Raw genomic sequence first — 70,445 nt, 5'->3', positions numbered from 1 at the left:
GCAACAGCTCGATCATCTTGCCAATGAGATTTTCATCCTTTTTTGTTAAAAAATGCTCTAGTTCTGAGCTACTGTGTGTTTTTTTCAGCTCATTAAGAACATTCCTGGCCATACGTTTCTGCTTTTTGGGAGTTGCAGAAAATTTCTTCGGTATGTTGATCCCTTCTATCACACTGTCTGTGATTTTGTTGATTAAAGCGATTTCCTCTTTGCTGAGCTGATCAAAATCTTTTAAAGTCCCGCTTTCGATCATCATCCTAAGCGTTACATTTAGTGCCAAAGGCTTCCGCTGTTGTCTTTCACGTACCTTCTCCGTAGGATCAGGAACTTCGGGAATATTAAAAAATATCCAAGGCAGTTCAAAAGATCCGAAAACAGTGACACTAATGGCAGGTGTCAGCGGAAGTACCAGTATGAGGTGCCGAGGTCAGCCGAAGTCAGTGACAACACTGACCGCTAGCCCCGAAAACAGTGACACTAATGGCAGGTGTCAGCGGAAGTACCAGTATGAGGTGCCGAGGTCAGCCGAAGTCAGTGACAACACTGACCGCTAGCCCCGAAAACAGTGACACTAATGGCAGGTGTCAGAGGAAGTGCCAGTATGAGGTGCCGAGGCTCTCAGCCGTTGGCCCAGTAAATTCGCTAAAAATTGGTTAAAATACTTAATTGTTCCAATTTAATAAAAAATAAAATTGAATTGTAAACTTTATATCATTATTATTGTATATGTTCTATTTGTCCTATGTAAATTTACTTATTTTTCTATTAGTACATGTTTTAATAGTTCAACGTTGTTAATGTCATGGTGCTGTAATGTGCTCTTATTACTTGGGAACTTTCTGCTCTCTGTTGGTCAGATCTAATGCGGGTTTCTAATCCACATTTTGAATGTAGATTTAGTGTTATAGAGGTGAGGATAATAATGCTGTTATTATCAGTCCTACAATAACTACGAGAGTTAATGAAAATACAAAGCCTGCCACGTTTGCATTACACAGCTTTCTGACAGGGCTGTTCTCATATTCTTTAAAGGCCTTTTTCATTTCCTCTCGCAACAGCTCGATCATCTTGCCAATGAGATTTTCATCCTTTGTTGTTAAAAAATGCTCTAGTTCTGAGCTACTGTCTGTATTTTTCAGCTCATTAAGAACATTCCTGGCCATACGTTTCTGCTTTTTGGGAGTTGCAGAAAATTTCTTCGGTATGTTGATCCCTTCTATCACACTGTCTGTGATTTTGTTGATTAAAGCGATTTCCTCTTTGCTGAGCTGATCAAAATCTTTTAAAGTCCCGCTTTTGGTCATCATCCTAAGCGTTACATTTAGTGCCAACAGCTTCCGCTGTTGTCTTTCACGTACCTTCTCCGTAGGATCAGGAACTTCGGGAATATTAAAAAATATCCAAGGCAGTTCAAAAGATCCGAAAACAGTGGCACTAATGGCAGGTGTCAGCGGAAGTGTCAGTATGAGGTGCCGAGTTCAGCCGAAGTCAGTGACAACACTGACCGCTAGCCCCGAAAACAGTGACACTAATGGCAGGTGTCAGCGGAAGTGTCAGTATGAGGTGCCGAGGTCAGCCGAAGTCAGTGACAACACTGACCGCTAGCCCCGAAAACAGTGGCACTAATGGCAGGTGTCAGCGGAAGTGTCAGTATGAGGTGCCGAGGTCAGCCGAAGTCAGTGACAACACTGACCGCTAGCCCCGAAAACAGTGGCACTAATGGCAGGTGTCAGAGGAAGTGCCAGTATGAGGTGCCGAGGCTCTCAGCCGTTGGTCCAGTAAATTCGCTAAAAATTGGTTAAAATACTTAATTGTTCCAATTTAATAAAAAATAAAATTGAATTGTAAACTTTATATCATTATTATTGTATATGTTCTATTTGTCCTATGTAAATTTACTTATTTTTCTATTAGTACATGTTTTAATAGTTCAACGTTGTTAATGTCATGGTGCTGTAATGTGCTCTTATTACTTGGGAACTTTCTGCTCTCTGTTGGTCAGATCTAATGCGGGTTTCTAATCCACATTTTGAATGTAGATTTAGTGTTATAGAGATGAGGATAATAATGCTGTTATTATCAGTCCTACAATAACTACGAGAGTTAATGAAAATACAAAGCCTGCCACGTTTGCATTACACAGCTTTCTGACAGGGCTGTTCTCATATTCTTCAAAGGCCTTTTTCATTTCCTCTCGCAACAGCTCGATCATCTTGCCAATGAGATTTTCATCCTTTGTTGTTAAAAAATGCTCTAGTTCTGAGCTACTGTCTGTATTTTTCAGCTCATTAAGAACATTCCTGGCCATACGTTTCTGCTTTTTGGGAGTTGCAGAAAATTTCTTCGGTATGTTGATCCCTTCTATCACACTGTCTGTGATTTTGTTGATTAAAGCGATTTCCTCTTTGCTGAGCTGATCAAAATCTTTTAAAGTCCCGCTTTCGATCATCATCCTAAGCGTTACATTTAGTGCCAAAGGCTTCCGCTGTTGTCTTTCACGTACCTTCTCCGTAGGATCAGGAACTTCGGGAATATTAAAAAATATCCAAGGCAGTTCAAAAGATCCGAAAACAGTGGCACTAATGGCAGGTGTCAGCGGAAGTGTCAGTATGAGGTGCCGAGGTCAGCCGAAGTCAGTGACAACACTGACCGCTAGCCCCGAAAACAGTGACACTAATGGCAGGTGTCAGCGGAAGTGTCAGTATGAGGTGCCGAGGTCAGCCGAAGTCAGTGACAACACTGACCGCTAGCCCCGAAAACAGTGGCACTAATGGCAGGTGTCAGAGGAAGTGCCAGTATGAGGTGCCGAGGTCAGCCGAAGTCAGAGACAACACTGACCGCTAGCCCCGAAAACAGTGGCACTAATGGCAGGTGTCAGAGGAAGTGCCAGTATGAGGTGCCGAGGCTCTCAGCCGTTGGTCCAGTAAATTCGCTAAAAATTGGTTAAAATACTTAATTGTTCCAATTTAATAAAAAATAAAATTGAATTGTAAACTTTATATCATTATTATTGTATATGTTCTATTTGTCCTATGTAAATTTACTTATTTTTCTATTAGTACATGTTTTAATAGTTCAACGTTGTTAATGTCATGGTGCTGTAATGTGCTCTTATTACTTGGGAACTTTCTGCTCTCTGTTGGTCAGATCTAATGCGGGTTTCTAATCCACATTTTGAATGTAGATTTAGTGTTATAGAGATGAGGATAATAATGCTGTTATTATCAGTCCTACAATAACTACGAGAGTTAATGAAAATACAAAGCCTGCCACGTTTGCATTACACAGCTTTCTGACAGGGCTGTTCTCATATTCTTTAAAGGCCTTTTTCATTTCCTCTCGCAACAGCTCGATCATCTTGCCAATGAGATTTTCATCCTTTGTTGTTAAAAAATGCTCTAGTTCTGAGCTACTGTCTGTATTTTTCAGCTCATTAAGAACATTCCTGGCCATACGTTTCTGCTTTTTGGGAGTTGCAGAAAATTTCTTCGGTATGTTGATCCCTTCTATCACACTGTCTGTGATTTTGTTGATTAAAGCGATTTCCTCTTTGCTGAGCTGATCAAAATCTTTTAAAGTCCCGCTTTCGATCATCATCCTAAGCGTTACATTTAGTGCCAAAGGCTTCCGCTGTTGTCTTTCACGTACCTTCTCCGTAGGATCAGGAACTTCGGGAATATTAAAAAATATCCAAGGCAGTTCAAAAGATCCGAAAACAGTGGCACTAATGGCAGGTGTCAGCGGAAGTGTCAGTATGAGGTGCCGAGGTCAGCCGAAGTCAGTGACAACACTGACCGCTAGCCCCGAAAACAGTGACACTAATGGCAGGTGTCAGCGGAAGTGTCAGTATGAGGTGCCGAGGTCAGCCGAAGTCAGTGACAACACTGACCGCTAGCCCCGAAAACAGTGGCACTAATGGCAGGTGTCAGCGGAAGTGTCAGTATGAGGTGCCGAGGTCAGCCGAAGTCAGTGACAACACTGACCGCTAGCCCCGAAAACAGTGACACTAATGGCAGGTGTCAGAGGAAGTGCCAGTATGAGGTGCCGAGGCTCTCAGCCGTTGGTCCAGTAAATTCGCTAAAAATTGGTTAAAATACTTAATTGTTCCAATTTAATAAAAAATAAAATTGAATTGTAAACTTTATATCATTATTATTGTATATGTTCTATTTGTCCTATGTAAATTTACTTATTTTTCTATTAGTACATGTTCTAATAGTTCAACGTTGTTAATGTCATGGTGCTGTAATGTGCTCTTATTACTTGGGAACTTTCTGCTCTCTGTTGGTCAGATCTAATGCGGGTTTCTAATCCACATTTTGAATGTAGATTTAGTGTTATAGAGGTGAGGATAATAATGCTGTTATTATCAGTCCTACAATAACTACGAGAGTTAATGAAAATACAAAGCCTGCCACGTTTGCATTACACAGCTTTCTGACAGGGCTGTTCTCATATTCTTTAAAGGTCTTTTTCATTTCCTCTCGCAACAGCTCGATCATCTTGCCAATGAGATTTTCATCCTTTTTTGTTAAAAAATGCTCTAGTTCTGAGCTACTGTGTGTTTTTTTCAGCTCATTAAGAACATTCCTGGCCATACGTTTCTGCTTTTTGGGAGTTGCAGAAAATTTCTTCGGTATGTTGATCCCTTCTATCACACTGTCTGTGATTTTGTTGATTAAAGCGATTTCCTCTTTGCTGAGCTGATCAAAATCTTTTAAAGTCCCGCTTTCGATCATCATCCTAAGCGTTACATTTAGTGCCAAAGGCTTCCGCTGTTGTCTTTCACGTACCTTCTCCGTAGGATCAGGAACTTCGGGAATATTAAAAAATATCCAAGGCAGTTCAAAAGATCCGAAAACAGTGGCACTAATGGCAGGTGTCAGCGGAAGTGTCAGTATGAGGTGCCGAGGTCAGCCGAAGTCAGTGACAACACTGACCGCTAGCCCCGAAAACAGTGACACTAATGGCAGGTGTCAGCGGAAGTGTCAGTATGAGGTGCCGAGGTCAGCCGAAGTCAGTGACAACACTGACCGCTAGCCCCGAAAACAGTGGCACTAATGGCAGGTGTCAGAGGAAGTGCCAGTATGAGGTGCCGAGGTCAGCCGAAGTCAGAGACAACACTGACCGCTAGCCCCGAAAACAGTGGCACTAATGGCAGGTGTCAGAGGAAGTGCCAGTATGAGGTGCCGAGGCTCTCAGCCGTTGGTCCAGTAAATTCGCTAAAAATTGGTTAAAATACTTAATTGTTCCAATTTAATAAAAAATAAAATTGAATTGTAAACTTTATATCATTATTATTGTATATGTTCTATTTGTCCTATGTAAATTTACTTATTTTTCTATTAGTACATGTTTTAATAGTTCAACGTTGTTAATGTCATGGTGCTGTAATGTGCTCTTATTACTTGGGAACTTTCTGCTCTCTGTTGGTCAGATCTAATGCGGGTTTCTAATCCACATTTTGAATGTAGATTTAGTGTTATAGAGATGAGGATAATAATGCTGTTATTATCAGTCCTACAATAACTACGAGAGTTAATGAAAATACAAAGCCTGCCACGTTTGCATTACACAGCTTTCTGACAGGGCTGTTCTCATATTCTTTAAAGGCCTTTTTCATTTCCTCTCGCAACAGCTCGATCATCTTGCCAATGAGATTTTCATCCTTTGTTGTTAAAAAATGCTCTAGTTCTGAGCTACTGTCTGTATTTTTCAGCTCATTAAGAACATTCCTGGCCATACGTTTCTGCTTTTTGGGAGTTGCAGAAAATTTCTTCGGTATGTTGATCCCTTCTATCACACTGTCTGTGATTTTGTTGATTAAAGCGATTTCCTCTTTGCTGAGCTGATCAAAATCTTTTAAAGTCCCGCTTTCGATCATCATCCTAAGCGTTACATTTAGTGCCAAAGGCTTCCGCTGTTGTCTTTCACGTACCTTCTCCGTAGGATCAGGAACTTCGGGAATATTAAAAAATATCCAAGGCAGTTCAAAAGATCCGAAAACAGTGGCACTAATGGCAGGTGTCAGCGGAAGTGTCAGTATGAGGTGCCGAGGTCAGCCGAAGTCAGTGACAACACTGACCGCTAGCCCCGAAAACAGTGACACTAATGGCAGGTGTCAGCGGAAGTGTCAGTATGAGGTGCCGAGGTCAGCCGAAGTCAGTGACAACACTGACCGCTAGCCCCGAAAACAGTGGCACTAATGGCAGGTGTCAGCGGAAGTGTCAGTATGAGGTGCCGAGGTCAGCCGAAGTCAGTGACAACACTGACCGCTAGCCCCGAAAACAGTGACACTAATGGCAGGTGTCAGAGGAAGTGCCAGTATGAGGTGCCGAGGCTCTCAGCCGTTGGTCCAGTAAATTCGCTAAAAATTGGTTAAAATACTTAATTGTTCCAATTTAATAAAAAATAAAATTGAATTGTAAACTTTATATCATTATTATTGTATATGTTCTATTTGTCCTATGTAAATTTACTTATTTTTCTATTAGTACATGTTCTAATAGTTCAACGTTGTTAATGTCATGGTGCTGTAATGTGCTCTTATTACTTGGGAACTTTCTGCTCTCTGTTGGTCAGATCTAATGCGGGTTTCTAATCCACATTTTGAATGTAGATTTAGTGTTATAGAGGTGAGGATAATAATGCTGTTATTATCAGTCCTACAATAACTACGAGAGTTAATGAAAATACAAAGCCTGCCACGTTTGCATTACACAGCTTTCTGACAGGGCTGTTCTCATATTCTTTAAAGGTCTTTTTCATTTCCTCTCGCAACAGCTCGATCATCTTGCCAATGAGATTTTCATCCTTTTTTGTTAAAAAATGCTCTAGTTCTGAGCTACTGTGTGTTTTTTTCAGCTCATTAAGAACATTCCTGGCCATACGTTTCTGCTTTTTGGGAGTTGCAGAAAATTTCTTCGGTATGTTGATCCCTTCTATCACACTGTCTGTGATTTTGTTGATTAAAGCGATTTCCTCTTTGCTGAGCTGATCAAAATCTTTTAAAGTCCCGCTTTCGATCATCATCCTAAGCGTTACATTTAGTGCCAAAGGCTTCCGCTGTTGTCTTTCACGTACCTTCTCCGTAGGATCAGGAACTTCGGGAATATTAAAAAATATCCAAGGCAGTTCAAAAGATCCGAAAACAGTGGCACTAATGGCAGGTGTCAGCGGAAGTGTCAGTATGAGGTGCCGAGGTCAGCCGAAGTCAGTGACAACACTGACCGCTAGCCCCGAAAACAGTGACACTAATGGCAGGTGTCAGCGGAAGTGTCAGTATGAGGTGCCGAGGCTCTCAGCCGTTGGCCCAGTAAATTCGCTAAAAATTGGTTAAAATACTTAATTGTTCCAATTTAATAAAAAATAAAATTGAATTGTAAACTTTATATCATTATTATTGTATATGTTCTATTTGTCCTATGTAAATTTACTTATTTTTCTATTAGTACATGTTGTAGCGTCCCGGTTGAAAAGATGGTCTCTTTAACTGATGGTTCACGTTTCTTTATTTTAACAGCCTTTACACATGAACACACCGTAAGAGCTATAAACATACAAATAAAACACCATTAGTAATTCTTAGTGGTTCTAACCTTTTTCCTTAACCTAGAAGACTTACTTTATGTAATAACATTCCATTTACAATACATGTATTTAATTAACTAACATTTATATTACAAATTAACTAAAATGTATTCTAACTGTTTCAACTGTTCGACAGTTAATCAAATAGTAACACCATTTCATATTGAAACAAACATCACGTTCAACAAATACAATACTCTCGTCAAAACACCCACCTTGTTCCCTCATCAACCAAGCGCTAGTTAATTGATTGCCTGGACCCTAGTTGAACTATTTCTTAGTTATCTCCACTCAACTGTGACTCGTATGCTCGCTCTCTGCACTATCTCCAAAACAGCCAACAGACAGTTACCGCTAGAAGCCCGGGTATATCGCCTAGCAACCTTAACCTCTCCAAAACCCTCTTTAAATCAAAACATCAAACGACAAAACAAACAAAAAATCAATTACATACATGCATCAACAAAGTTATTTACACATGTTTTAATAGTTCAACATTGTTAATGTCATGGTGCTGTAATGTGCTCTTATTACTTAGGAACTTTCTGTTCTCTGTTGGTCAGATCTAATGCGGGTTTCTAATCCACATTTTGAATGTAGATTTAGTGTTATAGATGTACTGTGGCACTTTTAGATTGAAATTTAAAATGTTGTTTAAGCTTTATTTATATTAGCATCCTGAATTTTAAGATGCTTTACTTTGACTTTCTTCCAGGTCAGGTTTTTTTTTCCTTATGGTGCACTTTTGGAGCATTGTGCCCAGAGACATCAAGATCACCCTTACAAGAACTTGGATGGCGAGCCCCAGCCCAGAGGACCGAGTGAACCGGTAGATGGTGACCCGACTGGTCACCAGTCGTGAAACGTTGAAAAAATATTTAACAAACACATTGGAAAGACTAAGCAAACTAGAGCAAACTAGGAAAGAACATTTGACAGACATCAAAAAGACTGGTTTATTTCTTTTATTCAATTGTTTGTTTTTAAATGTGCAATTTTTGTTTATTTGTACAATGTGGATCCACAAATGTTTATATTAAATTCTACTTTTTTTTACATACATTGTGTGCTCTCCTCTGTTGCTCACACCTAGGCTCCCCCGAATTTAGAATCTCCTGATTAGGCCCAACTTCCTTATACTTTTGTAGTGTTGGTATTAGTAAGGTAAATTAACTTAACTTGCCACCTACTATTAAAAGTATCTAACGTAATATTTCTTGTTTGCTACATATGGGCAGCAAAAATTCCTCCAATTCCGAGTTGGAGGAATTTTCAGTTTCCTGGCGCAAACAAAAGTTCGAAGAGTTCTTACAGTTAAAAGTGTAGAATTGTGTTTTGCAGACTTTTAAAGAACAAATGGATATACAAAGGATATTTTTTAATATTCCCGAAGTTCCTGATCCTTTGGAGAAGGTATAGACAATAGCGGCAGCTGTTGGCAACAAATGTAACGCTTAGGCTGCTGATCGAAAGCGGGACTTTAAAAGATTTCGATCAGCTCAGCGTAGAGGAAATCGCTCGCATCAACGAAATCAGAGACAGGGTGATGGAAGGCATCACAATCCCAAAGAAATTTGCTGCAACATCAAAAAAGCAGAAACGTGTGGGCAGGATGTTAGGTCACTGACCTCTAGGGTTTCTCTTTCTGAGAGAGCTCTGTGTCTCTTTTTTTTCCAGTTCCCCCTGGCTGCTACAGGTGAAGAGTATTGGAGCTTGTCAGCCACCCTATAAAAGAAGCAAGCTTACTGGGTGATAGAAGGCATCACAAAACCAAAGAAATTTGCTGCAACATCAAAAAAGCAAAAACGTATGGGCAGGAATGTTCTTGTTGAGCTGAAAAATACACACAGTAGCAGCTCAGAACTAGAACATTTTACAAAAAAGGATGAAAATCTCATTGCCATGACGATCGAGGAGCAGAAGTCCACCTGGATTAAATTCAACAATCGCTGCTGGCCTTACGGGCGACACCACCAGGGAGCTCAGTGTCGACTTAAAGTACAATGCAACACATGCAAAGGAAAACATCTACAAGCCCTGCATGAAGTGAATATCAGAGCTGCTCTGCCTACAGCACCAATGGAACATGTCAGCTAACTGGGCAGTAAATCATCTACTGATGTGCTCTATCTGGACGGTCGTTCAGGCTGCAACCAAGTGCTTCTGAAGATAAGTTTTGCTGCGGAATGGGAAACACTACCTGGAGACGTTTGCCATATTGGATGATGGTTCGGAGAGGACAATTCTTCTCCCAGAGGCCATTCAGAAGCTTCAGCTACAGGGGACCGCAGAGTCTTACTTTACGTACAGTAAGGCAAGGACTGAGAACACTGCATGGCGAATCAGTGACAGTCAAAGTCTCCTCTGCCAGTCAACCATCCAAAACGTTTACCATCGAGAGAGCCTTCACAGCAGATGATCTAGGTTTGGCTCCACATTCCTACCCAGTGAAAGCACTGCAGCAGAAGTATAGATATTTGAGGAAGCTTCCTTTGCAGTCATTTTCAAATGCTCAGCCGCTCATTTTGATTGGATCAGACTGTCCCCACCTAGTCACCCCCATCCAACCAGAGACCAGAACCTCAACGAGCTACTGTTGCCAGGCCCAAACCTGGGGGCCTCTCTTCTTGGTGTGCTGTTACGCTTCAGAGAACACTCCATTGCAATTAGTAGCGATATCAAGGGAATGTTCCACCAGGTGAGACTGCTGCCAGAAGATCAACCACTGCTATGTTTTATATGGCGGTGGATGTGCTATTCTGACACTCTACAGTATAAGTCAAGGCCCTTGAACAGTAATTCTACTATGAGGAACATCTGTCGGGTTCTGGCAAGTCAATACGACCCCCTAGGCTTCCTCGTCCCCTTCACGACAAGGGCCAAAGAACTAGTCCAGCGGTTTTGGGACAAAAAGCGCGAGTGGGATGATCCACTTCCCTGTTGCCACAAGCCTAAAGCAGGAAAAGGCCCAGAGAGCCAGCAGTTTACAGAAACATGAACGTGTGAAGAAAACAAGCCAGCTCTATAAGCTTGATCTGATTCTTGAAGGTGGTGTACTAAGAGTTGGTGGAAGGCTAAGCAAATGAGCTATGCCTGCTGAAGCGAAATATCCAGTCATATTGGCTAAAGACCTTCACATCTCTGAAATCCTACTGCGCCACATACATCATCGGATAGGCCATGGTGGACGAAATCATATGCTTGCTGAACTGTGTCAAAGGTATTGGATCCCTGGTGCCAGTGTTGCAATTAGGAAGATCCTATCTAAATGCATAACTTGTCGACGACTCCATGCTGCTCCAGGAAGTCAAAGGATGGCAGATCTTCCACAGGAACGAGTGTATCCAGACAAACCCCCATTTACTTGTGTGGGTGTGGATTGTTTTGGAGCCTTTGAAATAAAACATGGCAGGAGCCTGTTAAAACGATACAGTCATCTTTACCTGCATGGCAATAAGAGCAGTTCACCTGGAGATGTTGTCATCACTGGATACTGATTCCTTCATCAATGGTCTCCGAAGATTTATTGCCAGACGTGGTCACGTGTTGGAGGTACGTTGAGATAATGGAACCAACTTTGTGGGAGCTGAACGAGAGTTAAGAGAAGAAATTGAAAGATGGAATCAAACTCTAATCAGCAACACTCTTCTTCAGAAAGGAATAAAATGGTCTTTCAATCCCCCTACTGGTTCACACCATGGAGGTGCATGGGAAAGCCTTATTAAATCTGTTCGAAAAGTGTTGAATTCTGTTCTGAGAACACAGAGTCTTGATGAAGAAAGTCTTCACACAGTTTTCTGCGAAGTTGAGGCTATCATCAATAATCGACCTATAACCAAAGCTTCTACTGATGCACACGACCTGGAAGCACTAACTCCAAATCATCTTCTTCTGTTAAAGACCATGCTTTCATTGCCACCAGGAGTGTTTTCCAAGAGTGATGTCTACGCTCGGCGAAGATGGAGACAAGTGCAATATATGGCGGATCTCTTCTGGAAGCGTTGGTTAGAGGAATACTTACCTCAACTACAAGAGCGTCAGAACTGGCAAAGAACAAGACGGAACTTTCTTCCAGGAGATGTCGTCCTCATCGTGGATGACTCTGCTCCACGCAACTCTTGGTTAATGGGTAGAGTTGTGAACATTGTTCCTGATAAAGGAGGACTGGTCCGGTCAGTTCGTATCAAGATAAAGACAAACTACCTGGAAAGACCCATTACCAAGTTGTGTCTGCTTCAGGAGGCGGAGACACCATGAACATTTTAACAACTCTTTTTCTCTGCTTTCTCATTACCAGTGACTTCCTTTTCTCTAGATGATAGCTTATTCTAAAGGATAGATTTATATAAATTAATACTGAGCAATTTATGATTGTTTGTTTCTTAAGATTGTCTCTTACATGTTAATATTTCAGATAATTATTTCTGTAATAATTAGGGGCCGGAATGTAAGAACCATATGAATGAAATGAATGATTGAGGTGACAGGAGCGCATGCCTTTGACACTTGGGTGGTGGGTGTGTCGAGGTGGGCGTGGCTGTCACTAAAGGTATGAATGGGAGCCATACTGGCGTGCTGGCTCATTATGTTTGAGGAAGCAGGTGCGCTGGGGTGGTCATAATTTCTGTTGACCGTGTTTAATGCCGTTTATTGTGACACTATTGAATGGTTTGGCCTGGTCAGTCAGTGTAATCTGTACGATCTGAAGTAAGACAATCAAAGTGGAATAAATAGATAATTGCAACAACAAGAAGCGGCCTGGAGTTTTTGAAGCACGCGTTGGACAGTTTACAATTCCCCGAGTTATCCCAGTGCGGCCCTCATACATCTTTAGCTTTGCCGCACATCTACACTGGTTAGTTTTAGTTCAACTAACTAATAAGTTAGCCGAAATAAGTTACCATCCTAACTAATAAGTTAGTTGAAGTCAAACAGTTTGAGGAAACTGATTGATTTAAACAGTTAAAGTTCATTTTCAGTCAAATATTTTCATTGTTTATAATTTAAAATGTCTCTCACCACGTGAAATTCCAGAGTGGAAGTATGTCCAGCCCCTCGCCAGTCACCTTGAGCCATGTGTCGAGGTGAGACTCATTAACATTCACCTCTTAATGTTAATATATTTATTAACGCTACTGTCAGCCAGTGGTTCTCCACCGCTCCCAGCCCAGGTGCTTGAAGGGAGAAACAGCAGCCACAAATCATGACACCACACCTACCGTGGCACTTCCGGTGGCATGTGTCACGGCTGCCAATGTTTTCGGGGCTAGCCGTCAGTGTTGTCACTGACTTCGGCATTTCATACGGGCACTTCCGCTGACACCTGTCATTATTGGTCACAAGTGTCACTGTTTTCGGGGCTAGCTCTCAGTGTTGCCACAGACTTCGGTTGACTTCGGCACAGCTCGTCTTAAAACCCATCTATTTTACTTGGCTTTCAACTCCAGCGGGATCTAGTTTTAAATTGTGTTTGTTTTAAATTGTAAGAGTTTTTATTTTTTATTGTTATGTTGTGTTTTAATGTACAGCACTTTGTATCAGCTGTGGTTGTTTTAAAGTGCTTTATAAATAAAGTTGGTATGGTATATGAATAACTTTAGTTCAAACATATAGAAATAAAATATATCTTAATTAAAACATAATTCTCATACATATTTAAATATACAGCCGGTGTTCCGACTTAACAGAAAAAGACAACTCCTGCACTGAATGCATGTCAGATGGGACCTCTTCTGCGACAGCTGATAATAGCTACCACTAGGTACCACTACAACTGACACTAGGTGGCCATGGTATGTCAGTGCTGACAAGCTCCTGTCAGTTCCGGATTATAATTATTTTCATACAGTTACCTTAATATAATGCTATTATTAAACCGGGTAAGTTCAAACCGGGTAATATTGACTTATTAGTTAATATTGGTGACAGTGGCAACATGAGATATTGACAATTCCAGAGTGACATTATGGTCAGCATGGTTCCATGACAGTTCACAGGATGTCATAGTATTACTTTCTTGGGAAGCCACTATAACTTTCAGGGTTTTTTTTAAGATAATGCAAAGTTTTTGGAAAACATGTTATCATAATTTTCCAGAAATGCCTGTTAACCAGTTTTAAAGAGTTATTACTTGTAATTGTTACCCTACAACGAAGTAAAAAATTAGATTTGCTCTTGCAATTCTCCAAAGACGTCTTTGTGCGTCTTTGCTTTTCTTTCTTTCCTTTTTATTCTTTCCATTTATGTCAGGTAAATGAATGTATGCCTCTATTTTTCTGTTGTTCTGTTGTAATTTTATGTGTTATCCTCTTTTGGATTAAACTCTGCAATTCTGTGACTTTAACACGCATTGCTGTTTTCGAGTGACTACACGTGGTCGTCGCGAGAGGACCCGGGATCATAAAGGAAGAGAGAGAGCCAAACTTTTTCCAAAATTAACTAATTCAGAGAGTTCTTCCTTAACAACGCAAATGCTTTTTTAAATGAAAATTGTGCTGTTTATATATTATTTTAATTGGCAGATATGTTTCAACATTTTAAAAAGTTTATGTCACAAAGTATATGCATAGTAATTGATTTGTCTATTTATTAGCCATAGTATGTAAATACTTTAAATAGCAATAACATATAATTTAAGTTTTCAACAGCCAAAAACTAAAATATTTGTGTATTATAAAATCCCTCTCTGAAATCATTTGAAGTCTTCTGTAAAATTCATGTTTAGTCAACGTGTGAATTTACTACATCAGGATCAAATAACATATTATTCCTCCATGAGAAATTATAATAATTCATTACGTTTAAAAATTTTTTCCAAACTTTATGAATTTCTACAATATACGTTTTACACAACTACTATGTATTTCCATCTTGGCCAAAGCCCTATCTGGCAACCCAACGGGGTTCAACAGGTTCCACTGTAATAGTGACACTTAGTGGTAGATTCAATTACATTGGCCATCTTCCTTCGTGACAGCTCTGAAACATCCTGGACACCTAACAGCAGCTACAAAGGTGCAGAAACCAATGGCATCCCTGATACCTGCTATGTATTTGATTAATTAATTCAAAGACGAAAGGAGTCGGCTGGATTATTCAGATGAACTTTAGTGAATAAATAGGATGAACGAATCATACATAATGATATACGAAAAGTGTAGGAATTCAGCTAACATAAGTCTTTCTGCAAAAAAACCCTACAAAATTCTTTCTTCTTTGTCTGTCTTCAAGTTCTTCTTCTACTAGTTATAAAGCATCATGGGATATGTAGTCCACTTGCCGAAGCCAGTGGCAACCATGGTGGCAATGTCTATGGTGGCAACCATAGACATACTATAAGAATAGACGCCTCATGGACCGCTCTCGCCTATTGTCACTGGCGAGATTTAGGGCGGCCATCTTGGAGCGGTCCACCACTCCACTCAGCGTTATGCATTTAGCAGGCACAATGACGTATCAGCGTATGTAATCAATCATAACATGTTTTTTGTTACTGTAAACCATATTCAAACATCTATCAAAGCTGCATTTATAAACAATTGTATTTTTAAGTATGTTTTTAATACATAGCTCAGCATATTTAGATATGCTTAGTGGCTATAACAATAGAATAGGAATGGAATATTCTGATATTGATGTATTATGAGCATATTACAAAGCACACAGCCGTTCATAATTTATTTAATAAATTATTTAGTAATATCAATACATATTTATATAACCATGACACAAATAAATAATGATTAATACTGAATAATATATATTGAATACATGTTTATATGAAAGTATGTATATACATTAGGGCTGTGTAATTATATCGATTTTGCGATATATATTGATATTTTCTTTCCTAGAAAAAAATCAATATTCATCTGCAAGTATCGTAACAGGCCCCATCGATTTCAATATAAAAATTATCAGAATCATTTCTATCAAATAAAACGTTGCGCTCTTTATTCAGAAATGCCCCAAAACAATTAAATAATCAAATCAAAAGTTAGAAACGCTGTCTTTAGTAATTTATTTGATTCCCAAATATATTAATGTGTGTGAGAAAATGTGTCAATGGCTGGTATTAATTTAAAATACTTTGTAGAACGGCACTTTATAAAGTTCGGTCCATTCACTTGTATTACCTTACTGGCACATATTCCACATTCAATATGGTGGACGTTGTTACGTATCGCAGCAACGGACCGACCCGCTGAGAAGGGCCTCGCTGCAGCAAACAGAAAGGGGCGGGGACGGACCACTGTCAGTCTCTTACCTTATTTGGAAATGGGACCATTGCGCTCCGGAAGTGAAGGGGGCGCTATTTCCTATATTATCCGCGGTCTCCCGTTTTAATTTTCTTTTTAAATCTGTGATTTAACTTTATCTTTAGGAAGGAGTTTCTCTCTCAGCATCTATTTGAAATTCTCTCTTTTATTTACTTAAGCGCAGCTCACAGTTTTTAACAATTTCCCTTGCTTTCGGTGTACTTCTAAATCTGCTCCTTTTTCGCATCTTTTTGGTCCTGCTACTGCCTCTAGTGGCGTGGGGGTAGTAGCACAACTAATATAAATACATTACTAAATCAGAATACCAAAGAAATTACTAAAGACAGCGTTTCTAACTTTTGATTTGATTATTTAATTGTTTTGGGTATTTCTGAATAAAGAGCACAATGTTTTATTTGATAGAAATGATTCTGATAATTTTTATATGGAAATTGATGGGCACACTTTTACAGTGTTTAATTAAAGAACATATTTAAATAATTCCATAATTTAATGTACATTTAACATTTCAAGACGAGAAACAAATAATTTTCCTGTATTTATTTTTTATACGTTATTGAGAAATGACTTTTGATTTATAAATCAGTCATTGTCAAACATTAAACTACATATTTTTCTTTTTTCCAGAAAATAAATATTTATTACAGTATGTCAACTCTGCTATTGACAGCAAAGATTGAAAATAATTCTAACAGAGTAAATTATTTTTTATTTCATTACATAAGCTACATTAATACACTAATACTTCAGATTGAGATATTTAAAAATACACAAAAAGTGAAAGAATAAAACATTTATTTATTATACTGGGAACGCTGGTCACACTGGGAGAACTCAATGACTTCTGAGACGTCCTGCTCACAGGCTAAAGCCAAGGATAAAAGAGAAATTATCCAAAAGTGTAATAGAAAATACATACGGTATATGTTTCTTTCACATTCAGAAAAAGACATTTCCAGCATGTTGGGCTCTGACTCGTAGCATCTTTATAGCTAAATACCGACATGGTGAAGCTGAGCTGGGAAACAGACTGAAGAACAGCAGCTCCAGCTCTGATCCTGACTGATCTTTCCTCACTAAATCCTCTGGTTTTTAATTAACTTCTCCTCTAACAGCGGTTTCTCATCACCTCTCTCTCTCTCATTAGAAAACAGTACGAAAACGTTAGCTGCTATGCTAACAATCAGCGGTTATTTCGGGCCAATTTAGCTACATAGGAAATATTTTCCGGTTGTTTAGAAGTGAATTTCTAGTTGCAAAGTCAAGTAATTCTGATCGTTCATCCTTACCTGGGGAAGGTAATGGCAATGAATCCAGTTTGTTTCGTAAAACGGTTGAAATAAGTCCACACAGCACAGGACTTAAGGAGCTCCGATCGCTCTCCTGCCACATAGAAGATGGCGGACGCTTTTACGTACGACTCAGCGCTCCATGAGGCGTCTACGTATTGATGTCTATGGTCAGCGGAGTTGTCAGTTCAGCATACTCAACAAGTTATGACGAAAATAAGTCATTAAATTGTTTATAATGTGATATAATATGATAACTAGATAGATATACATGCGTTGTCGTGGTTTCAAAGTGTATACATAGCAGTCTAGCTGCAGCTGCAGTCAACTACAACACACGCCCGTGTAAAACTCATTAACCTACTTAACCGCTAAGTCAGGATGCCATATAACTGTTTATAGCAAAGTGTATGATGATCTACGTCATGATTCTATGTTGATGATGAAATAAAATCTGAAATGTGTATTTCAGATAGTCAGTAATTCATTTAAGATATCTTGAATTGAAATCTCCATACCAGTCAATGGTAAATCTGACGTCATTTTGACTAGTCAGAATGTATATCTCAAATATGTATTTTGTCTAGTCGAAATATAATTAGAAATATTTTAAATCGCTAAAACGTCTAGTCATAAAACAATTTGAGATATCTGGAATGTAAGGGCGGTAAAACCGAATTTATGTTAAAACGGCGCTGACACAGAGAGCGAGAAAGACGTTGTTTTGAGTTGTACTTTAACGGTTTCTCCCTTTGCTGTTAAGCACAGCACGAAATTAATAATGTCTACATGTGAGATCACGGAATTATTCTGCGGCGACGGCGCGGCTAAGCATCAAATGTTAAAGAATAGTGTTTTTGTCCTTCAGCATTGTACACATGCGCGAAATTTCCTGACATAAACAATAACATGCAGGGGTCTAGATTTGTAAATTCAATTATAATTAAGTCAGTGCCTCACCAGCTATGAACCTCACCGCACGTCACTGATGTGTGTGTGTGTGTGTGTGTGTGTATGTATATATATATATATATATATATATATATATATATATATATATATATATATATATATATATATATATATATATATATATATATATATGTATGTATATATTTAACAGTTTCCCGTGTTTAAAATTTAACATATAAAAACTGTTAAAATGGGGGAAAACAACTGTTAAATTACACAAAAAAAATTCTGATGGTAATTTCGTAAAAAAAAACGGAAAATGTACTGGCATAAAATTACCAGGACATTTTTCGTTTTTTTTATTTTATGGAATTAGTGTTTTACTGTGACAAAGAATTTCAATTTTGGGTTAGCAAAATATTGGTAAATTTGACATAAAAAACTGTTCAATTATGGAAAATATTTTGATGGAAATTCTGGAAAAAAATACAGAAAATGTCCTGGTAACTTTCTGCCAGGATATTTTCTTTCTTTTTTTTATTTTTTTTTATTTTACAGAATTTCCATCAGAAGTTTCCTGTAATTTAACACAAACAGCTAACGTTCGGCGAGAGGCGGGGTAACCCTGGACAGATCGTCAGTCTGTCGCAGGGCAACACAGAGACTCACTCACACCTAGGGTGAATTTGGAGAGGCCAATTAACCTAACAGTCATGTTTTTGGACTGTGGGAGGAAGCCGGAGTACCCGGAGAGAACCCACGCATGCACAGGGAGAACATGCAAACTCCATGCAGCAAGACCCCGGCTGGGGTCTTGCTGCATGCAGTAGGTAGTACTGTTGCTGCAAGGCAACAGTACTACCTGCTGCACCACTGTGCAGCCCGGTTCTTTTAACACTGAAACTAAAATGCTGTTTTGACTTTTAGTACAAAACAGCAAAATGCTTGTGGCTAATCGATAGCCAACGAAGCCCAAGTGTTGCTCAAGAACCCAACTCCTCAAGCAAACCATCTCTGAAGAATCTTCTGGTTTTCTTCATCCACTGCCCGTGAGTCTGTCCGCCTTCCACCGCAAGTCAAAACCATCTGTCCTCTCTCGGCTCCCTCCCCAGAGCCAACCCAACCCCAGCTTACTGGATAGATGGATTCTTCTCCATCCAGTAAGCTACTCAGTCAGTCATCAAATTCTCAGTAAGTCGTACATATCTCACCTCTGCTTTCATCTCTCCCTAGTGTCCCTGCAGCCTGGTTCGCTGACCAGTAATCAAGAACCCCACTTAATGTAATTTTTGGCATTTGTAAAATAAATCAGCTTTATCTGATTTCCAAGATTTCCTGGTGTGTTTCTCGATCCAGCCTCCAACATGAGGCTGGATCGAGGTGAGGCTGGACAAACAACCATGTACACACACACACACCTAAGGAGAATTTAGAAAGACCAATTAACCTAACTGTCATGTTTTTGGACTGTGGGAGGAAGCCGGAGTACCCGGAGAGAACCCACGCATGCACAGGGAGAACATGAAAACTCCTTGCAGCAAGACCCCAGTCGGGGTCTTGCTGCAAGGCAACAGTACTTCCTACTGCGTCACTGTGCAGCCCGCTTCTTTTAACACTGAAACTAAAAACTGAAATTACAATATGACTTTTAGGCAGCAAGGAGTTTGCTCCTTGCTGCCTAGGAGCAAGGAGCTCCTTGCTCCTTGCAAGGAGCAAGGAGCTCCTTGCAAGGAGCTCCTTGCAAGGAGCTCCTTGCAAGGAGCAGTGCAGTAGGCACAGTGCAGTGCTTACTGCACTGTGGTGCAGTAGGCAACAGTATTACCTACTGCACCACAGTGCAGCCTGCTTCTTTTAACACTGAAACTAAAAACTGAAATTACAATATGACTTTTAGGCAGCAAGGAGTTTGCAGCAAGACCCCAGTCGGGGTCTTGCTGCAAGGCAACAGTATTACCTACTGCACCACAGTGCAGCCTGCTTCTTTTAACACTGAAACTAAAAACTGAAATTACAATATGACTTTTAGGCAGCAAGGAGTTTGCAGCAAGACCCCAGCCGGGGTCTTGCTGCAAGGCAACAGTATTACCTACTGCACCACAGTGCAGCCTGCTTCTTTTAACACTGAAACTAAAAACTGAAATTACAATATGACTTTTAGGCAGCAAGGAGTTTGCAGCAAGACCCCAGCCGGGGTCTTGCTGCAAACTCCTTGCAGCAAGACCCCAGCCGGGGTCTTGCTGCAAACTCCTTGCAGCAAGACCCCAGCCGGGGTCTTGCTGCAAGGCAACAGTATTACCTACTGCACCACAGTGCAGCCTGCTTCTTTTAACACTGAAACTAAAAACTGAAATTACAATATGACTTTTAGGCAGCAAGGAGTTTGCAGCAAGACCCCAGCCGGGGTCTTGCTGCAAGGCAACAGTATTACCTACTGCACCACAGTGCAGCCTGCTTCTTTTAACACTGAAACTAAAAACTGAAATTACAATATGACTTTTAGGCAGCAAGGAGTTTGCAGCAAGACCCCAGCCGGGGTCTTGCTGCAAACTCCTTGCAGCAAGACCCCAGCCGGGGTCTTGCTGCAAGGCAACAGTATTACCTACTGCACCACAGTGCAGCCTGCTTCTTTTAACACTGAAACTAAAAACTGAAATTACAATATGACTTTTAGGCAGCAAGGAGTTTGCAGCAAGACCCCAGCCGGGGTCTTGCTGCAAACTCCTTGCAGCAAGACCCCAGCCGGGGTCTTGCTGCAAGGCAACAGTATTACCTACTGCGCCACAGTGCAGCCCGCTTCTTTTAACACTGAAACTAAAAACTGAAATTACAATATGACTTTTAGGACAAAACAGCAAAATGCTTGTGGCTAATCGATAGCCAACGAAGCCCAAGGTGAAGCTGGATGGAGGTGAGGATAATAATGCTGTAACATTAGCCCGTGTTACAGCATTATTATCAGTCCTACAATAACTACCAGTGTTAATGAAAATACAAACCCTGCCACGTTTGCATTACACAGCTTTCTGACAGGGCTGTTCTCATAATCTTTAAAGGCCTTTTTAAATTCCTCCCGAAGCAGCTCGATCATCTTGCCAATGACATTTTCATCCTTTTTGGTAAAAAAATTCTCTAATTCTGAGCTGCTGTGTGTTTTTTTAAGCTCATTGAGCACATTCCTGGCCATATGTTTCTGCTTTTTGGGAGTTGCAGAAAATTTCTTTGGTATGTTGATCCCTTTTATCACACTGTCTGTGATTTTGTTGATTAAAGCGATTTCTTCTTTGCCGAGCTGATCAAAATCTTTTAAAATCCCGTTTTCAATCATCATCCTAAGCGTTACATTTAGTGCCAACAGCTTCCGCTGTTGTCTTTCACGTACCTTCTCTGTAGGATCAGCAACTTCGGGAATGTTAAAAAATATCTTTTTTATATTCATTTCTTCTTTAAATGTCTGCAAAAAACAATTCTACGCTTTTGACTCTAAGAACTCTCAGAACTTTTGTTTGTGAAGAGTCATTGAAGGAGACAGTAACTCAAAAGGTATCAAAGTCTTTGATGTGTCATTCAGTTACGTCCTGTTTGTGACGTCATAGGGCATATACCTTGTCAAGTTTCCTGTTTGTTTTCCGACCAAGTTTTGGCCGGGAAACTAAAGTATTTTTCCCGCCGCGCTCCCGTATTAGTATTGTTAAGTAAAGTTCCCGCATTATAATAATTTAAAATAATTTCTGTGCCTCTCCAAGCGGAATTGTCATTGAAAGTATGTTTGCACCATTTTCAAAGGCACTTTTCTCAGAGGGCGCTGTATTGACAGGTCTTGACCACTAGGGGGGGGATATATAATACAAGATGTGCAGACTGTCAGTTTCCCTTCATAGCAGTTTCACTATCAGCTGAATCAAACTAGGACTGAAGTTAAAACAAAAAAAAAAACAATAATTAATTTTCTAAAAAGGAAACAAAAACATTGAATCCTCATGAGCAGACTGAAATTGTTGATAATTGACAGCATGAGGAGAAGTTAAATACAGCTTTGTTGTAATTGAAGAAAATAAATTACATGATTAATTTGAACTTAATTTTAATATTGTTTCAAGTACTTATATAACAGTAAATTATAATTCCCTTATATATAATATTAATGAATATGTAGAATGGGCTATTTAAAAAGTAGTTTAACAAAAAATGTTTAAATAAAATAGCATCTCAGCTAATTTCAAATTTTTTGATATAAGTTTCAATGAAGTTATCAATAATATTTGTACCTAAAGTTTCAACTAGTTAAACAGGGATTAGTTGGACTAACAGCTTTCTTCCTCTGAGAATTGCTGCGTGTTTTACCGCAACAGTTTTTTCACAGGACTGCCTAAAAAGTAAATCTTTCTGCTGGTTTATAACGATGCTACCTGCATGGTCACTAAAAATAGCAAAGTAAAGCATATCACACTAGTTTGAAAGTGCCTTCCCTGTAACTTACAGATTTAAAAGTACATTGTTAGTTGATAAATCACTGAATTTCCAAGCACCAAAATACTTTACAGAGCTGTTGTGATCTGTTTCAAGTTTACTCTGCATCCCGAAAGTCAGAGTCATGGAGGTGCAACATTCAGTTTCTATGATCCAGTAACCAAGAACAAATTTGAAGACTGCAAATAAAGCTATAAATAGTTCATTCCAATCAAATTTAAAAATCCATTTGGTTAGAGTTGGGTCCAAGTAATATCAATCGAAATATTAATTTTTTGACTTTGAATTGCCTCATTGGTGAAACATGCTTACAAATAAACTTGGCTTTCCTTAGAAAATCAGTGATATTATACACTTATACTGCAGGTAAGATAACAATTGGTGACAATATCACTGAACCTCACTCAACAAAAATCCAAACTAAACCACTTTATATCATGAGTGTGCCTAAACATGGCAGAAGAAGCTATTTAGGCTCTACCTACAAGAAACAACATGCCAGAAGAGGAGTATTTGAAATTAAATTCAGTGCATCTGTTTATTGTAAGTTTTTATAAAAACTAAACAAAACAAAAAAATAACACATGTTAAAATTCTTTAACCAGGGCCTCTAGTTGCATATTCCTTAAATTATTGTTAATTTTAAACATTATTTACAGCATGCATTTTTTTTTATTGATTTGGTGTCCTTGGTGCTATGGGATGAGATGGTGGTTGAGCAAGTTCATATAAAATGTATCAAACAGCACGAAGAAGGAGGAGACAATGAACTTGTGCTGAAGTCTGGGCTGGAGGAAGGGTTTGGACTGAGAGGAAGGATGTGTGTGTGGTTGAGAGAAGGACGTCATGGTATGGAAAAGACAGTAGCAGAGTAAATAGAGTGGGTGTGTTGGAGAGTCAGGGATGTTGGTACAAAAGCTCCCCCTCTCACCTATGTGGTCCCGTATCTTGTGGGTGGGTTTTTTAAAAAGGGTTGCAAGAGTGTGTATTCAAAGGACAAAAAGGAGAGTGTTTTGGTGACCTTGAGGCGCAGAGGACTGATAACTAAACTTGATGGCTTGCTGAATAGTTCATTCGATTCAGCTGTTGCAGCTGAAACACGAAAAACAGTAGATCTCAAGGAGAGCTGATTTATGTAAGCTGATAACCTTTAAAATAATTCAGAGGACATGCTTAGCAGACTGCAACGGTACTAAACAGCAATAAGGTCTTTGTGAAGACTCCTATTCGACACATACACCAGGTCCAGGGACAAAACTGAAACACGGATTTTGTAAGTTACTCCCTGTGCTTTGAGAATTTCAAAAATCTAACACTTTCTCACGCATGTCTCCTGCAATGAGTAGCAGGCAAATACAATGGGTACAGAGGGCTGCTTGAGGTCAGTAGTAGAAAGGACATCCTGCTCTCTGGAGCTGTTGCCATATTGATTTCTGTCTTGACTTGTATGTTAGCAGGTAAAAAAGCAAGTCACAATACAAGGGTCAAACTATGATGAAATGAAATACGTGTAGTTTTTTTCTCACATATTTGTAACGGGACAAATATGTATTGCTTTTAATGCAACCCATTTTACACAGTGTGTGGGTGAAAAATGTAGAATTTACAATGGGTCTTTTTTTTTTCTTTATTCTTTTCAAGACAGAATCTCTGGATATGATCACACACAACACCTTGTAGCACCATGGGAAGGAAAATGGCTAAATGGGCACAACTTGGACCTTCTCCCTTTTGGGTATACTCAGCGGTTTAGACATTAATAGCTATGTGGGGATGTATTTTAAGGCGATAGCAAATTTACACTGCTACAGAAGTTGCACATTGACAACTTTATATCATTTCACAGTGTAATGTCTTCATTGTTGTCCCGAAAACAGACATAATAACAAAAAATGTGAGGCATGTACTCACTTTTGTGTCATACTGTAAATACCTTGCCGGACCAATGAAAGAAAAAAGCTGTTCAGTTTACTTAATTTCATTTTGTACATCCGTCCCACACAATGCAAATAAGTAGAACAGACATATTTTCCCTCCCTCCTTCAAATACTTAAAGCTTGTCAAATCAACATATTTTATTTACATGAGATTACTTGAAAATATTAAGTTGAAACTACAAACATTTTATCTCTTACCATAATGTAAATATGTTATGTATTATCAATAACTTTTTTATGTCTTAGCAACACTGTTATAATGAATAACACCAGCTTATTTTTCATTGCCAGTGTTACTCAGTGAAATTGTGTTGTGTAAACACGATTCTATCATGTTAATGGAACACGTTACAGCTTTAAATCCTACTTAATTTTTTTCAAGTTATCTATATAACTTTCTAATGTAAGAAGTTAAATAAAAAAGAAACAGATCTTTGACAAGAAAGACAAAGAGTTCAAGTGCTGCTGAACAATTGAACTTTATTTAAATGAACATTACTAAATCACACCATTTTGTATTTAGCATTTTTTACGTTTAAGACACAGAGCATTTTTAAATTGAGTCTTACCTGAAATACAATTTTTATGAACAAACATGTTATTTAGGAAATGAAATATCAAGTTTTGATATATTAATATTTAAGATATAAAATGGATATTAAAATATAACAGTTAAGCTTTATAAAACATATTTAACATGGTATAGAATAGTATTTCAGATTTTAACAATGTTTTTGAACATGTAACATGACATTAAAGCTGCAGTATGCAAGTAAGCAAATTGTTGTTTAAAGGTTAATCTGGAACATATTTGTACAAGAGATATACAAGATTATGTAGAAAAGTAAGTCAGATTTCAATAACACTATTTGACAGGGTGCCCATATGACTGACATGAGATAATATGTAAAATAATTTTTTTTATAAAAGTTACATTTGGCAGCATGTTCAAAAAAGTTGAACATGTATGATGCTGATGCTTTTCTAAATCATTTTATCTTTTATAGAGATATGTTAAAGGTCAACCTTTAAGCTGCTGTATGTTCCACTGAGAAAAAAAGTTGTGTTTTTTTTTTTGTTTAAACTATCACTATATTATTACATTACAAACAATAAAACATCAGACAGAAAATTGGTGAAAAAAACTGAGCCTCGTCTTATACAGACACAACGTACTGATAGTTCTGACCAATATGTAAAAAGAAAGTTATAAAAGTTACGTACTGCAGCATTAATTTCATATTAATACATGTTCAAACACAGTTTGTAGAAATCTGGCTAACACTTTATTTGACGGGGGTGCACAAGACTGACATGACACTGTCATGAACATAAAAGAGTCTTTATGAATGTTGTTATGAAGTGTCATTTGGTAAATAATGACACTTTTAATGCAAAGTTGCTCCAAAAGTTGCATTAAAGTGTCATTATTTACCAAATGACACTTCATAGCAGTCATAGACATTCGTAAAGACTCCTTCCTGTTCATGACAGATGCTATGCCAGGTTTATGATAGGTTTCTATCAACTGTATTGAACATGTACATGCTGCCAAATGTAACTTTTGTGACGATTCTTTTGTACATATTTGTTAAAATTATTATGTCAAGTCCGTATAACACAGCTTAATTTTTTTATATCATCAATCTCATGTTTTACTGTTTACTATGCAATATCATAGTGACAGTTTAAACAAATATGTGAAAAACCTATTGCTTATAAATAGCAACTTAATAGTTGACCTTGAACATATTTCTGCAGTTAGTCATTAAAAAATAATACATTTGTGTCCTCCAATGAAGAATATAACAGTCGAAAACACTCTGATTTAAGTGAGTTTTTGCGTGCCAGAGGAGTCCCCGAAGCTTCCATTGCACTAATGGAAGAACAAAAGGTGAGTAAATCAAATGAGATAGTTTGGTCTCTAAATACGAACGTTTATGGCTAGTTGTTAGCATGTTTGTTAGCTTACGGAATAAGCGTGATTTACAATGTTAAATCACACAGCTGATTAAAGGATGTAACAGCTGTTGATTGCTGGAATTGTCCCGTAAGTGTTTGATGCGAGACATCGACTCACTGATCCACCACCACCAGGACCTACAGCACTGACACTGGGATGTCATTCGGACTAGAGAAGTGTGGTCAGATGGTCACAAAGAGAGGGAAGGTCATCCACACAGAAGGGGTCTCACACCCAGAAGGAACAACAGCAGACATAGAGGACAGTTACAAGTACCTGGGAATACCACAAGCAAATGGCAACCTCGATGAGGTCACAAGGACAGGAGCCACAGCCAAATACCTCCAACGAATAAGGCAAGTCCTGAGAAGCCAGCTCAATGGCAAGAACAAGATCCGTGCAATAAACAGCTACACCTTACCAGCAATCAGAGACCCTGCAGGAATAACTAGCTGGCCAAAGGAGGAGATAAAGACCACGGATGTAAAGACACTTGGAAACTACTAATCATGCATGGAGGGTTCCACCCCAAATCCAGCACTCTGACTAAACACGAGTCACAAGGAAGGTATTAAAGGCAGGTGATTCCTTGAGTTTTCTAAATTGAGGGAACCAAACCTCTTTGGAATCCTAAAGACCTTTAATGGAAATAAAGGCCCCTCTTAGAGGATTAAGAGGCAGAGCGACCACAAAGCTGATTTGTTGGATTCTGTGAAGACGTTTGCAGTCTAAAGAGGAAATCGCACCCAATTCAAGAAGAATGGGTCTAAGTGGTTCCAGCATGCAATCTCCTCCTCAGGGTGAATTGATTGGAATTAAATGCTGAACATAAATCTTTTGTTGATAAGTTACAGGCCTTAATATGTTTAATTTTTCTTTCATGTGTTTGAATAAATAAATTTAAAAGGATTTTCTTAAAAGGATCAATCAATTAATTCATTTTATTTATAAGGGACCCTTTCATACTAAAAGCAGCTCTAAGTATCATGAAGTTGAGGTGGTGAGAGAAAACGCAGACGAAGTCCAGGGTGTTTATCTTGGGCCCCCTGACAAAAAAATTGTTTGGGCCCCCTGCACAGTTGCTGTTACAATTTTTTGAGTGTATTTGACCCATAAAAAGCGTCACAATTTTAAAGGCTTGCATTTGCCTTGCTTTCTTTGGTTCAATACTGATAATTAGCACAATATTTACTGCTCATGAATTTAACATCCAACAGTCCACGACCAGTATGCAAGTAGGTTGCTTACATTTTTTCTATTGGTTTTAGATACTGAAATGTCTCTCCATGAGCAACAGTCAAAGGGAACGTGCAACTACACATAAAGCAATCCAGACTTATCAAGAAATGCTATGTAGTTGCTTTTTATTCAAGCTGCAGTACATAACGTTAATAAAAAATATGTTTTCTCCATATTTGTTAAAGTTGTCATGATGTTGTTACAGTTTGTTATGAGACAGACAATCTGTGTAAACAATCAATCTCCTCCATCTCCATCCTGAATTACTATTACTGGTTAAAGTGACGCACTGTTTTGACCAAAACAACCAATCAGAACTAGTAGGAGGGTCTTGGTGCTGTCAATCATCCTCATTCACTCACTGCTAAACGTGCTAATGGTGGAGAAACAACTTATCATTACAAGAAACCCTTTATCTGCCGTCATTATGTTCTGTGAATGTTCAGTTTAGTTATTTTTACTGCTAAAAACAATCTTTGAAAATACAATATGATTAATTTTGACAGGACCCCGATTTTTTTAAATTTTATTTCTATGAACAATATATAAATAATTAAATTGTGGACGGCCCCCTGCTGGTCATGGCCCCTAGAATTGTCATCACTTTTCACCCCTTTACCGCGCTCCTGAGTAAAGGCATACATGACACATGAAAATATACTGAAGACGAATAACTCACCTTTAAAGAAGCTCTGCTTCTTCCGATGTGCAAGTCCACAAACTTTCTGGAAGCTTCCCGCACCTTCCCACGCACCGCTGAGCTGAAGCATTCACTCCAGTGACAAAAATAGTCAAATCCAGTTTACTCAAAATAAAGTAGTCTTGTACTTTTCTCAGGCCAAACATGTACATTGCTCACATTACTTGAGTTGAATAAACAATTTAGTGACACTTGAGTAAAGCATAGAAACCTAATTTAAGTAAGAATAGGTATTGCCTTTTAGAGTGTTCTAAGCCAAAGGAAAAGACATCAAGAGGTAAAGACAAAGTGGGAGAATGTTGAGTGTCTACTTATTAACACTAACAATTTTCTGACTCAGTATCATTGATATTATAGATTTCAACATATTTGTCTGTTTAACCCCACAGTTGAATCCAGCATGATATCAGTTCTATAAAATTCACCAAAGAAATTTAAAGGGGCAGCATTATGTGTTTTCCAGGGACATTTTATGGCACAATCAAGTTACTATCTCCACTTCAGATGCTATAAAATTCTATATGTATCAAATATGACTAAAAATAAATTTTACTTCCTAATTTAATGCCTTGAAATTGGGCTTTTGTCTCTGTAAAAGCTCCTGATCTTTCTGAAACTTCACCTCCAGGAAGTCAGCACATCGCTCCTCTATCAACCCATCAACAACGTTTTTTTTTTGTTTTTGTTTTTTTACCAGTTTTGGACTGAGAAATTACATGTATAATGAGCTCAGATGATGCTTAGTTCCACCAGGTGTTTGCTAATTGCAGCTGACTAGTCTAAAGGACCTGAGTGGTGGAGTTGTGCTTTCTGAAGCGGTTGCCACTGGTGACTAAAGGATTTCTCAAACATGAAACAATCAAGCTAACATTCCAGGTATGATTTTGATGAGGGAATAAAAGAAAATAGGACGTAAAGCTAAGAATAAGTTGAATTTACATAACACTGCCCCTTTAAATAAGAGTCTATTTGTCGCTGTACCTGTTAATACCCTCACTTCTTACACTGAAAAATAATTCTCATTTTCAAAGACATAAGGTTAGTAATCAGTGAACATGGCGATTCTGAGCGTACAGGACGATTTTTGCTTGTTGATGGCTTTTAGAAGTCAGCTGGAATAAATTAGAATTTGAAAAAAAAGAGGGTGTAGAGGGTCAAGGTAGGGCGTAAAAGAAGTTTATTTTTTAAGAAAGAAACGTTTTTTAGTATGTTTTCAGAAAGTAATAACTATTATTTCTTTCCATAATTAATAACAATATTTGGTAACCAATAAATATAAGATTAACCATGGTTTAAGTACATGGGGTACGAAGTTGTTTATTTTTAGGCCCGACATATAAGAAGAACGAAATGGCAACGAAATTGGGTTCGACATTGGGGAGAACGAGCGAATCGTCCATGGACAAAACGCACGTTCAGGTTTCCGTAATAAGTACTACATTTCCCAGGTTACCTAGCGGTCGGAGCTTGCGCAATGTGTTTTGCACGGCCCTGGCTCTTGGCAGTGTATGTTTGTTGTTGTTGTCATATTAGGAGAGTGAAAGAGGCATTTATTATCGGGGCCATAACCGTGAACGTGTCGCATGAGGTAAGGAAGATAATGGCGCTCTTTGTGTGCTCTGTCTTTATCTTCGCTCACCTCCAGAACTGTTGCCTCGAATATAAACAGCACAGTTTAAGCTACTCAGCGTGAACACTGAGCTAACAGAGACACGAGCTAACAGCAACACTGGAACAACCCAGCGAAAGTCAAATATTAGGAGTTAGACGCTTCTTGTTAAAGAGTTCACACAAGGAGGCTGTTGACCGATCAAGTTAGAGGCGTTTTGGGAGGTCAGCGGGATCAACTTCTGCCTGAGTGACCCCAGTAAATTAAGCTAACTACCTGTAGTCAGCTGGCTAATGTTGACTCACACACAATAACCATAGCTGTATGTGTCTAAAATAAGCAGGTGTGCCTTGCTGTTGAGATAGTTTAAGGAAAAGGAAAGTGCCATTATGGTTTTATGATATTTCCATGGATTAAATGCTTGAAGTTGTTGCTAATAAACAAAACAAAATCGGCATGAACGGATAAGAGGAATAGCTTTGTTTTCCTGAGTTCACAGGCAGAAGTTCCCCCCTCCCACCAGCTGAGAACAAAGGATCCTCTCAGACTTGTTTGAACCTTAGGTCTCATAGTTAACTTTAGACTTCTAGTATTTTCTTTTAAAACTAAGAACAAGTCAGCATTTATGTGACTCCATGATATCTTAGAAAGTAGAATAAAATCTCTGTCAGATGTTTTAGTTAATGTAATGACTTTGGAAGGTAGTTTTTGTTCCAGAGTTATAATCACCATGTTATTATTAGTGATTCAGCACAAAATGGCTCCTAGAGAAACAAACATCTGTGGCATTTTACACAGGCTTTCGTTCCTTTCTTTTTTTCTAATAAATCTGAACTATAAAAATCTGAAGTGCCTGCACTTGTGTGAAAAAGTAACATTGTTAAAGCCTAAGTTAAGTACATAAAGTAGGTTGAAAACATAAAACGGAGCCCTCACTATTATTTTTTTTATGTCTTTTATATATTTATTTGCGTGAATTTCTGAGGAATGCGTTGAGTACTTAACAGTTTTTTTTGTTGTTGTCATTTTCTTGTGAATTTCGGCAGGTTAGTATATGAGCCCCACCCTGCCATGAGAGCGGACCACCAGGTCAGCAGCCCCCCCTCCTTCTGCAGTTGATGGATCTGCAGCTGGTCCAGAGATGACAGACAGCGTCAGGGCCTTCCTCCAGAATGTTGCGACGGTCAGCGCACACACGCAGCACACACTCATGAGACACGGCAGGATGATCATCACGATGCCGTCGTTTAGCTTGAATGCTTACCTAAGTGTATGACCTTCCTCAGCATCGGTGATATTTATACTTGAGTAGGAAGGAAGTGGAAAGAAGATCCAGTCCCTTATTGTGCTCTGTGTAACATAATAAAGGTTTGAATGTCTAAGTAAAAAAAAACAACAAATTAATCAGAATAAGATCCAGCATCGAGCAAGAAAAGCCTTTACAGAAATTTATGTTTGAATGATCTGAACCCAGTGAAAAATGCATCTTTGGCAAAATGGCAAAAGAGTAATTTTTGCTTTCAGTGCAGCTAAGAGAGGCTCATGTAGATCCCCAGAAGTTACATGACCTTTTGACAAAAAAAAAAAAAAAACAGTTTAGAATTTTTTTAATCAAAGCATCTACTAAAAACAAGTGTTATTATTAGAGAGCCAACATTGTCTTGTTCTTAAAGGTTTTCAAATAAAGAAAACCGTTAGACTTTTCCCATAGCCAAATGTTGGGAAATGTTAATCCGTGAAATATAATTTACTGCCACGGAATAATTCAGAGTAAACTGAACTGAGAACCACAAGTAATAGAAACAGGGTAGAATTTCAGGAAGGTGTGTAAGTTTTACTAGTTATACATGAGGTGAGCATATCTATGCTCATCTGCCAGCATAAGTTTTCAAGATAAAGCTTCTTACTTTCGCTAGAATCTTTATCATTTAAAACCATCAGTATGACTGCTATACATCTGAGATAAGAGTTAAAGGCGTGTCTTTAACTCTTATCTCAGTGATGTTAATAAAGGTGCACTGACGCACCTTTTTTACCATCTTTTTCTCCATCTGTGCGTCATTTATTAAATTCCCCTGCAGACCTGGTTTCTCTACACTCGCTCTTTATTTGTAGTATTATCTCAGCAGGTGAGTCTAAAAATGTAATTAATCTCCTAACACTGAGAAAATTTGAGTGTTAAAATAAAAAGAACTTTCAACCACATACGTGTTTGTTTATTTTGGATCTGCCAGGGGATCAAGGACTCCATATTGGGGATCGGAACCATCTCCAAGCTGGATGCTCGCATCCAGCAGAAAAGGGACGAGCAGCGGAGAAGGAGGGCCAGCGGGGCCCTCGCACAGAGACGGGCACAGAGTGAGGAACGCAAACCGGACAAGTAGGTCGGAAACACCAGGTTCTGACGGAGGTCGGGCGGTTCCACACATCTGTTTGGATGTGAAAACATCTGTTTTCACATCAACACAGGTTACATCTGTTTATACTAGTATGTTGAATTCACGGCATGCTGCAAAAGATGTTTGGAAAAAAACAAGTCTGGAGTTTGGAACTTGATAGAGATGTTATCCAGGTCTGGAGCTGCACAACGTCAAGCTGCAGTTGTCGTCACAACATTCACGAGTGTCGCATATCAATTCCGATGTTTTATTGTGAACGCAGCTCTGGGTTGTTGCTTCCATCACCAACAGGGCTGCTGTGTCAGAAACAAACACCTGAGTTACACGAGACACCAAAAGTGTCTCATGTAAAGACAGTAGAAAATACGGTTTTCAGATTTTCATTTTAAACTTCCTAATATATTTTTAGCCATATTTACACTATTGTACTCAAAAGCTCCAGCTTTCTTTTATTTTACCAATTTTATTTATTCTTGAAGGGGGGAGAAATGAAACTACTTAAGTGATCGGTTTAAAGTTAATAGACAAATTCCTCATTTAACTGATCTGTACTCAGCATAATAAACACTGACATAATTCAGAAAAGATTAAATATTTAACGTGCGTGAAACAGTGACTTTAAACGAATGAATGAACGACGCAAATGATGTTCCAGCTCCGACTTATTGGAGAGGTAAAAATGTCAATGATGATTTCCACTCTGCTCTGACACACCTTTATTAAAACTAAAATCGCCTTTACTATAAATAATCCTGACGGTTATAATTTGTCTTTAATCTTTCAGTGAGCCTAGAGTAGCCAGCAGGATATTTCAGTGCTGTGCCTGGAATGGAGGAGTGTTCTGGGTAAGCTGCTTCTCTGCTCTCTCTTCTCTTCTGAAGCTTCTTGGTTTACAATTGTTGTTTTTGTTTCTTTTTTTTGTCAGGATGCAGTCAAATGTGATCCCTCACTGTGCTTTATCTCCTCAGCTCAGTCTGTTTCTCTTCTACCGGGTCTTCATCCCCCTGCTGCAGACCCTCACAGCAAAAATCATCGGTACGGGCAGCCGCTGGTAGTTGCGGAGTGGATTGTTGGGCTTGTTGTTGATGGAAGCTGTCTGTGCTCCAGGTGACCCCTCCCTCCACGGCAGCGTGTGGTCCTGGCTGGAGTTCATCCTGACCTCCGTCTTCAGCGCTCTGTGGGTTCTCCCTCTGTTCGTCCTTAGCAAGATAGTGAACGCCATCTGGTTCCAGGTCAGAGCCACAGACTGCAGTGTTCAAATAAAAAATGAAAAATAAAATAAAATAAAAAATAGTGGTGGGATTATATTTAAAAATGTGGTAAATTGCAGGGTCTGTAATTAATCCTATTTTAATCTAAATCTATACATTGACAAAATAATCAACATTGGAGCTTAAGAAACCCTTTATGATGCCAAGTTATTGAATAGTAGGCATATGAGATACACCACAAAGATTTTTGTGTTTTTAATCTTTTATTTTGGTTATCCAACCATCAGATTGGTTTTAACCAGTCCTAACCCGTTCAGCTTTCAAGCGTTTCAGGAACAATTGAAAGCTGAAACACTTTGATCATTTTTAACATGTTGAAGTTGATGGAGTTAATCAAAATTAACTGAAAAAAACAACAAAAAATAAGCATAGATTCAATTATTGGTTCAATTAGATCAAGGTCAGGTCATCACAGCGACATTGTCTCCAAAGGTCAGAGGTCAGCCTGTAGTCTTTTTTTTTTTTTTTTTCAGGACATAGCTGACCTAGCGTTTGAGGTGTCCGGCGTCAAAGCCCAGTCGTTCCCCAGCGTCAGTAAGATCATCGCCGACATGCTGTTCAACCTGCTGCTCCAGGCGCTCTTCCTCATTCAGGTAAAACGCTCTCCTCGCTTCCAGAAACCACATTCCTGCTCAAGCAAAGATACCAAAACACATGTCACATCCACGAACGGCACAATGAGTGAAAGCTGTGGTCCATCAGGGGATGATTGTCAGCCTGTTCCCCATCGACGCGATCGGACAGATGGTCAGTCTTCTCCACATGTCTCTGCTCTACTCCCTGTATTGCTTCGAGTATCGCTGGTTCAACCACGGTGAGACTACCCTTCGTTTCCCACTCTTGTAGTGAGTTGTGTGGATTTAAGAGGGGGCTCAAGCTAAAATGATCACTTCTGTCTGTCGAAGGCATCGAGATGCACCAACGACTGTCCAACATCGAGAGGAATTGGCCATATTACTTTGGCTTCGGTTTACCCATGGCTCTGCTGACCGCCATGCCCTCCTCGTACATCATCAGGTCAGCTGCAGAGTCAATTTCTTTTTTCTTAAATATAATGAAATTACACAAAACATAGTACTATCTCAAAAAGAATACCAGAAGTGGTTTCTAACTGATCTGTTTTTGCCCCCCTTTGTAGTGGCTGCTTGTTCTCCATCCTCTTTCCTCTGTTCATCATCAGTGCAAATGAAGCAAAAACACCAACAAAACTATAGTGAGTGTGTCAACTACTTTTAAAATGCATGGAAAGTCTTGAGCCAACCCTCATTCATCAGTTTTTTTTTGTTTTTACATATTTATTAAAACGGTTTTAAAATAACTGAAGTGACATGGTTAGTTGAACACAATGTGGGTGGAAAATACATAAATACTTATCCTAGCTGCCATCTTGTCTTCTGTTTCACTATACAGGGATGTGACACTTTTAAACTATATTAATTTCCGAATTGCCTTCTTGTTCTACTTCGTGGCAGCATGATTTTTTTAGCATCAATGTGGTTTTTGAAACTTTCATATCATGACAATCCTACTTCACCTTCAACTTCACAATTATGTATTTTTATTGTTCTGTCACAAGAAATCTCAATGAAATACAGTGAAGTTTTTGGTTGCAAGACTATAAAAACATGAAGCGTTTAAAAACACTTCGGCAAGTTGCTGTACAATGTAAAAGTAGTACTAATTAGTGTTTTTTTTTAAAGTGTTTTTTTTTTTTTAACATTAGCTGCTTTTGCATTCGTTGTCACCTAGTTTATGACATTACCCAAAAGCTCTGGCGGTTTTTGGTTAAAATGTACAGAAATGAGGCGCAGCTCCAGACTTTCCTGTGACGCCGTCGGTAAACCCGATGCGTCTCTGATAACGTGCGTTCCCTCCCAGTCACTTCCAGCTGCGGCTCTTCTCTCTGGTCGTGCTGATCAGCAACAAGCTTTTCCACAAGACCGTCCACCTGCAGTCGTCTCTGACGCCGTCGCCCTCGTCCGAGAAGCTGGCCTCGCCCCACACCTCCCCGAACCGCCACAGACTGCTGCAGCACAGCCAGTGACGGATCCACGCGGAGCACGGAACGATGTCCACCAACGTTTGGCGTCGGCCGGTGTCGATTCCTCCAGAAGGGTTGACCTCGAAGAAGGCGACATGCAACGCAAGATGAAGGGTTTATGTAGATTATCCAATCTTCGGCGGTTGGGTTCGGTTTTAATCCACGCCAGGCACATTTTGACTCACATTTCTCTCTTAACACGTTATAGGAATATATACAGCTGTAACTTTATTTTGGTTTGGCCTTCTTTCCGCATAGGTTTTTCTTTTCTTTCTTTCTTTTTGTTTTTGTTTTTTTGTTTGTATAATGTGCCATTTGAGTGATGCTTCGTAACAAATACAGCACAAGAGACCATATAGTTTTAATCTTAAGCAAATATACCTTAATTAGACTTTTTCTCTCTTTGCAGGAGCATTGAGAAGAAACGGCACATTTAGGTTCCACCTGCAGCGTGTTGCTTAGTGCCGAGTCTTGCACATGGATGTCGATGTCTGACGAGTTTCATAAACAAATCCTTTAAAGGGAGTGTTCTTCTTTTTTGTTTTACCTTCCTACATTGCAATCTCAGATCAATTCAGGCAGCACCATGTTGCTGTTGATTGACTTTTATAAGAAATGGCCACTCTTTTGTTTTTTGGCTTCTCTTCCCCCAGAAGACCACCACTATCTGTAATATATGTAGTGACACCAGTGGGTGAAGGGTTCACCCCACTCCTTTAATGGTTGTGTGTCATTGGCTGGTCATAGTGAGACAACACTGCCAAAACACTGCAGTTCTGTTTTCTTTTCCACTTTAGGCACAACCATGTGAAGCTCTATAATAAAGAGGCCTTTCTTTAGAAAAACCAAGTAGGTGATCACCCTCACTTAGCTAAACCTATCCTACCCAGAAAGCTGATGTCATTATACCTAATCTGCAACTATTAATTATTATTATTTTTTTTATGGTGTACATAATTTCAGCACCTCGTTTCTTCAGACGCCCTCGTTCACTCTGTAGTCTTTTCTCTTTCATTTATCAAAAGCTCATGGCTGTGGATAGGGGCAATGATTTTTGAAAAAGTGTGCAATTCTGACAGGAGCATAGTGTTAGTGATTTTATTGTTGTTGTTTATTTTTCTTTTTGTAAAAGCAACATTTAATTTCAATAAAATTTGGTCAGTATTCAATGTTTGAAACGTGTCTGGTGATTATTTCTGCTTTTGTGTGATTTGAATTGTGAAGTGAAATGTGCTGCTGTTGCAGTTTGCATTTATTTTATCCCTGCTGCTGCCAGACGTTTCTGGCCAGACCTTCCCAAAAGCAAGATTCTACTGGCACAAATAAGGCAGCTGAGATATTCAAAGTAAATCCATTTGTATTTTTCATCCAGTTTTAAAAAAAAATCAAATTCCTCCTTTGTGTACTTCTGCTCTCTAGCTGCTGCATATCAGAAAAGTGCATGTATTTCAGGAACCAAAACACATGTCAGTGGTCAAGAATTTTCTATGGTTATTTCAAACCATGTGATTAGCCATCTGACTGACATGTTATTAATTATGAAATTTCAAAAATGTTTTATGGAGCATCACCAATAATTGTTAGGTGAAGATGAGTCCAGCTTGCCCAGCCTTGTTCAGTAACTTGTTCAGTAATCCTCTGGGATTAAAAAAAAAAAAAAAAAAACAGAAATTACTTATAAACGTTTAAAAATAAAATATTAGCCTGTTTTCTTTAATAGAGTCTGCCTAAATGTAACAACTAACTCTTATTCAGTAGGGAGGAATCTCCCCCACAGATCTAGTGGAGCTTAAGAGCCAATCGTGTGTAGTTGCCAGGGGAAGAAATAAACATTTGGCCAATCAGCATCGCTGAATTTAATACATTTGGGGCGCTCAGAATATCTCGCCTCTGCCATAGGTAGATGACAGAAAGTTTTGGGTCGCCATGGTGATAAAGTTGCTAGTGGCGACAACGCCAGTTGAGGGAAAGCTGAAATATCCTCCTTGACTGACAATGACAATATAGAGGATTTTGTAGACGGCAGGTAAGCTACAGCTTCTGCTCCTCTGCCATGATATTGCCCTGATTTTTGTTGTTGTTGTTTACTGTTTTTGTTCAGCAACTGCTGTCATGTATTCTTTGCTGATTGTTTGAACGCTGCGGTAGTTTATTTAATGTTACTCTGGATAAGATAAAATAAAAACATATTTATGTCTTTTTATTATTGTTGTTAATAGTGAAGATGCTCTTGTTGCATTTGAGTTCCTGCTGCTATTATAAAGTTAATGTTTGGTTAATATGTTGATTTCTGGGACAGATGGCCATTCTGGTGTGGTGTTGTACAGGGAGGAGCTGAAGTCCTATTTCCAGCAAACTCAGCTCTATTAACATTCATATCAGTAAGATTTTGACTTATTATTGTCAGGTTAATTCAGGTGATGGCTTGGTGTAGTTCCAGTAGAATTTGAAGTCTTTTCGATTCCTAGATTAAATGCTAGCAGGTTATTTCACCCTATAACAGTGTGTTTTAGTTCTTTTGGGCAGGAAGACTGCTGCTGCTTAGTTTTATTAGTTGTCTTTCCTCATTTTTCATAGAATTTAGCTTTTATTAGCGTTTTTTCAGAGTTAAAATTGTAGGCAACCACAAATTAGTTGGCATTTTTCGCAGTTTTGAGTCTCATTCAGAGTAAGGTATTTGACACTTATTAAATAATATATGTTTTGCAAAATACTGAACAGACTTTTTACTTTTAACTAATCGAACACTTTATTTTATTTTGCTGTATGAAGAATTCAAATTCAATTCAAAATATATTGATTCCAGGGGGAAATTAAATGTTATCTTGTTTATTTGATTCAATTTCCCACCACAGTCCTTACACTGGACTATGAAGGGAAAGAATGTATGTATGAATTATTTCACTGTAACAAGAATCTCAAATTGTATTTATTTATTTTTTAAAGTTACAAGTTTTAGAAACATAGAAATTACTTAATTGGTAGTGCCCCACAGTAAATGGAAATTGAAATACTTAAATATTTATTAGTTTAACTTATAGAATATAAACTTTTCATCTGAATTCATTAAGTTCTTATGTATTTGTATATTTATGCATTAATATATTACTGGCGTGCTAAATTGATCCTGGAATAATTTATTTTCAGTTGTATTTTATTTTAATTCTATTTTAATTATAATATTAATAAATAATTGTAATGATTTATCTACCTTTTAGCAATTTTGATTCTCCATCTGTATCATTTTTGACCAGTAGGTGGAGACACACTTCTTCATCTACTCTAAGGACACGTCACTACACCGCAGAGCCAAGGCAGAGAGCAAAGATAATATGACAACCAATGAACCAATCAACTTTCTTGTAGGCTCCCGTTGACTGGATTTTGACCAATAAACGTGCACGCAAATGGTAGTGTAGGCGGGATTACGTTGAGGGTGAAGGTATAGTGTGTGAGAAGTGTATGAGTTGCAGGAGCGGCGGAGCGGGTGAGTGAGTGTTTTAAAAATATATATTATTGAGTTCTTGTTTTCATCGGGAATATATATTTTCTATTTGAGGTCTGGAATTTATGGAGGTTTTAAAATAAATAAATAAATAAAAAAGGCGCGTTACTGGTTTTCACTTAACAGGAGCTAGCATGTTAGCCTCTGTAGTTTATCTTCTACATATCTACATATACATACAGCAACGGAACTAACACATACTGTCTAATTTCTACTCTTCCCTACATGTCTGCATGCTAAGTGCAGCAAACATTTTAATATCTTGGCTAGCTTTTACTACAGCTGCCGTGGAAGTTGGTTAATGCCATTTTAAGGCTAGCTTTGATTGACGACTCTCCTGCTTAAACAGATAGCAGTCTTTCAAATAGAATCTCTTTGGGCTCTGTGATTCCGCTTTAATCGTTAGACGAGATGTTTTATTGCAACGCTGGACACAGCCGTCTGCACGGGCTTCAGAGAGGCTGCTTCCTGGTTTCTGACGCCATATGCAGTGCGTGGCCTTAGCTGGTTGGACTGGAGACAGAAGTTCTCACCAGCAGCTCAGACCCTGAATCTTGACTCTTGCTGATCATTGTTGCAGTGGTCTCATAATGCAGGATCTAACCGACGTGCGCCACTGCTTGTCCTGTCCTGAACAGGTAGTACGGTGAGCTGTCCCTGATCTCACCAAAATGACCAAGCTGGGCTTCCTGCGTTTGTCCTACGAGAAGCAGGACACGCTGCTGAAGCTGCTCATTCTTTCTATGGCTGCTGTCCTCTGTGAGTCCTCTGCATCCTTTATCCTAACAGAATGGCTGGAATACGAAACAGAGCAGGTGTTTATGTTTTTTGTTGTTTCTCCTCCTCAGCATTCTCCACCAGGCTCTTTTCCGTTTTGAGGTTCGAAAGCGTCATCCATGAGTTTGATCCGTAAGTTTCCATTGATGCCTTTAGATGAAATGATGTCCTCATGCTGTTGGCTCACCCTAACTTTCTTCTAACTATCAGGTACTTCAACTACCGTACCACCCGCTTCCTGGCAGAAGAAGGATTTTATAAGTTTCACAACTGGTTCGATGACCGAGCTTGGTATCCCCTGGGAAGGATCATCGGCGGCACCATTTACCCAGGTAGGAACGATGAGCTTACAGTCATTCCCTTTTCTAGCTCTTATTTGTGTTATGTAAAATAGAGGAATCCATTCACACATTTGTCACACTTGGTCATGATGACCAAAAAGCTTTAAAATGTATATTAATCTTTTGTTTTAGCAGCATGATCTGTGCTCATAACAAATAGAAAATATTCAGTCTTCATAACCACATTGAGAAATTCTGTCAAGAAATAGTTTTCGATGAAATCACCACGGCTACAGATGATTTAGTCCATTAAAAACCCACGTTTACTTGACTAGTAGTTGACCAGGTTTCTATTTAAAATGCTCTGCTATTTTAATAACTTGATTATGTTCCCACAAGCCCTCAGCATCATACATCCTCACCACAGCTAACAATGGCCCAGAGGTGCTTTTAGTTGATGGGGAGAACCTTTAGTGGTTGTCATGGAAATGCCAATATGCTTCTGATTGCTGCAGTGAACTTTAGAGAATCATACGGTTTCCCTCTGTACCATTTGGCACGCTAAATATTGGCTCCCGTCCAGGCAAGTCCAGGGTTTAAAAAAGATGGATCTCAGTGCCACGTCATATTTTTACCCCAGGAAACAGAAAGTCATAGAAAACTACTTAGAAATTCCTAGAAACAAATGTTTTAGTTTCATTCATTTCAAAATAATTTCTTCACAAAGGATTTTTTTTAAATTATATTTTTCATTTTGAAGTATTTTTTAAGCAACTTTATCAGATGTACCATGTAATGAGTTGACCGTCTTCCTCTCATTTCCTTCTCCAGGACTCATGGTGACGTCGGCCGTCCTCTACCACGTCCTCCACTTTTTTCACATCACCATAGACATCCGAAACGTCTGTGTGTTCCTCGCTCCCCTCTTCTCCTCCTTCACCGCCATCGTCACCTACCACCTCACCAAGGAGCTGAAGGTAAAAACAATCCACCACAGGAACACACTCTCAGTGAAGAATCCAGAAACTTACAAGTGAAAGGTCTTTTTTTTTTCTGTGGGATATTATTTGATTTAAACAGAGCAACTGTCCATTTCTACATCTTTGTAGTATGTGTTTTATACATTAGGAAAGGACCGAATCAATTTCTTTCCTTCCTACTTTGAAATGCAAAAGTTTGAGTTCATGCTTTGTTTACAAAAATAAAGTCAGTTTCTCCTGATAGTTGCGTAATTTTGGCACCTTTTTTGATTGCGGAAACTTTTTCTTTTTATTTTTACATAAACTTGCAACTGGCTCATTTATTTATTTATTTATTTATTTATTTATTTATTTATTTATTTATTTAACTTTCAGTGACTTGGTCTTTCCTCACTATGTTGGCTCTTTGCTCAGTAAACAGTCACGCCCTGACTGAGTTGTCAATGCATGTGGAATTGAAATAAAATGTAAATACTTCTTGGTTGGTCTGTAACGCTGCATGCTCCTTGTGTGTAGGATGCAGGTGCTGGGCTCCTGGCGGCGGCCATGATCGCAGTGGTTCCTGGTTACATCTCCCGTTCGGTTGCCGGCTCCTATGATAACGAAGGTACTGGACCTGCCGTGACCGCTCAGCTATTACGTCACAGTCTGCAGAAAGGTTCAGGATCGGTCTCGTAACAGTAACGTTACAGTTAAGATGCCGTCTGTATCTCCTCCCCCTCTCAGGTATTGCCATCTTCTGCATGCTGCTGACCTATTACATGTGGATCAAAGCGGTGAAGACCGGCTCTGTTTATTGGTCCTCCATGTGTGCGCTGGCATACTTCTACATGGTGAGGCCAGTGAGGTGTTTGCATGGCGTTTTTTAAAGTAAACAGCGGTGACTGTGAGGTGTGTGTGTGTGTTTAGGTGTCGTCTTGGGGTGGCTACGTGTTCCTGATCAACCTCATCCCCCTCCACGTGTTGGTGCTGATGCTCACAGGCAGATTCTCTCACCGCATTTACGTGGCTTACTGCACCGTCTACTGCCTGGGCACCATCCTCTCCATGCAGATCTCTTTTGTCGGCTTTCAGGTATGTTGCATCGCCAGTGGCAGTATTTTTGTGTATAAAAAACACAAAAAAGGCTTCCATGTGACGGTGCGTCTTCCCTCCCACGCCAGCCGGTGCAGTCGTCGGAGCACATGGCCGCCTTCGGAGTGTTTGGGTTGTGCCAGATTCATGCCTTTGTGGATTATCTGCGCAGCAAACTCAACGCGCAGCAGTTTGAGATCTTGTTCAAGAGCGTCATTTCTCTGGTGGGCTTCATCCTGCTGTCTGTGGGAGCTGTTCTCATGCTCACAGGTAAACAACGTTGCCAACATTCTTGACCGACAATAACGGCGTTTCCGTCAACTTGTAAATATGTGTTGGTTTTTTTATACGAATTTTAAAGAACTGCATTAGAAAAAGGTGGATGGAAATGGTGAAATCGGAAATGACGTCCTCATATCAACTTTACGTTTATGTCCTTGAAGTTGATATAATAAAGCTGATAATCGAATCAATTTCAAGGATATAGACATTGCATTTGAACAATCTGAGAACTAGTCTGTGAAATGGGAGTTGATTCATTTGGAACATGCTGGATTTATTTATTTATTTTTTTCTTGTTCTGGTTTCCTGTCAGGTAAAATTTCTCCCTGGACCGGCCGTTTCTACTCTCTGCTGGACCCCTCCTACGCTAAAAACAACATCCCCATCATCGCCTCTGTGTCAGAGCACCAGCCGACAACCTGGTCCTCGTACTACTTTGACCTCCAGCTGCTTGTCTTCATGTTTCCTGGTGAGTCGGCAGAAGCAGAGGATGCAGTCATCACAACATGATCTCTCTCTGTGTATTTACCTTCAGATTTCCTTTCCCTCCTTTCTTCCAGTCGGCCTGTATTACTGCTTTAACAACTTATCCGACGCCAGGATCTTCATCATCATGTATGGAGTGACCAGCATGTATTTCTCAGCTGTCATGGTACGTTTTGTTTTTAGCACGCTCCCCCAATATATCTGCTTTCACAAAGGATCGTAGAAAAGGAATGTTTCTGCTTATTTTAAGTGCTAAAGGGTCAGATCAACATGGGGATAAAACGATTAATCAGTTGTTGAAATAATCGTCAGTTAATTTAGTAATTGATCAATCATTAAGTGGAGTATACAGACTCAAAAAGTAATTTCCTGGAAAAAACACATTCAGAACAGTAGATTATCCAAAACTTTACAAACATATGGATTTTGCATTAAAGATGGAAAAAAACACATCTTTGTCTGTAAATATATTTAATCCCAAACTCCTCAAAATGTGTGTAGTTTCAGTTCAGATTCATTAAAGGAATGCTGTGTTGCTGCATTTTAAGCACTAAAATGTTTATTTTCTTAATTCCGAAATGTAATTAACTTGTTTGGATCTTTTAAAGTATTTCTTATATTGTGTAAATGTGCCCCACGTGGCACGAATTGAACGGATTGTTTTCTTTTCACGCTTCCAGGTGCGTCTGATGCTGGTGCTGGCTCCAGTGATGTGCATCCTGTCGGGTATCGGTGTGTCCCAGGTCTTAACGACCTACATGAAGAACCTGGACGTCAGCCGGCCGGATAAGAACAAGAAGAAGCAGCAGGACTCCACCTACCCCATCAAAAACGAGGTGAAGTCAGAAATCACTCACCTGTTTAAAGCACTTTCCACTGAAGGCTGAAGGAGAAATGCTCTGGCGTTTCAATGAGCTTTACTGTTTATGTTACCATTAATCCTTAGCGTTTCAGTCGAAGGAGCATCTTCCTTCAACAGTAACACGTTTCTGATGCGTGTGTGTGTACCCTGCAGGTTGCCAGTGGGATGATCCTGGTCATGGCTTTCTTCCTCATCACCTACACCTTCCATTCCACCTGGGTGACCAGCGAAGCCTACTCCTCTCCCTCCATCGTCCTGTCCGCCCGCGGCGGAGATGGCAGCCGCATCATCTTTGACGACTTCAGAGAGGCCTACTACTGGCTCCGCCACAACACCCCTGAGGTCAGTCATAGAAACGAGGGATGGGGAAAGGTGGTGATTGTTAAACGGGCAGTATTTGAACAACTTTTTTCTTAAGCTTTACATGATGTTACAATGTTATTCCCTCATCTAAAACATACCTGGAGTGTTGCTGTGATTCTCTCTTGCAGGTTTGAGAAATCCTTTAATCTCCCACGGCAACCATTCAGCTGTGCAAAAACCCCAGTGTGGACCCAGTGCCGCCTTTGGACGCAGCTCATCCTCTGAGCTGCAGATCCTTTAGACATGTTTGCTAGAGTAAAGCGTTTTTCTCCTCTCTCAGGATGCCAAAGTGATGTCGTGGTGGGATTATGGCTACCAGATCACCGCCATGGCTAACCGGACCATTCTGGTGGACAACAACACGTGGAACAACACGCACATCTCCAGGGTTGGACAGGTGAGCTTTACCTTTTAGATTTTTGTCGCGTCTAAAGCATTTCGGTGCTGACTGCGGATGTCTCCTGTGCCGCAGGCCATGGCATCCACTGAGGAGAAGGCCTATGAGATCATGAGAGAGCTAGATGTTAGCTACGTTTTGGTCATATTCGGAGGACTGACTGGCTATTCCTCAGATGGTACGTCATTAAGCTACATTTCGGTACTTTATATCTCTAGTTACTGTGTGCTGAGTCTGATACAAGCACCTCTTTACATGACAGACATCAATAAGTTTCTGTGGATGGTCCGCATCGGCGGCAGCACGGAGACCGGCAGACACATCAAGGAGCATGACTACTACACTCCCACCGGAGAGTTCAGAGTGGACCGCGAGGGTTCGCCCGTCCTGCTCAACTGCCTCATGTACAAGATGTGCTACTATCGCTTCGGACAGGTCTACACAGAGGGCAGTAAGTCATCTGAGCAGTATGAACTGATTAGTCACAGGCCAAAGAAGAAAATGTTGACCAACATTAACCTCCTAGATTTTTTTTTTTTTACACCAACGCAAATTGTATCTGTAGGGATTGTACAGTCATTTGCGATGATTGTTGTGATAATATATGGTGTAGCTTAAAATTTTCTATTTCATGCACTTTAATTGGCATGCTTTTTATTTCTATGTAAATGGAAAACTCTAATCTCAGTTTAGAGACGTAATCCCCTACTACACGATCTGTTCTGTTGGCTAAAATATTTTTTGTTAAAAAAGCAAAGTAACATTTTATATTCATTGAAATACTAGGTAGCCCATAAGAACCTATTTCTCTAGATATTGTAAAAAAACAAATTTGAAGAATTGCCAGAATTTAGTTCAATACCTTTAGCCATTTTTGCCGTCAGTGCGCCCTCTAGTGGTCTCAGATAAAAATACCTTGATTTTTATAATTGCATCTTTTTGAGATTAAAGTTCTCACAAGATCTTTACACCTTCACATTACTGAACACGGCACATCTAATTTTTTAAGTCTTGATTTCTTTTCTCTTTAGATCACACACTATTTTTACAATTACAATAAGAAAAACTGAAAGTATCCTGCCTGGAAGCATTTGTTTTAGCATCAATTGTGCAGTGATGGGCTCTACTGTGAATGACGGACTATAAGAAAACCTGTCTGCTGTTGTTGCAAATACAAATAGTTTAAGACCTAAAATAAATACTGATTACTGCTGCAAAGAGTTTCCACTCAGACTGTGCTGTTCTCTGCAGAGAGGCCACCTGGTTATGACAGAGTGAGAAATGCTGAGATTGGGAACAAGGACTTTGAGCTGGATGTACTGGAAGAGGCCTACACTACAGAACACTGGCTGGTCAGGATATACAAGGTGAGTCTGTCAGGATTGTTTGAGGGAAAACTCCAGTCAAGGTAAAATGCATTTATTTCAAACTTCAAATTATTGGTGCAACAGTTTCAGACAAAAAAAGCAGCAGCTTAGAATGTACACAGGCACTTCAGCATAAATAGAACATGTTGCATTGCAGCTTTCCACTGGACAGTCAACATCAGTGAAAGCTTTGAAAATGTTAGTCCTGGAATCAGATTAACTCATCGTCTTGTTTCGGGATTCAACTTTTCTCTTGTTTCAGGTGAAAGATCTGGACAACCGGGGTCTTTCGAGGACATAAAACCTTCAGACAGCAACTTTGCTCTTCAGCCTACAGCACTGAACATCTTCCCATGGGAGTCGGCGGACGGTTGCGAGAAGTACTTTTTATACTTTAGGGAAGAAAACTGCATCAAAGTGATTTTGGTTCTTGAGTTGTTTTGGGGTTATTTGGGTTTTAAGAATCTCCGTTTTTACCTGAAGCTGGAGTCAAAACATCCTGTCTGATATCAGGACGTATAATTTTCCATTGGGTGTGTAACTGAAAGCAGTGTTCAATTAAGAGTGCTTTGGATTTTTTTGTTTTTTTACAATGTGATCAATTAAAGTGGGATTGATTGTGAATTGTGTTGAATGCCTTTTTTGTTTAGTCATTGCAAGCCCTTAGTAGAGCTCACATCCTAATTTTCTGAGTTTAAGTTTCTGACTTTTAAAACAGGACGTAGATTAGGTGTCATTTTATACTGAAAAATTGAGTAACTGTAGAAAATAGTTTCATACACTTACTTTAGGTTAGTAAAACAAAGTGTACCTATGTAGTGTGCCATAGCTTAAGTCCTTTACATTTCCGTATAAAAACTAAATACTTAGTATGTATTTTGATCTGGCAGCTCCTGCAGAAGCGCAGGGTTCTTCCTGTAGATGTATGCATTAGGATCGTCGTCCAGCTTCACCAGCTCGGCCAGCGACGACACGCATGGATCGTGATCGGTGAGCATTGTGGGCAGATGGGAGGATTTATGGTGGATGCGACTGGACCGGCGCACCGGCGTCAGAAACTTCAGGTCTTTGATGTTGCTCTTCCTCCTCGATGCGCTCGCACTCACCTCGCCTTCAATTGTTTTCTTCACACTACATGGTTTCAAGAGTAGAGGGGGGAAAAAAAAAAAAAAAAAACAGAATGAAGACAGGAAGCAAATAAACAGTGATGCAAATAAAAATGTCTGCACTTACCTCTGCAAGTATGGCGTGGTCTTCACACTGTATTTGATAACTGAAGCGCTAGTTAGGGGTGTCGTCTCCATCACATCATCACTACTATCATCTTCTGAATCATCCTCACTTTCCTCAACATCTTCCTGCTTCACTTCCGATTCCTCTTTAATCTCGGTCTGTTCATCCTTCTGCTCTTCATCTCTACATTCTTCTGCTTGGTCGCATTGTGCATCAGCATCTAAATGAAGCAAAATGAGAATTATTAAAATAATCTTGTGTGGGTTGTATTATGAAGTTACACAAAATCTTGACTTTAAATTCACTGCAGTAACCTTGACAACGTACCATCAGAGCTTGCGGATGGAATCGCCATGGCCTCCAGGGCGTCACAAAGGTTCACAACAATCTGTCGACATGAAAATACAAGATTAGATTACCTTCTAACTTGGTGTAACATTTTTAATCCATTTCCATAAAAAATCTGCTTACATCATCTACTCTGCCAGGAGGTTCAGACAGATCTGCCTCAGAGTCGTCCAGCAGATCCAGTGTTGTGTTCATGATCCCAGGAATTGGGCTCTGTGCACTACCTCCTTCTTCTCTCTGAGTTTCCACAGAGGGCGCTGGGATTTCATGCTGCATGCCTGGGTTGGGTTCAGCTCCACACTGTGCACTGGGCTCCAGGTCAACATTCTCTGGAACCTTTGGATCCACTTTTACTTTTGTAGCAAGCTTTGTTTTTGGAGGTGCTTTGGTTGTCATGGCAGGTCTTTTCAGAGTCTTCCCCTTGGAGGCCAGCCACTCAGCCAGTTTTGCTCTGCGTGAAAGGGAGGTTTAATAACTGTAAGGTTGACTAAAAGAAATTTTTGCTTGTTTGCATGAATACTTTACCGTTTTTCTTCTGCAGTCTCTGCAGCAACTCTGTACTGACTCAGTGTGCTTGAGATCACAGGTCTACTGGCTTTCTTGTCGGTCACTGGAATCTTTGGCTTTGAGTTCTGACCACCTCTTGCTTTAGTGGCAGCCACAGTTGTGCTTCTGGATGTAGCAGGTGGTAGCGTGGCTGCGAGGGTTCTGGTGGGAGGCCGTGCAGAGCAGAACCCAGCAGGGCGACAGTTACCGACGGGGGGCCTGCCCACCTGATGGGGTTGGTCAGAAACTGACTTGGACCTCATCGGCACTGGCCTTTTGGCGACTTGCCTGGACACCTCAGTTACAGATTTGGACCTGTTCTTTATGGCTGTGTCTTTGACCTTTTCGCTCTCTAGTTTAGGTGCTGGTGGCTTAATAACTGCTGCACTTAAAGAATCACTTGACTTCCAAATAGAGCCAATTTTTGACTGAACAATTCTGCCTTTGTACATCCCTGGAGCAGGTTTTACTGACTGCTTTGGAGCTTCAGCCACAGCGGGTTTGAGTATTTGTGCTTTGACATCTTTAGTATCTCTCTGGAACTTTCTTTGAGTCTCTCCAGACACTGGCTTCCTACCCAGCTGTTTACCCTTTGCCTTAAGAGAATCATCCTTGTTGAAGACATCCTCTTGTTTGTTGGCTTTGATTTGGAATGGCACAGCTGATGTAGGGCCCGTTTTAACAAAGGATTTTGCTCCAGTTGGAGGCTGAGTGTTCTCCTTGTTTCCCTAGTAACGTTAAAAGAACATAAGTGTTAAATCGGGTGTAAAAGCCCAGGGAGCTAATTATAGTTTCATTTAATAATAAGACTTTTATCCCGAACTCACCTTATTATTGGGATGTTTTCGTCGTGAAATTGTGATGGTGTCCATAATGTGGCCTAAAAATTACAGATGCAGACAGTTAGCGGCAGAAATACACAAGCATGACTTTAATATCTAAAAAGTAAATACGTCATGTAATCGATTCGAGATATATGTAATCTGGAAGAAATACGTTGACGTATTTAAAAGTTTGGACTAAAACAAATAGTAATTTATTTGGCATGTTATATGCCTGCATCACCTTAAAAAATACTAGTCATTACTTAACGCACACAGACTTGCAAGAAATCTTAACTTACCTTGCAACGGTTGGTCCAAACAGCTTTACACCACTGCTATCCTCCACAGTAAGCCACTGTCTGAGGAAAACACGCGGATACAATTTCATTTGACTTCGCGCTTATTGCTTTACGATTGGCTGGCTAGTATCGCGAGAATTTAGAACTAACCAATAAATTGTCAAACGACAGTTGCGTCATTACGTAGCCTGAGCGGCTTCTACACTACAGCAGTTTGAATGTTTGAACCCAAATAGAATTCCAGAAGTACTGGTCGGAACACACCCATTGTGTTGCAGTTCTGACTGAGGCAGAGGAAAAATAGAGGGAAGTGAAGATAGACTAATGACATTAGGAGTTTTTACACGGAATGCTTAATGCTGCACATTTCATTCTGTGTGTGTAAATGATGTTTCCAGGTCAGCCACCGTCTATAATCCACAGAATAATAATGGTCGCTCTATTTGATTTAGACGCCGTGTTTTTGTTTTGTTTTTACATATCTACAATATGACTGGAAAACCACAACATAAGCAGTCAAAGTTCGGAACATGCCCAGACATGTTTTGTTTTTTTTACCTTGGGAAAGTGGCAAACAAATCTCGCGCTATTTTTTACTTCGGCTAAACGTTGTCTAAACCAACCGGAAGTTAACTTACCTTCAAAATAAAAAGAAAAAATGGAAACGTAAGCAAAGACGTATAGCAAACAAAGTCTGATTGTTGAACTTTTTAAAGATAAGGGTTAATAAATTAGAAATGTGTAAATTCTAATATAATGAATAAAAGTTCATTTATTTTAGTAACTTAATTTTCTAAGTAAAACATTATGTGGGTTAATTACACAGACTGACTGATTTTCCACTTAAAGTTATGTGGGCAGTGGGCTTAGTAAAAAGTATAAATAATACCCCCTTAAAGGTTTTTATTTTTACAAGGTTCTTTTAATCTGATGCATCAGACCTTTAACAAGGGCTTACCATGGCAGTATCCCTCTCAAGCCAAAGTAATCTGCTCTGACCTAAACCTTAACCCCAAGGATACTAGATACACCAACTAAAACTCATCCCGTGTTCAAAGAAAACCTTCTAGTAAGGGCAGACCAATCGATCTATAAATCTATTATCATTTGCATGCATAATATAAACTCTCCAAAAGGCCAAATCCTCCTCATTATACCTCTAACTACAAGGTTGCCCTAATTGAACTTCAGCTGCTCTAAATTAATGTCATATGAACAAAAATGCAATTTTTGTAACTTTGAAATTATGTAGGTGGTCTTCTTGAACCACACTGCACTCATCAAGTTTACTTTTCAGAGGCTTTTATAATTTTATTCTGAAGGCAATAACCGGAAGTCTTAGTTCTTCATAGCCTAATGCTAGATCTTCATAGCTTGGCAGCTAACGTTAGCAGTCGCCTCTTTCTTCAAAAAGTCCACGAAAAATAGTTTTATTCCTAAAAAGTCGCCATGCAGAACCACTGCGTCGTGCTGGACTGTCTCAGTGGTATTTCAGACTTTCAGGCGCTCTTCCGGTTTCCACGAGATCCAGACAGGTAAGTGATGCTAATATAGCCAGGAAGATGTGCATCAGTTAGCATAATATCGGTTTCGCGGGTCTAATAATGTCTTTTAATGCACCGCTGCATGTAAATTGTGTGGCTTTGTGAGCTCCATTAAGATTTTGTTGCCATTCCATAGTTAAAACCTAATATCTGTAGAAATATCCGCAATAAATTCACAGTGAACTTTTGTGCATTTAGTTAAAAATGGACCAAAACGAACGAAGAATTCTGGAAGTTTTTTCAGCAAAAAGATGTAAAATTGTAATTATTACTGTTTAATCTTCCATTGGGATCAATAAAGTATTTTTGAATTTGAATATGTAGGAACTCTGTAATATGTAACATATAGCTGGTGTGTTCCTCAGATCGCAGAAGTGGGTTGAACAGTGCCAGAGGGATGACCTGAAAGAGAAATCAGCGGAGCAGCTCTACAAATACTACAGACTCTGTGGGAAACATTTTGAAGCATCTGCATTTGATAGTGTAAGTTCTGTGCTCAGTTTGGATGGCTGTGTTGCAGATTAGAGCGAGATCCAACACTACATATATGTAGATTTCTATTTATGTTTCTACATCTCTACTATGTATGCTTTTAAAATAATTTATTTCTGTCATTATAAATGTTTACACATTTCTCCATTATTTTCATGCTAATCTACACAATGTTGTTTCCACTCTTCTTTATCCTGTAGAATTGATTGATTTAACTTTCACCATCAATATATTGACTAGTTTCATCAGTGTATTGATTAAACTTTAGTTGATCATTTCTAGCCTTTAAAAGTCTGTCTTCCTATTTTAATCTCTAAGGTATATTGGGTTACACCTACTTGGATGAAAAGAACTCTGTGAATAAAGTTTGATTGATTGATATAATTCACTACCACAATGGTGGTATAAAAGAAGTCTAAAGTTTATATATATATATATATATATATATATATATATATATATATATATATATATATATATATATATATATATATATGGATTACATTGTGTGCTTTTGTTCCAGGATTCTCCAGGTTCTGTGTTGAAAGCTGATGCTGTCCCGTCTGTGTTTGGTGGTCCAGGCCAGCCTCAGAGTGGACAGGTGAAGCATGGTAAAGAGACGGTGGGTAAAAGAATGATTCATTAATTATAGTGGATGTCAAATGTTTACATCATCTGTAATTGTCTCAAAATGTTGATAGCTTTTTGCAAATGCATGTTTTTTTTTTACATTTGCCAGACAAACAACACCTAAACATAAGATTTTTTTATGTTAAGGTGAATGGTACAACATTTGTCACACTAGAGGGAGATGATGTTTTAGAATGATTTGTCATGGTATATTTTATGTATTTACAAAAACAATCTTTTTAACTGCTTTTAATCTAATTTCACTTTTGATTTGTCTGATTTTCTCTGAAGACAAAAGATAGTGAAACTGAGAGAAGAGGAAGGAAAAGTAAGATGAAATAATGCATTTTTTTATTTTAAAAAATGTGTTCCAATTGTAACCAAAATGTTTTTTTGTTTTTTTTTAAGGAATGAAAAAAGCTCCAGCAGAGCCTATTACTGAAACTGTCCAGAATGTACCAGAGGAAGATGAAGAGAAAAAGTACCTCAAGACTTTATTGGAGGTTCTTCTACTTCTCGGAGAGCAAAGCATTCCGCCATTTGCACCATGTAATGGGAAAGATGATGGCTTGAAGTCGTGTAATTTCCAGGCGTTGTTGGAATACCGCCTGAACTGTGGCGATGAAGTCTTAAAGAACAAGTTTGATTCTTCAAGGCAAAACTGCTTTTCCAACGAACTCGACATGCTAATCACGGTTTGTGAGCAGTATGTGCGCAGTAAGGTGATCGAGGGAGTCAAGGAAAACGGCTTTTTCTCACTGCTCACCAGCGAACCGGTGAAGATCTCAGGAGAATGGTGCCTTCCGGTGTTCCTTCGTTATGTGGACCAGTTGAAAAGCCATCAGGAGAAGTTTGCGGGGTTCTTGACCTTTGAAGGAGACGAAAATGACCTGGCAGAAAAACTACTATCTGAAATGACCGATCGATGGGGTTTAGATATGAGCCAGTGTAGAGCACAAGCTCACGCCTGCTCTGGGACCCACTCGAGAAAAATTAAAGCATTTGCTTCCAAATTGGTTGAGAAGTACCCCAAGGCTTTACTGACATTTAGATCTACTAATCCGTTGACCCTGGCTCTGGCCAACAGCATGGGAGTGTCAGGGGTTCAACTCGTCCTGTCCACCTTTAAGCAGATTGAATTGTTTTTCTCTCAGTCACCACTACTGCAGGTGGAGTTTGAGCATGCAATTTCCATCTTCTACCCAGACAAAGAGGACAAAGCTGAGGAGCTGAAGAAGATCTGCCGGACCGGCTGGACCAGAAGAAATGATGGGTTTGAGGTGGCACTGGATGTCATAGAGGCACTGTTGCTCTGTGTGGACAGTGTCCACGACAACGAAGACATGAGGTGGAATGACCAAGTCACCCACAGTGCTTTAGAGATCTCCAAAGCCTTAACTGACTTTGAGTTCATCATGGCATTAATTGTGCTGAAAAACCTGATGGTGCTCATCCAGGCATTTGGGAAAAACCTCCAAGGGAAAGCGGTGGACATCCATTCAGCTACAGCCAGCTTGACCGCCGTGCTGCATTCCCTGAAGGAAATGTCCGACAACATCGACGTCTACCACGACTTTTTCTACGACGAAGCCGTCAACCTAGCGGCAGCCATGGAGATCCCTGTCAAGGTTCCTCGGTTCTTCTCGAGGAAGCGTCAGGGAGAACAAGGAAGCACTCAGGAGGATGACTACTACAAGGAGCATGTGACGGTTCCTGCGGTGAAGCACGTCATCGGCGAAATGAATGATCTCTTCTCTCAGGATCACATCAAGGTCTTGGGGTGTATGTGTCTGATCCCAGACATCATAGAGGGGAAGAAGTCCACTCAGCCGGACGAGGAGAGCATTCAGGTGTTCAGCGACGACATCCCGAATGCAGGAAGTCTCTCCGCTGAGCTGCACTGCTGGTGGGTCAAATGGAGCAAGAAAGGCAAAGGCGAGACATTTCCCTCTAGCCTCCATGACACGCTACAGCTGGCGGACGTCAAGTTCTTCCCCAACGTGATGACGGCTCTGAGACTCCTCAGCATCCTACCCACGCTGGCTCTGGAGGACAGCTCCGACGTGGCGTTCAAGCGTTACCGGATGTACATAGAGAATATGCCTGACAATGTCAAGTCAAAAAGCCTCGCCCTCTTCAACATAAACTACGACGTTGGGTTTGATCTGGACTCCATGGTAGAGCTCTACCAGAAGACGTACCCTGAAAGGCAGGAAGTCTCTTGAGCTTCCAGAAAATGTTAAGCTTTATTTTCTGACCCTCAAATGAAAATGGAACGTTTTGTACTTGGTTTTATTTTTTATGTTGAAGTGTAGACATGAATATGGGCAGATCTGTACACTAGGTCTCTATAGTTTTCTTTTCTTCCACTGTTGATCAGTTCTGTAGTAAAATGATAATTTGTTCTGCTGTTTTGAGAGTTTCATCCAGATTTGCAGAAAACATGCCCAGTCTTGAATTTGCAATTAAAGAGAAGGAATTTCTAAATTCACTGGTATTGTCATTCTGCTTTTATTTTAGGGTTTCCTTACTTAGCTTTCAAAATATAATTTCTGGATGTGATTGTAAAGTCACACTGATAATAAATAGTTTCTAATTATTTTACCAGAAGCAGAGATTATACATTATAAACATTTAACATGTTCCATGCCTTTGAAAGGTTTTCATATTCCCTAACATTTTACAAATTTTTTCAAAAATACAAACCATTGTATTTTGTTAAAAATGTATGTGACAGGTTAACATACTGGGAAGAGTAACTATAAAGAGGATATTGGGGAAGTGGTGTTTGTATTTATAAAATACAACCTCCTCGTCTCAATACTTTGTAGAACCATGTTTCAGTGTGGTTCTTATCGCACTAAGTATTTTGGCAATAACTACTAACTTTTCACATCTGCTAACTATTCTTTGCTGAACAACTCAACCTCAGTCAAATTGAATGGAGTGCGTGTAAACATCACTTTTGCCATACTAACACATAATATGTTGACCTAAACCTTACAATTATAATGCTGTATGTTTACAGCTAATGCTGTGTGTTCATGTCTCAACTCTTTAGCAGCCTTAAACAGTTTTCTCCCAGTGTTGGTTTGTATTTTATTTAAAATCTTGCTAGAAGACAGGAAAATGTTACAGAACTGTTTTTATTCTCTTTCAAATCAGTGCAAAAAAAGTCAATGTGTGGATAAAATGAACTAGTCAAAAACTTCAGTGATTTTATGTGGAATGATAATGTTGAAATCTAGATTTCGCTTATAAGAAGCATTTCCACAGTTCAATTTAATGAAAATCACTGCCTTATTTTATGGTTTATTGCAACAATAAATATATTCTCAACTGGCAGTGATGAAGTAAGGGTCATAAAGCCTTCACATTAGATCAGAAGCAGATGTTCAACTGCTGATATATATATTTTAAACAACATATTGAAATAAATATTGAAGCCATATTAGGAGAGTCAATGTGATTATCAAAATACAAAAGGGCTCTTTTTTTACGATGGCGTATTAGGACCATAAAAACAAAGAAAACCCCCCCGAAATGATGTCATAATATTACGAGAATAAAGTCGAAGTAACACGACAATGAAATCGTAATAATATGAGGATAAAGTTATAATATTTCGGGAATAAGGTCAATAATACGAGAAGTGGTAATATTACTGCAATCGTATGACTTTAATCTCTTACGAGTTTATTCTCGTAATGTGACTTTATTCTCTAATTTTTCTTATAATTTTCTTAGCGTGGCCCTAAACGTGTTACTTTTTACAAGATGTAAATGAATAATCACAAAGCCGTATCTGTTGCAGAGTGCGTTTATAAAACAGAAAGCTATCTGTCCCATTCCGCCCTCTGCTGGTGAACTAATGGTATAGCATATACTAGTTCCTGGTTGATAGGACAACACGCTTTCGGCCACTGTTAGCTTAGCTCGCAGCTTCAACTTCGGAAAGCATGGAATTAGTCGGTTTTTAGTTTACCAAAGAGGCACTAGACGAAAGTACAATAGAAATTATAAGGTGTTGCTTGCATTTTATGGCCAAGGTATGGCTCTGTAGACAGAGTTTGGTTTTAGTGGGCTTACCAGCTTGCAACCGCCAGCTAAGCTAGCTAAGTTGCTAGCTACACTACAGTCCAAAATGACTGACTGCTGCGCTGCAGCGAACTGTGATTACCAGCAGCAGGGGTCCGAAAACACCACTCCGCTTTTCAGCTTCCCTTTGGATCCGGAGCGGTAAGGATTCGTCTCATTTCGTGCAAAAGTTGAGCAGAAATAAGCCGCGTATAGCTTGCAAAATGAATGTGTTAGCCCTGGACTGTTAGCGATGGGGTTAGCTTTACATCATGTTAGCTAATAGTGACACAACTCTGTGGAAAATGGCGCAGACTCATGTTACTCTTAAAAGAAAAGTCCGTGTGAAACAAACACGTTTGTTAGCCGTTATTGACTTCCAGGGCTGTTTCATAAGAGGTCATGCCTGACTTTGATTAATTGATGAATCTCAAGGAAAATAGCCGTAATGGAGTCTTTTTTTCCCTACAAATGTGTAAATGGCTGTCGGATCAACAGACAGTCCACAGGGGCATCACGGGCTGACATGGGGGCAGTTTGGCAAGAGCACATCTCGAGTAGCAGTGTTTTGGCGTTGCGGTTTTAATAACATGCTTAGTTATATAAATTCTACTGCAAGTGTGAAAAGCTAAGTTTGCACAGTTTAACTTGTGCAGTTAGAGATAACTGGCGATAATAACGCTATAGTGACTAATTGTGACTAATTTTATGTTGAAGAAGAAAAAACTGCTTTCTGTTTCGAGATATCTATATGGTTTGTCTTCCGGCTGAAATCTCTCCATCTCCCAGGTACGCGCAGGCTGAGTAAAGGGTTATTCCACAGCTTTTCAGTAATCTGGGTTACCTTTGATCAGTTTTTGTTCAAAGTTTAAAAATACGTAAAATCTATTTGCGATCTAAATTAATATTTGTGGAACCTCTAGTTTGTCAAAATGCAACAAATCAGGATATCGATTTTTTTTATTAACACGCCAAAAAAGAAGGATCAAATTATCTATAGCACTGGTGTCCACACATTTGGGCATGTGGGCCAAAATAAAATTGGAAGTTGCCATGGGACACAAACAGCAAAATTTTTAAAATACAAATTCAAAAGTTTTTTTTCATTGTAATTTTTGTTTGTTTTGCTTACTTTATTTTACTTGTACATTCACCCCAATAAACTAAACCTGAAATATTTTACAGAAAAACTGGTATGTAATTCATGCTAAATCCAAAGTATAAAAAGGATCTCACATATTAAAATACAGTTAATTTCAGAAATTGTATTGCCAGGTTATATTCTCAGCAGCAAATGTTCCATGTTTGTTTGTTTGTTTGTTTTTCAATCAAAGGTTGTCCAGACTAAATAATCTGGGGGAAATCAGTCAGATTGGGCATGCAACTTTTAATTCATCACATGCTTGGAAAGATGGAATAAAGAGTACACAGAGTCATGGTGGCTTGGTGCAAAGGAGATTTTAGAGAAATTATTACTACTGTTGTTTTTTGGGGGGGGGTTTTGGTTTGTTTGTTTTGCTTTTTTTCCTGAGTCTGTGGTCGGCAGGCTATTTAATGACATTATTTATCTCCTTTATTTCTCAGATGCCAGCAATGGTTGATCAACTGCCATCGCCAGGATTTGGCATCGCAGCCGCCAGAGGAGTTGCACAAGCTGTACAAAGTTTGTGCAAAACACTTTGAGCCCTCCATGATTGAGCAACAGGTAAGAGTCAAACCTGAGCTCGTTGTCCTGTCAGCAGTTGGAGACGAATGAAGCTAGTGTCAATTCTTGACGCGGTAACTGTGTTTGTGGAAAATCAACTTGATGCATGACTGGGAAGCTGTAGTAGCTGAATACTCAAACTACGCAGCCACTAGGGGGCAGCATAGCAGGAGGAAGCAACCTGAACCAGTACAAGGTTAATAGCTTTATGCTGAAAAGTAAACAATGAGGTGAATTAGAGCCAGGGTAGATTTTTTTTTTCCCGACAGATTGGGAAAGATTAAGAGGATCTTGCATGAGGGAGTTTATGAGCCACGAAACCAGAAGACAGAGACTGTCTGTCACCTGCCCAACCAGATTGGTGTGTTGTCATTTGTAGTAATTTTAGTTCTGCAGTGTTCTGCAGGTTGCTTAATTCATTTTCTGTGCAGTCTTTACATTTGTAGACTGCACTATTGTTTGAATTATTAACTTTACCAATGCATGCTAATGTAAACGAACATGCTGTAGTCACCTGTAGCCACAGTGGTATTTACCACTTACTCTTAAGCTCATTTCATTATGATGACAAATCTACCAGGAATAACAGAGTTAGTGTTAGCACGTTTTCCTGGGACTTGGTTGACTTTATTGGTTTATTTGTTTATTTCTCAGCAGCTACGACGTTAAACCAGCATGTAAAAGGTTTGCAGTCTGAACAGAACCACCTACGTGTTGCATCAGGTCTAAATGTGTTCAACAGATAAAACCCAATATTGTTTGGTGATGTTTATAATTTTGTTTGTGGGGGTTCTACTCACTGCTTAACACTGAAGTTACATTGCATTAGCAGTGTGACTAAACTGTACAGAAAATCTTTAACTTTGGGTGAAAGTTTATTAACTTTATATACTATCCTAAAAACTGTGAGTAATTTAATAAGATGTTCAAAATACCAGAGAATCTTCATTTTGCACGCAACAATTAACATTTAAAATAATTTTTTTCCAGACTGCATCAAGCTGTGTGTTAAAAGAAGATGCTGTTCCTACCATATTTGACTCTACTGCTCCTGTGACTCAACAGGAATCATGTAACAGGAAGCGAGCTAGAGACCCAGTAAGTATACATTTTAGTGTTTAAAATGAGTCCTTTTGGATTTTGAGCATAAAAACCCTAATGATCAAATGTGTCCTTATCCAGTCAGGAGAAGAAGCTGCTGTTGTAAAGAAATCAAAAGGTAACTTATTCAGTTTGCTGGAAATTTAATTTCTTGATTTTATCCCAAAAACATGTCGATGCATTAAAAGATGATGAGTTTGTACAATCATTTCAGCTTCTCTGTTATGCTTCTATTATTATTTCACACCAGAAAATGCACCAGATGTGAAAGAAGAGCTGACAGAAATGGAAGTACCTCAAAAGGAAAACCAAACTCAAGAGGATGTAGCCATCTCAAAAGCAAAAGAAACTCTGAAGATTTACTTTAAGGAAATCCTGGCTTTGACGGGATTCAGCATCAATGGGGCAAACAGCAGCGTGGATGAACCAATTGGCAGTGTGCGGGGTCAGCGGGCTCATAATCCTATCTGTGTCGAGAAAATAGACAAAAAGGAAATCCTGCAATTCGGTGAACACTTCATGCAGGAGGAGATCCAAAACAGCCTCAGACTGTCGAGATTCTTCTCCATTCTTGTCCAGGACGTGACGAACATAGAGGGAAAGGAGCAGATTCCGGTTTTCATCCGGTCGGTAACGATTGCAGGTTTCCCCCAGAAGCACCTGATTGGCTTCTTGCCGTGCGACTTGGATGCAGAGAATCTGTTCTACATGCTCCTTTCTGAGCTGAGAAATAAATGGGGTTTGAGGATGGAGCACTGTCGAGGACTCAGTTATCTCTCCACAGGAAGCATGTGTCAGAAAATGCGGGATCTTACCTGCCGAATCCTGCAAGAGTTTCCACAAGTAGTGCTCTCCCCAAGTGACCCGTATGCATTCAACATTTGGATTATCCGCTGCATGCCCGTGCCCTCCATTCAGAAGGTTGCAGATACTGTGCAGGAAGTGGCATTATTACTCCGACGAATCCCAGAGCTGAGCAAACGATTGGATGGAAAGATCCAGATGACATATGGGCATTTAAAGGGTGAAGTTGACCGGATCAAAGCTGCTCTCAGTGGGATTTGGGAATACGGCACTGACGCCTTCCAGACCATGCTAGAAATCCTCGAGCCATTCCTTACCTGCATCAATGAGATCATTTCGAAGGTGGATGAAGAAACGGCCGAACAGATGGCCAAGCTCAAGCCGGTTCTAAAGAACTTTAACTTCATCATCACACTCGTCGTTCTGAAGAACACACTCTGCTGTGTGAGCATACTTAACTCCAGTCTCAGGGGAATAATAAGCATCAGCAGTACCTTGCAGTATACTATCTCCAATGCCTTAAAGCTGGTCAGCAAATACCAACAAGAGCTAGCAATATTTCACAGGAAATGGTTTTCTGATGCAGTCGGCCGAGCAAAGAAACTGGGCGTGGAGATCACTAAACCAGAAATGGCCCAAGTGGACCCAAACGAGACCCCCCTGGAGGACTTCTACAGAGAGACTCTGAGTAGGCCCATCTTGCAGTACCTCGTTGCAGAAGTGAAGAGAGTGTTCAGCACCGAGATGGTGAGGATTCTCCGATGGCTCTCGTTGGTCCCGTCTTACATGGCCGACCACAATTTCAGCATTCGCAGGGATAAAGTAGCCGATGCCAACTTGAACAACCTCGCACGTCCTGACACATTCTACGAAGAGCTGGGATGCTGGGAGGTGAAGTGGAGGCACGCGAGCAAGCGGAGAATCCTCCCAACCACGGTGTTTGCTACCCTCAAAATTCCAGATATCGGGTTTTACCCAAATGTGCAGAGCTTGCTGAGGGTGTTGGGGACTGTTCCGTGTGTAAACGCGGAAGCGGATGTGTACGGACAGTACCACATGGTACTGGAGCGATGTCATTTCTATCTGAAAGCCACTCCGCAGGAACAAAGACAGTGCAACATGGCATTTGTGTACGTGAACCAGGACGTGCACTTCAGTGTGGAAAAAATGGTGGAGTCATACATCGAGAAGCATCCAGACATCCTGAAGTTGCTGCAGATGGTGAGCAGATAAACACAGGCTGAATACAAGACGGCATGTAGAAGGTTACTGTTCATTATGAGTTAAAGTGCATTTGTTTTGCTGTTTTACAGGACGATGCCATAACAGAGAACCCTTCACAAGGTAATTTCAAGCAATTTAGTTGCAATTCTAACACAATTTTAAAGTTCATCAAATTGACATTGGTGCATTTAAGCCTGAAACCGTAAATTAATTTCACTCTTAATGAATTTTGTTACAAATACACTAAGTCTGGAAAAGGCTGAGATGTCATACCAGATCCATTTTCCAAATTTTAATATAAAAAAACCTACTCGCTTACATTTCTTTAAAAAAAAAAAAAGCGAACAAAAAGAAATTACAAATGACAAAATTATTATAAAAAAGTGGCTTTTTTTTCCTCCAATCTACTCTTCTGTGAGTTGTAAGACCCAGTATGAGGGCCAAGCTATTAGAGTTTTTGTTTAATTATGGGAATAAAGTCATCATATTCGCAGAATAAAGACACAATTTTACCAGAAATGTATCTTAAAATTACAAGGAAAAAATTTTATGCTGATGTATTAAAACTATTTCTATTAAGTGTTAGGCTTTACTCATAAAACTTATGTAAAAAAGTATAACTTCACAAGATGCTGAACATTTCTTATAATTTTTTTTATTATTATTTTCATTTTTTGAGTTCTCATAAAATTACTACTTCATTCCACTGATATTATGACTGTATTCTGGTTGTGATGTTATTCTTGTAGTAAAAAAAATAAAAATAAAATAAGACTCTAATAATCTGTCATAGAGTTTACCTGAATTCAAAGTCCAAATAAATATAAGATGGGATAAAAAAATAAATATAGACATATAAAACGTGAAATTTTTTCTCTCATGTCTGGATTTTAAGCAGTTCTTTCATTTATTTATTTTTTAAACAATGGTCGTTATTAAGACTCGATTAGGGGTCATTTGAGATTATCTGTAATTTACTTTGCAATGGATTTCTTCTTTATCATAACACTGTAATCTCACCAAGGTCCAATCTCATCTTTTGATTCAGTGACTGTCCATGGAAACCACGCTGAGAAGGATGCTGAGGAAGAACTGAAGCGAATAAATCTAGAGATGGATGCTGATAGGCTCGTGGAGATGAAATGTGCAGAGACTGATAGGGAAGCTCTTAAATCTGCTTTGCAGGCTGCAGTGGTGGCTGCCTACAGCAGTCACAGCAAGCTGCACGCAGATGCATGTACTGCTCAGGATGGAGAGGTGGAGTATGTGACCAAGTCTGAAATGAAGGAAGTTCTCACAGTGTGTGAGAATGCAGTCAGGGAGGGGATCCTCACCGAGGTGGGGAGTTCGTTTTTTTCCCTCATCATCGACCGTGTTGTGAAACTGGGAGAAAAAGAATACCTCCCGATCTTCATTAGGTTTGTTGACAGTTTTGATGTCATGCGCTTAGAGTTGGTAGGATTTCTTGAGGCAGATCTGGAATGTGACGTCATGGTGCAAAGTCTTCTGCAAAAAATAACTGTGGACTGGCGCCTGGATTTAGGTAACTGCAGAGGTCAAGCTTACCTTGGCTCTGGTGATGTTTCCTACAAGCTCAAAGCCTTTGCCTGCAAAGTGCAGGAGAAGTATCCGCTCGCTATCAGCACACATTGTTCTGCTTATTCGTTCAACACATGGTGGTCTAAATCAATCCCAGTGCCTGCTGTTAAAAGAGCCCTGGATACATTTGAAGAAATCTTGACATTTTTTGGGAGCAGTGCTGCTCTAGAGAAACAACTTGACCATGTGATAGCATATGGCCTGAGAGAGAGCTACGAAAAGGTCCAAGAGTTACAGGGGCAGTTCTGCACTGTTTGGCAGGAGAAGCATGACTCTTATGAGGTGTTTGTGCAGATGCTCGAGCCCCTAAGCGAATGTCTGGAGAAGATCAAGAACAACCCACAGAGATGGAAGCTCTCTGTTTCTGAACAAGCCGCAGTCCATCTGCGTAAAGTCATGGAGTTTGATTTCATAATTTCCATGGTGGTCTTGAAGAATGCTTCCTCCTTCACCAGAGAGCTCAGCGCAGGTATCCAGAAGGATCAGTTCAGTGCGGCATCCCAGCTTTGCCAAATCAGTGGTATCGTGGCCACTCTGAACAGAGTGAAAACCAATATGAAGTTGTTCCACCAGAACTGGTTTGATGAGGCTTGTGCGATAGCACAGAGCCTTAGAGTACAGATCGAAGTGCCTGACAACTCTCTTCCAAAAGATGGCTTGATAAAGCCAGCCACATATTACAAAGACTGCCTGAGTGTGCCCCTCGTAGATAACCTCATCAATGCCGTAAAGGATCATTTTTCAGACGACCACAAAGAAGCTCTGAACTTCCTCTCCCTTGTTCCCTGCTCAGTCACAGTGAGCTACATGTTCGAGAGCCTGAAGTCAAAGCCGCCTCTCTATAGCAGCGACCTCCCTGATGCAGACAACTTCTTCACAGAGCTCTGTTGTTGGAGAGTAACATGGAAGACTAAGGTGGCATCCGTGACTATCCCAAGCTCCATATTTCACACGTTACGCCTGCCGCTCATGCAGTACTTTGGGAACATCAATGCCTTGCTGAGGATCATGTCTGTCCTTCCCAGCACCACGCTAGAGGACTGTGGTGTTGTAATGCGCCACAAGAAATTCCAGGACTACTTGAGAAGCACGTATCCCAAGGACAGGTCTGTGTGTTTGGCTATGCTCTACGTCAGCACAGACTTCAGCAGGGACCTGGACCGTATGGTCAGCCAGTGTTTGAAGGTTACGCCACAAGCGTTGGAGGGTATCTGTTTGGTACGTACCCCTATTCTTTACTGTGACGTAGAGTCACCGTTCTGTTTGTTTTACTCTACAGCCTTGTTTAATTTAATAATATTATCTTGCTATTCTTGCAGGACAAGGAATCAAAGAGTCTCATCAAGAACTCTGAAAATAACATGGAAGGTAAACAGTAAAGATATTATTTTTATAATTTAGTTTTTTGCCTGTTTTTCTGGTAATTCTAACCATTTTCCTTGATGTATTTAGTTGACATGGTCAAGGACGAAGTTGGGGAGCTCAGTATTCAGCAGTCTCCTGAGAAGTTGCAGATCCAAGAAATGAAAGCCACGGATGAGAATGGGCTCACAGGAGACAACCGTCAAAGCCTGGCTACAGTTTTTAGGCTGGCAGCACTCCTGGGGAAAAAGAAACGCAGTCTCTGTGAGCTCTCTGAGGAAGACCGAGAACCTCTTGTTCAGGAGCTGAAGTTGTGCCACTGGTTTGGAAGTGAAGGCAAAAGCATACCATGGATTAGTGATGACGAAATGGAGAACCTCCTCATAAACGGAATCAGAGATGTCATACTAAAAGAAATACAGGAGTCTCCATTTTTTTCCCTGATCACCGATAAACCTGTTAAAGTTACTAACAAAACCTACCTACCTGTTTTCACTCGTTTCGTTGGCGAATCTACTCCAAAAGTGGAACTGATTGGATTCTTACCATTTAATGAAAATGGCGACGTTGACAGGCAAGCAAGTAACCTTGCAAAGATTCTTACTGAAGACTGGGGCTTGCCCATGTCGAAGTGCCGAGGCCAAGCATTCATGCATTTAGGTCCAGGTTATCAAAGCCTGAAGAAGATGTCTCTAGATTTCCTCAACAACTATCCGCTCTGTATTGTTACGCCCAGTGAGTCTTGCGGTCTCGCTCATTGGTTGGCCAGTAGTGTGCCTTGTCCTTCTGTGGCAAAAATGCTGGACATCACAGAAGACCTGCTGCTGTTCTTCGACCAATCTCCTGATCTAGAGGAACAGTTGGCAGAGGCTGTTGATGGGCTTTTAAACATGCCAAGAGAGGCTTTAGAGGAAATTCCAGAAACTTGCTGCTCAAGGTGGAAAAAACGGGAGGACTTTTTTGATATCCTTGCTGATACATTAGAGGGTGTACTCAGCTGCTTGGATGCTGTTAGCTCTAGTGCCACAGGCGCCAAGTCAATGCATGCTCAGGTTCTGTCTGCTGCTCTGAGGAACATGGATTTCATCGTCACTCTTGTGATTTTGAAGAACGCCTGTGCACCTCTTCGTAACTGCAGCACCGTTTTCCGCTGCGGAAACCCTGCTGACATCCTTTGCGAGGTGGAAAAAATCCCTTCCATCATAGCAACTCTTGAGAAAATGTTAAAAAATGTGAGCTCTGTGCACACCACTTGGTTTGAACAGGCATTCCAGTTAGCGACCAAGGTGGCTCCTGAACAAGTGTGCTTCTCAGAGGAAGTTAATAGCTATGATTCCCCAGAGATTTACTATGTAGAAAACCTGAGTATTCCACTACTCCATAATCTGATCGAGGAGATGAAGTATTGCTTCTCAGAAAACCATTTAAAGGCTCTGTCTGTCCTGTCACTGCTTCCTTCTTGCAATCCACAACCCATACTTTCAGAGGCCACAGACAAGCCTTTCAGCCTTTACCTTGCAGATCTTCCTGAGCCTGACATGGCTGAGCAGGAAATTAACGCTTGGGCTGCCGTCTGGAGAGAGAAATACCAAGATAGTGCTCTTCCAACATCTATCGCTGAAGCACTTGTTCATCCAGAGTCCAAAAGCCACCCAACCGTTACCTTACTGCTCAGACTGGTTGCTGTGTTGCCGAGTGTCAGTATGGAGTGTGACCTGATGAAGACCACTCTGAACTCAATGAGGGATCTGTTTAAAAACACCACATGCAGAGGCAGCCGGATCAGTCAAGTGATGCTTTTGTTGCACTCCACAACACTGCAGAGACTCCCAGAAGTCATTGAGATGTGCATGGAGGTTGATCCAGAGAGCACTCCATGTCTGTCCCAGGTACGTTCGCTTGTCACATGGATGTTTTAGCCAGATAACTATACTAATGAAAAATATTGAACGTCTTAATAATGTAAACTTTAAATTTTATAAATGAGAATTGGTTGCACTAGTTTTAAATAGACTCGGATATATATACATATACACTCCCTGTCTAATTTTGGTAAGTTTGGAGAGAAACCATATGCTTTTTGTTGCCATCAGTGCAATTATGGCAAAGATCTGCTTAGACCTTTGATTACTCTTATCTTGGCACATAGCTACCTTTTAAATGTAATCCGCCAATTTCCAGGTCCATATTATCCAAAAGATTGGTTCTGAATTGGATAAAGCAGGCTAAAATTAGTTTTTATGTATTTGATTACTGTCATGGTAGAACACCCAGTTGTCTCTAAAATTCAACCATTTAGCTGCTTGAGGTGAAGTGGAAATATTAAGAGGAAGGCTGCCTTCTCCCATTTCTCCCACTCACCTATCCAAGCACTAGTGTTGGCATTGGGACCATCACCATATTTAACAGCTGGTCCAGTTATCTCAGGTTTGAAAGCCTCGTCTTTAATCCTTCAAACATTCATCCTGCTGTTGTGGCCAGATGCCTCAATCTTCGTCTTGTCTGCCCATAAAACTTTGATCCAGAATGTATTTGGCTTGTCCACATGGACAGCTGCAAATTTCAGTCAAGATTTAAGAGGTGTTGATGTTGGAGCAGGCTTTCTGCTTATTCATTTCAGTTCAAATGCTTTATTTTTCCCAAAGGGAACTGAAATAAAGAGAAACGTTAAACTTTCTGGTGTTTCAGCATGTTCAGGCTGGGGTGGACCCTATTCAACCTAACTAACTTCCTTTTTATCGGAGCTGCCAGTTTAGGTCAGGTGGTTGAAACCTGGACAGGGTTGGGTGTCCCAAGCACTCGCCAAAGCTAGAGCAATTTGTCTTCTGTAAAACCTATGATTTGTCAAATTTGACCTGATTTATATGTGAAACTAAGCATTGTTACTCCCATTTTTGAACATTTTCACTAACAAAGTGCAGTTACAACTGTGACTTTAAACTGCCAAAATCTGATAAATGAAAGTAATATTTAATTTTGCTTTAAACAATCCTGATTTTTCAAATCTCTTTTAGTAAGTTTGTCTTAAATCAACTTTAATGTTTGATGTTTCAAGACGTGTGGAAATGACCCATGCCAAGTAGGTCAATGTTTTGTCCAAAACCCTGAAAGGCCGATGGGGAAACTCAATTTGTAAAATTATTGAGTGCTGAAATGGAAAACTTGAATGGATGGGAGAGTTTTGATATATTGGAGGCTTTTAGAAAAAGATAAAATCCACTATAAATCCAAAATCTTTAAAATGTATTGAAGTTGTATTCACCCAGAAGAAGCATTCAAATGCAAGGCACAAATTACAGTACTTTCACAATGAGCTCATATGACTAATGCAGTGATAAGAGAACAATCTGTGGTTGCTATCTATGCTAGATAACTAAGGTTTTCAACTCATTTTAGGTCATGAAAGTTCTCCAGAGACTGAAGTTGGACAGAAGTAAGTTGATGTATTGCTTATTCGGTGACATCATTATCACCAAGTTTTGTGTTCTGTTTAAATTCAGGGTAGGAGTATAACTTTTGTTTTCTCTTACTGAAATTTAGGGGACCTCGATGTGAAATCAGCAGAATCCCAAGAATCGAGTGTTGCAGAGAAACCTGCAGATGAAGAGGTGAAAGCACCAGATAGGGGAATGACTCAAAAGGTAGCTGAAGGATCTAGAACGGCGGTGTCTTTCTACGAGCCGCAGCTACGTGAACAAATCTTAAAGGAACTCTGGGACTCTCAGTTCTTCACGGTCATAACTGAGCAAGTTATTGAAATTGATGGTGAGCTCTATATCCCATTGTGCATCAGGTACTTAAACAAAGAGGACATCCAGTGTGAGGAAACACTGGCTTTCATCCCTTTCACCGAGGACTCTGATGTCCTTTCCGAGGCCATAGAAACTGCCCTGTCTGAGAAGTGGGGACTCAACATGGAGTATTGCAGAGGACAGGCCTCACTAAGTGTTGGTGAAGCAGGAGCTCAGATGAGGGCTGTAAGTTTAGCCATTGCAACAAAATACCCTCAGGCTATTAGAACAGTTAGCTCTGCTCTGTCCCTCAATGTTTGGCTGGCGAGATCCTCCCCTGCTGAAGAAGCAGCCAATGGATCCGTCCTCATGGATAAATTATTACACTGGCTCACAGAGGATGTAGAACGCCAGAACATGCTGGAAGACATGATCATGTTGACGTTCCAGCAGGATGAGGCAAAGGCCTGTGAGCTGAGAGACAAACTCATCAAGAACTGGGAGAAGAGTCATGATATGCATGAGGTTATGGTAGAAATTTTGGAAGCAGCTATGCTCTGCCTGAATGAGCTGAAAGGAGAGGGAAGTACTTCAGACCAGCAACAAGCGTCACATTTTTTTGACGCGATCAGAAACTTTGAGTTTATCTTTTCAACTGTGGTGCTGAAGAATGCCCTGAGCTTAACTAAAAAGCTAAGTCAGTCTCTTCAAGGTAAACCTTTAGATATGTTGCTTGCTGTGAATACCTTGCCTGATCTCAAAGCGTCCCTTGGTAAGCTGAAGAGCGAGATTGACGTCCATCACAAGTCCTGGTTTGAGGAAACGGTCTCCTTGGCTTCTAAGCTAAACGTTCAGATGCTGCATTCAGTTCTTCTAGAGCCGCTGAGTGACTTTTACAAAGAATCTGTCAGCGTGAAGGTCGTGGAGCACTCGATAGCAGAAATTGACGACCTCTTCACAGACAAGGTACTGGATACTTTAAGATGCCTGGAGATTGTGCCTTATGCAATGTTCAAAGTGGAAACCAGCATTCTTAGTGGTCTTGTGTTTCGCCTGTACAAGGAGGACTTGCCAGACCAGTCCTCTCTTCACTCTGAGATGAAGGCGTGGAAGGAGAAATGGTTGGATCCTCTGGCAGGTTACCTTCCAGCCACTGTGCTCGATACGCTCAAGACATCACAGATCAGAAGTTTTAGTAATATTGAAACGCTCCTCAGACTTCAGGTCATTTTGCCATTTTCGCGACGGGAGAGCAACTTCAGGCAGGGGAAAAGGAGTCTGCAGGACTTCATTCACCAAGAGAAGAGATCCCTCTCTGAGCTCCATTCTCTGTAGGGGTTACAGGTCCTCTGGTTGAAGCTTTGAGCAGTGTGTTTGAGAGGAAGTGGACGTTCGTGCCCCCCAACTAAAGGACTGTTTTAGCCTTCACGGACAATTGTCCCTGTACATTACTAAATTTTTGTTGGTTGTCATCCTTCAATCCTATGCTCTGTTATTTCCTTTCTTTCACTTTGTAGTTTGTACAGTTGTATCTCCCAATGGGACCAATATGATGGAAAAACACAAAGCCCCAGTGATGGTTCTCAGTGCTTGTGCCTTGATGAGAAACTGATTTTTATCCCTTATCATGAAATTGAGATGGTCAGCATTGTCCCATTGGTTTTACTTGAGAATCTTCTGCCCCCTCTACCCTCATAATCAGAAACGACACTGAGTTTAATCACTTTTACCAACTTTTTATTTTTTAAGACTCACTCTTATATTTCCTTGGCACAAATAGAAACTGTTAGTTCTGTCATGTCTGATTATTTTCTGTGTTTGCCATCTCCTTGCGAGAATGACTTTGCTGTAAACGTATCTTTGAGAATAATGTTTCCTTTATAGGAAAATCTTCATATATATTTGTCAAAAAACAATAATAAAATGATCCAAAAAGATATGTTCATTTTTGACTATGAAAAGGTAAAGGTAATTTTATTTATATTGCACATTTTCAGCAACAAGGCAATACAAAGTGCTTTACAGGAATTAAAGGGAAATGCAAACTAACAAACCAAAGGAAAGAAGAAGAAGAAGAAAGAATCTGTTGATCTGAAGTAAATAAACTAGATACTCCTATTCAGGGTTGGTAGATAAGTTTAAGTAAGTATCCTCTGGTCTAATTCCTTTCCTCCTTGGAAAGAGTCTAAAAAGTAGTTAAGTAGTTTTTCTGGATTCTAAATTTGTCCTAATTCCTGTTCTGGGTTGCTAAATAAGTATAATTAAGTATTCTCTGGACTTTAAGTAGTCTCTAAACTTGTAAAAGTAATGAGTACTCCACAGTTTCTAAGTAAAAACTAAATGAAGTGTCTTTTGAAGTCTGTATGCTAATATGAAAGTCAACACAAGGTGGCGCAGTGCACCTATTCAAAACTCTTGTAACAAACTACAGGCATTAAAAAGTAAGAATACTTTTTAACTATAAAGCCGTTTCCTCACATAACCAGATTTATCAAACAAGACTAAAATAATGGGCTAATTTCCCTCGTTAATGACGCAGTCTGATTCCTATTGCTCTAAGAATATGTCCAGAGGAAACATTTGGGATTCTTCATCTCTATATGCTGTGTAAATATTTAGTTTACAGTTGCTACTTATTTGCCAGTCGAGCAGGAGGCCATTCTGGTTCTCGGTATGAGGGAGGGACGTGTTTAACCTGTATTTGCAGGAGATGCAAATCATCTCTTCTGTGATTCATTGTTGCTTTTGTCTGTTAGTTAATATGTAATTTAAGGAATAAGTGTATTCTGCAGGTCTGCTGTTAGACGTTGCCTTTCCTGTTAATCATTTGTTAGGAATTCCTGCAGTTCTGAAAGG

General features: G+C 39.7%; 5 protein-coding genes across 6 annotated transcripts; 4 read left to right on the top strand and 1 right to left on the bottom strand.

The window, feature by feature from the left end:
- The first annotated feature begins 29,836 nt into the window (after nt 1-29,836).
- ei24 (EI24 autophagy associated transmembrane protein) lies at nt 29,837-36,865 on the top strand. The gene is made up of 11 exons (XM_015006881.2): nt 29,837-29,964; nt 31,032-31,168; nt 32,220-32,365; nt 33,169-33,229; nt 33,353-33,419; nt 33,492-33,616; nt 34,129-34,248; nt 34,358-34,469; nt 34,561-34,672; nt 34,794-34,868; nt 35,534-36,865. Exons 2-11 carry the CDS (start codon nt 31,127-31,129, stop codon nt 35,697-35,699), a joined length of 1,026 nt encoding a protein of 341 aa, XP_014862367.1. The 5' UTR covers nt 29,837-29,964; nt 31,032-31,126; the 3' UTR covers nt 35,700-36,865.
- Nucleotides 36,866-39,096: 2,231 nt separating this feature from the next.
- Nucleotides 39,097-46,694, top strand: stt3a (STT3 oligosaccharyltransferase complex catalytic subunit A). Of its 2 annotated transcripts, none has more exons than XM_015006853.2 (18): nt 39,097-39,183; nt 39,840-39,960; nt 40,050-40,110; nt 40,189-40,310; nt 41,091-41,236; nt 41,756-41,846; nt 41,966-42,072; nt 42,149-42,313; nt 42,403-42,583; nt 42,909-43,064; nt 43,156-43,247; nt 43,762-43,917; nt 44,097-44,285; nt 44,587-44,703; nt 44,779-44,881; nt 44,966-45,154; nt 45,955-46,070; nt 46,333-46,694. In XM_015006853.2, exons 2-18 carry the CDS (start codon nt 39,873-39,875, stop codon nt 46,369-46,371), a joined length of 2,118 nt encoding a protein of 705 aa, XP_014862339.1. In that variant the 5' UTR covers nt 39,097-39,183; nt 39,840-39,872; the 3' UTR covers nt 46,372-46,694. The 2 variants fall into 2 exon arrangements, with proteins under 2 accessions (XP_014862339.1, XP_087868428.1); XM_088012302.1 differs by having other exon boundaries at nt 39,168-39,187.
- LOC106929749 (uncharacterized) lies at nt 46,107-49,424 on the bottom strand. The gene is made up of 7 exons (XM_015006867.2): nt 49,321-49,424; nt 49,025-49,077; nt 48,177-48,925; nt 47,775-48,102; nt 47,631-47,691; nt 47,304-47,523; nt 46,107-47,201 (listed from the first exon to the last, which is right to left on the bottom strand). The coding sequence occupies exons 2-7, from the start codon at nt 49,067-49,069 to the stop codon at nt 46,937-46,939; spliced, it is 1,668 nt and encodes a 555-aa protein (XP_014862353.1). The 5' UTR covers nt 49,070-49,077; nt 49,321-49,424; the 3' UTR covers nt 46,107-46,936.
- Nucleotides 49,425-50,628: 1,204 nt separating this feature from the next.
- Nucleotides 50,629-54,477, top strand: thap12a (THAP domain containing 12a). The gene is made up of 5 exons (XM_015006847.2): nt 50,629-50,855; nt 51,230-51,347; nt 51,880-51,978; nt 52,278-52,314; nt 52,395-54,477. The coding sequence occupies exons 1-5, from the start codon at nt 50,770-50,772 to the stop codon at nt 54,209-54,211; spliced, it is 2,157 nt and encodes a 718-aa protein (XP_014862333.1). The 5' UTR covers nt 50,629-50,769; the 3' UTR covers nt 54,212-54,477.
- A 1,380-nt stretch (nt 54,478-55,857) lies between these two features.
- Nucleotides 55,858-69,524, top strand: LOC106929718 (uncharacterized). Its single transcript, XM_015006835.2, has 11 exons — nt 55,858-56,225; nt 57,648-57,768; nt 58,759-58,866; nt 58,951-58,987; nt 59,120-60,894; nt 60,987-61,017; nt 61,946-63,714; nt 63,816-63,864; nt 63,949-65,747; nt 67,255-67,291; nt 67,399-69,524. The coding sequence occupies exons 1-11, from the start codon at nt 56,131-56,133 to the stop codon at nt 68,922-68,924; spliced, it is 7,347 nt and encodes a 2,448-aa protein (XP_014862321.2). The 5' UTR covers nt 55,858-56,130; the 3' UTR covers nt 68,925-69,524.
- The last annotated feature ends 921 nt before the right edge of the window (nt 69,525-70,445 follow it).

This window comes from Poecilia mexicana, unplaced genomic scaffold (genome assembly GCF_051168715.1).
Source record: "Poecilia mexicana isolate PSO_F unplaced genomic scaffold, ASM5116871v1 scaffold_14, whole genome shotgun sequence".
Taxonomy (NCBI): Eukaryota; Metazoa; Chordata; class Actinopteri; order Cyprinodontiformes; family Poeciliidae; genus Poecilia; species Poecilia mexicana.
The sequence above is the reverse complement of the archived record's forward strand: the minus strand, read 5'-3'. Positions and strand labels throughout refer to the sequence as shown.

Bases quoted from the DNA above. Each gene is read 5' to 3' on its own strand.
- ei24 (XM_015006881.2), top strand. From the start codon at position 31,127: ATGACAGACAGCGTCAGGGCCTTCCTCCAGAATGTTGCGACG. The intron at 32,366-33,168 runs GTAGGTCGGAAA...TTAATCTTTCAG, and splicing joins GAGGAACGCAAACCGGACAA to TGAGCCTAGAGTAGCCAGCA. The intron at 33,230-33,352 runs GTAAGCTGCTTC...TTATCTCCTCAG, and splicing joins GGAATGGAGGAGTGTTCTGG to CTCAGTCTGTTTCTCTTCTA.
- stt3a (XM_015006853.2), top strand. From the start codon at position 39,873: ATGACCAAGCTGGGCTTCCTGCGTTTGTCCTACGAGAAGCAGGACACG. The intron at 40,111-40,188 runs GTAAGTTTCCAT...TCTAACTATCAG, and splicing joins GTCATCCATGAGTTTGATCC to GTACTTCAACTACCGTACCA. The intron at 41,847-41,965 runs GTACTGGACCTG...TCCCCCTCTCAG, and splicing joins CGGCTCCTATGATAACGAAG to GTATTGCCATCTTCTGCATG.
- LOC106929749 (XM_015006867.2), bottom strand. From the start codon at position 49,069: ATGGACACCATCACAATTTCACGACGAAAACATCCCAATAATAAG. The intron at 47,524-47,630 runs GTACGTTGTCAA...TGCTTCATTTAG, and splicing joins TCCATCCGCAAGCTCTGATG to ATGCTGATGCACAATGCGAC. The intron at 47,202-47,303 runs GTAAGTGCAGAC...GAAACCATGTAG, and splicing joins ACCACGCCATACTTGCAGAG to TGTGAAGAAAACAATTGAAG.
- thap12a (XM_015006847.2), top strand. From the start codon at position 50,770: ATGCAGAACCACTGCGTCGTGCTGGACTGTCTCAGTGGTATTTCAGAC. The intron at 50,856-51,229 runs GTAAGTGATGCT...TGTGTTCCTCAG, and splicing joins TTTCCACGAGATCCAGACAG to ATCGCAGAAGTGGGTTGAAC. The intron at 52,315-52,394 runs GTAAGATGAAAT...TTTTTTTTTAAG, and splicing joins TGAGAGAAGAGGAAGGAAAA to GAATGAAAAAAGCTCCAGCA.
- LOC106929718 (XM_015006835.2), top strand. From the start codon at position 56,131: ATGACTGACTGCTGCGCTGCAGCGAACTGTGATTACCAGCAGCAGGGG. The intron at 57,769-58,758 runs GTAAGAGTCAAA...ATTTTTTTCCAG, and splicing joins CCTCCATGATTGAGCAACAG to ACTGCATCAAGCTGTGTGTT. The intron at 60,895-60,986 runs GTGAGCAGATAA...GCTGTTTTACAG, and splicing joins TCCTGAAGTTGCTGCAGATG to GACGATGCCATAACAGAGAA.